The sequence below is a fragment of the Nesoenas mayeri genome (genome assembly GCF_963082525.1).
Source record: "Nesoenas mayeri genome assembly, chromosome: 17".
Taxonomy (NCBI): Eukaryota; Metazoa; Chordata; class Aves; order Columbiformes; family Columbidae; genus Nesoenas; species Nesoenas mayeri.
Genome location: NC_137565.1, coordinates 8,194,510 through 8,265,717, shown reverse-complemented (window position 1 = coordinate 8,265,717; position 71,208 = coordinate 8,194,510). Strand labels below are relative to the sequence as shown.

At 43.9% G+C, this 71,208-nt stretch overlaps 3 protein-coding genes across 3 annotated transcripts; 2 read left to right on the top strand and 1 right to left on the bottom strand.

Moving 5' to 3' along the window:
* The first annotated feature begins 20,662 nt into the window (after positions 1-20,662).
* On the top strand, positions 20,663-38,772 carry UBE2L3 (ubiquitin conjugating enzyme E2 L3). The gene is made up of 4 exons (XM_080355247.1): positions 20,663-20,731; positions 29,172-29,267; positions 33,140-33,326; positions 36,704-38,772. The coding sequence occupies exons 1-4, from the start codon at positions 20,705-20,707 to the stop codon at positions 36,856-36,858; spliced, it is 465 nt and encodes a 154-aa protein (XP_080211373.1). The 5' UTR covers positions 20,663-20,704; the 3' UTR covers positions 36,859-38,772.
* Positions 38,773-41,094: 2,322 nt separating this feature from the next.
* Positions 41,095-54,665, bottom strand: YDJC (YdjC chitooligosaccharide deacetylase homolog; the record flags this gene model as incomplete). The annotated part of the gene is made up of 5 exons (XM_080355199.1): positions 41,095-41,425; positions 43,461-43,638; positions 44,989-45,088; positions 45,787-45,946; positions 54,508-54,665. 5 exons carry the CDS (start codon positions 54,663-54,665, stop codon positions 41,095-41,097), a joined length of 927 nt encoding a protein of 308 aa, XP_080211325.1.
* A 7,262-nt stretch (positions 54,666-61,927) lies between these two features.
* SDF2L1 (stromal cell derived factor 2 like 1) lies at positions 61,928-64,457 on the top strand (the record flags this gene model as incomplete). Its single annotated transcript, XM_080355058.1, has 3 exons — positions 61,928-62,096; positions 62,972-63,168; positions 63,868-64,457. The coding sequence occupies 3 exons, from the start codon at positions 61,928-61,930 to the stop codon at positions 64,144-64,146; spliced, it is 645 nt and encodes a 214-aa protein (XP_080211184.1). The 3' UTR covers positions 64,147-64,457.
* Positions 64,458-71,208: the final 6,751 nt, after the last annotated feature.

The following is a 71,208-nucleotide window of genomic DNA, read 5'->3' as shown; positions in this document are numbered from 1 at the left end:
GCTCGAGTGCCTTTGTGCTCCGTGCACCCTTACGCTTTTCACAGCGTTAATGGAGATGGCATTTGGCTGTGTGCTCTCATCTCAATGCACTTCAAAATGGAGCAATACTTCCTCGCTTAGATTCAAGGCTACGGGGTGCATCTTGGTGAAATTTATACACATTGAGCCCCAGGTCCCTGCCTCTCACAAAAGAATATGGCATGTAGAGTAGATTTATACCAAAAATGAAATGACATAAAGAGCAGAGGCTACTGGAGATAAGTAGGTATTAGGACTGTGTTTTCTGTTTCGTGTTCCTAGATGAGGGTAGTGACACAAAGCATTGTCACCAACAAATTGGCAACATCCAGCACCGCTGTGTTTTGATCGGTGCTTATGGGACTATTGGGACCGGTTTCTCCAAATAGTCTTTTAGAATTTGAAAGGGGCTGCCTCTGTAAACAGCTGCTGTGTTTTGAAGCACTTATATCAGGATACAGAGCTGATATCTGGTGGTGTTACTCAGAAGTAATGTCCTTTTTCTGTTTCCTTTTAAGCGTCTTGATTTACCTTTCTCTAAAACTGTCCTCCTCACCGCACTGTGTGGAGGAAGGCAGAGGCTCAGGCGGCAGCCCTGGGTTTGCCAGGGGGTGCTGGAGGTTTGCAAGAACAGACTCAGATTCAAAAATCGTTCACCGAGGAAAATGTAGATACATTTGAGTCTAACTCAGAGCAGGATGGGCAACCACAGATCCTCTTCTAGATCTTTGCTACAAGGCATAGGGACTTCTTATGCTAAAAGCTTTCATGTTCTGTCCAGACATTCACTTTCATGAAAAAGATGGGAAATTAATATATTGGAAAGAGCTTTTCTTGAAACTGGCCATCCAGTTCAAACATTACTGGGACAAGGAACAGGCAGACAGCATGACTGCATGATCCTCATTTTCTTTGGAAACCAAATACCGAAGGGTTATTGCAGGTTTGATTAGAATAAGGAGGGGAACTCTGCAGTCTTGTGGCTGTGAGTGTGTCATGTGCTGGCATGTTATACCTGCTGATGGCAGGGAGGAGGGAGTGTGAACCGTTCTTGGCATTCCCCAGCAATCCTGTGTTAAATTACTCCCATGAGACTTTTCACAAACTTCAGTTTAGGCTCTGCTTTATGGTAAGGCCAGCATGGCCTGGGTCCCCCTCTTCAGGCTGTTCTCTCTTCCCACACGTCAGAGCTGTGTCCGGTTCTTCTCTCCACCTCTGCACATGTTCACTCCTTCTGTGGCCCCAAAAACCAAGGGAGGAAGTGATGGGAACACTGACCTGGAGAACGGAGCAGTGACAGGGTCTGGGAAGGCGTGCAGGTGAATGGGAATGTGAAGAGATGGAAGTAAGAGGGAGATGGGAAGCGGGAAGGAGGGCGAAGGAGCGCTAAATATGCCTTTTTTGATTCTTTGTATAAAATGAAGACAGTGCAACTACATGGATAGGAATGAGAGCAGAGACTTTTCCAGAGTGGTGACAAATGATAGAGCCATAAGGCTGGCAGAGACCTGGAGAGATTGTCTAGTCTGGCAGTCATAATTTGTTTTTAATCTAAAGAATGCCCTGGAATTTTAAAAAAAACTGTCTCATTACACAGTGCGAGCACAATAGTTCGCATCTAAAAGCAACCAAAAATTGTGGTTTAGGCTTTAAATTGAAGAAAGGCCTTTGTTGAGCAAAAGTTTTCACAAAGATTAAAGCCAGATCTACTTATACTTTAAAACAGGCATGTGTCCCTTTGTTTGGATTAGTTTTATCCTGACATCAGTTATTTTCATAGATGCTTATAAACATTTTCTTTGCTAGTTAGTGCAGCCTTGTTGGAATGCGGGGGAATTGGGGTGTGAACTGGAGGCGCCACAGGCAGTGCCGCTCTCAGGCTGCAGGATCCGCACTGGAGCGCGTTACTCCGAGACCTCCCAGCAGTGCCGCCAGCTCCAGCCTGATGCCAAACATTACTTCTCTTATTAAATCACCCAAAATAGCATCATACTAGCAGCATTTTTTTCTCTGTTTATTTGCAAGGTTTCTCCATCTGACCAAACCTGCACTGCAACTAACAACAGCAATTCTCACTCTGCACTTAGAAGCATACTGTTATTGGGAGGAACAGTCAGAAAGAAGCCCTGTAAGTGAGGGATATAATTACAGAAGAAAATATCAATCAAAGATCACACCTTTTCCTAATTAGCTCCTATGTGCCCGAGCAGAGGATTGCATTCATCTACCTCTCTTTGGCTCAGCCTGTTGAAATGTGCAGAGGAACACGCCACCACAGCTGCTCCGCAGGCAGCAGAGCGCTAATACAGTTCTGTAATGATGCTGCTATGTGATCATCTTCTTCACATTAACCGATTCATATCCTGTACGTCCAGGAAGCACTGAGCATTTCATTAGAGCTGATGAAGGTACGCTGACCGCTCAAACACAACGTATTCACAAATGCACACGTTACGCTGGTTTCACTTAAGGGAATTGAGGAAGGTAAAGGGGTAAATAGACAAGATCTGTTGTACATAGGCAGTTTGTGCCATCCTAGATTCTGGTGAAATATCTGTCTTTAAAGCAAGAAATAACTACAGCTTTCTTTTGAATAGAAAATGACTGGCTGCTTCTGTGGAAACAGAAGTTTTATGAATATCAGTTTGTCAAATAAGTAGTTAATCAAGTTACCAAGTAGTTGTTCAGGATTCTAATCTACACTAAAGTCCCACCAAAACTTTAATTTGGTAGTCTGAGGATTACCAAGAGAAGACTGAAAAAAAAGTGTCAGATACTTTCTGAGTTACAGAGCATAAAAATAAACCTGAGTTGCTGCTTCATTTTTACCCCGAGCTTCCCTCTGTTTTCATAGCCGAAAGAGCCGTACTTCTTCCAAAATGTAACTCCTCAGCACGTTCAATTTATGATGCAAAGGGACAGGGTTCTCTATAGCTGTTTATATTACAAATGCGACAAGGTACTCCATCTCTGGAAACAAATAGAAAAAAGTCTGTGTGCCTTCAGCTTTGCAGGATTGAGTCTTATTGACAAGTAGGATACTGCAGTATCTGGAATAACTCCAGTGATTTAAGTCTGTTATAGCAAAAGGGGAGGACAAGTTTTAAGTGGCAGCTGAAGTTCCTGTAATTCAGAAAATGACATTTTATCAAGGACTAACAGAAGCTGAGAGAACTTACTGAAATAATGTCACACATGAATGTATACCCTCCATTTGCACATTTGCCCTGTGTTCCCCCATAAGACCAGTGGAAGGCACATCTTCATTGTGGAAACCACTTATTAATTTACCTGGGCAGATCCCCATGTAAAGTTCAAGATCCAAAGCCACAAAGAAGGTAGCGGGTTGTGAATGGTCTCCCATTTCTATGCTGTACATGGCAGTTTGGGGGAGTTTAAGAGCAGGCTGGACCGAGAAATGCTGAGTTCGTGGGAAGCCGAGGGATCCTTGTATCCCACGTGCCAAAATTCTGAACTTCATCAAGTTAGACAGAAAGATCAGTTTCTGACTATATTTTTATAATTACTATTTTTTTCTCCTTCAAATGTACATTTGATCCCCCCCACCCTCCCTTCTAATTGTATATTGCAAAAAGAGGAAAGCAATGTTTTGTCGATACAGATGAGCAACCAATTCCTTCTTACAATCTCCAGTTCAGGATGAAGTAGACTGAGTGCTTCTTAAATCCATTGCCCTGTGAGAAAAGATTTACACATAGATTCATGGATATAATTTGTCTGGAAAAAAATACTAAAACCCTAAACACATCAAACATGTATGTAAGCAAAGCCGCCCTTTGTGTGCTCTCAGGGGGTTTATCCCCTGCAACACGTGCACACATGCACACTCACACACCCCCCGCTGCAAGAGATCCATTTTATAGATTCAAGGACAGCTCTCGCCAAGAGAAGAAGAGACGTTGCCAAGATACCAGATGCGGTTCCATTCAAGACCACTCATAGGAGCAATTCAAGATGAAATCAAATTAGATGTGTTGGTTATACATAGTGCAGCCTGCTTGGGATACTAAATGACAGAGTTTGCCAATAATTAAGTGAAATCTCAGAGATGATGAGTCCCCAGAGCTCTCTAGGTTATGTCGGTCTAATTCTAAGTGTCATCATTATAGCAGCAGAGCAAAATACTCTGCATAGGCCACAGAGCTGGAATTTTTACTGTGGATACTGGCTTTTCCTAGCCAGTGCTACAGGGCAGTACTGAGCTTCATTATGTGTCTTCTGCTATTACACTTGCTTAACCTTTCCCTGTTATAAAGCTCCCGAAACCTGACTCCCACTTAATAATTGATGGTTAGCACTTACTATCCATAGCAGCATTCATATTCAAAGCACTTTACAAAGAGCTCATTAATTTCTCTGACCCTCCTCCCCCTTGAGGTGTCCAGCACAATTACTCAAAGTTTTCCAAAAGGGAAACTGAGGCAGAAAGGTTGTGACTTAGCCTGGGGATAGAGGACAGTGTTACAGCTGACTCAATGCTCAGGTACTTCTTTGTGAGATGGATCCACTTACCACTGCTCGTCTCTTCGCCTAACTCTGTCCTGAGAGTCGGGGTGAGCAGATCTGCTTGGGGAGCACAGTGGGACCCACTTTGCACAAGGATCCAGAGCATGAAACAGGCCAGGATCAGACCCAGTGTTTCCAAAACGTGCTCCCAGGGAGACCATCCTCCACAGCCCCCTCACAGCAGGACTGAGCCCTGATGGAATCAAGTTACCAGGAGTTTTAGTGGTTTAATGGTGCCCATTTCATTGTTACTCCTTGCTCTGACCCCAGAAAACTGAACACCACAGCCGTGTCCAGATGGGTAATGACTGTTTCCAGCTCTGCAAGTGTTCATTTCAGATTGCTTGGAGTTGAAAATGTTGCAACGAATTTGTAATTCCTGGAGATCACCGGCTGAATATAAACTGCCCTGAAAAACAGGAACCGATTTAAGGAGAAATAACCTAAATATTAAAAATAACGAAGTTAGGTGGATATAGAAAAAAAGTCAGTCTGAAGCTAAGGCTTCCAGGAAGGGCTTGCTCAAGATTTAACATTTGATAGGTATAACACAAAGAGAGGAAAAAGTCTCGAGGACTGCGGCATTGACGTTGCTATAACCGCTAGCAGCACACAGGAGAGCAAACTCTGCTGTTAGTCCTGGGCTATGCTATGAAAGGTGGCAGCAGTGCCCCCAGTCCTGATCCCCCCGTGCTGCGGTACTTCTGCTGGCCCTGGTTGCAGACACCTCTTCGATGTGCGTGCCGAGTGACACCCGCAGCCCTGGCCACCCTCCCGCTGCCACCGCGCTGGTGGTGAGAAGCGCTGCAGAGCTCAGCTTGCCATCGGCTCCACCGCACTCCTCACGGATTGACACCGCAAAGGCAGCTGGTTTGTTCACAGTGGAAACACCATCTCCGAGATGACTAGGAGGAAGTTATAAAATTTATAGAAGGTTCCGATAAGGATCTTGGATAGATAATGTTCATATTTCTAAAAGATTCAAACCTAAGAGGCTTTTAATTAAGGACGGGGGCACTCAGAGCTATCTTACCAAAGAGGTAATAAAATTATTGACTAAATCGCTAACAAAGGCAACTGAAGCAAGGAGTTTAAATGATTTCCAGAGACTGTTCTCCAAGTGAAGGTTATAGTGAGAGAGCCAGCAGTGCAATTAAACCAAATGAGGTCAAGCATGTTGGGCCTTAAGGCCTCTGCCTGCTCCTCAGATTTCTTTTGTTCTTATAATTCAATTATAAAGACCCCCCCTCAAGAACCATTTAACTGTCTCATAAAGCAGTTTGTAAACTTTTTTATTTTTCTGTAAATTGTCCCCTAAAAGTGGTTTTCAGCATCTCGAGGCAGTGTGGAGCACATACAGTGCTTCTTGTTCCCAGTTGTGTGTTCCCTGCACATGGGTGTTCACGCGGGCCAGAGCTCTCCCAGAGCATCCTCAGCCCATGCAAACCATCCTTGGGTAGAGGTGGCAGCCGGTAAAAGCTGTGTGACAGGCACCTGGAACAACTGTCACCGCTTTGTGTCTCGCTCTCCTTGCTGCTTCCCCTTGCCCCCCAAGTTTTCTTTATCCCATTTCTATGTGAGGCAGAATGAGGGAAACCTGTGTGTGGCTAATTTCCTGCCCAGAGGGTCACATATCCCAACCCTCAGCATCATAAATGAGCAGGAATGTCTGCTGGCCAGCAGATGCCTGTGTAGATCCATTCACATATAATTAAACACTTTTAAAGTATAGGGATTTCCCTAGCCCCCTTTTTTTGGTAGAAATATGTTTGTAAAACCGAGTTACATGGAAGTTAGGTAGCTTCCAAATGCAAAGCTTTTGGTTATTTTATCAAACTGTGTTTATCTCAATCCACAAGTTTCTCCCTTCGCTTTCAATTCTCTCCCCTGTTTGGGGGTGGGGGACAGTGAGCAAGTGACTGTCGTGGTTTTGAATTGCTGGTCCGGGTTAAACCGCAGCAGAAACCATTCCTGATTCACAATGGTATTTAAGTACCTATTGGAAGAGGATAGAAATCCAGAAGGGATAAAAAAATTTCTAAGCAGTTTAAGCACAAAACGCCTGTTCAGATCATGGCTTTAGGGGCTTAAATGACTCGAGAGTCTTGGATTCCTGTCTACATCATGAGGGGCCTTGATACCTTTGTAAATCAGGCCCAGGGTGGCTGTCTTCAAATGGGTCAGAAGTGAGAGTCTAGACCTCATACCTAGAAATGTTCCCTTTGGAAAGTGAAGACCCACAAGTGGCAGCGTCCTTTCTGTCCCGTGAAGTTCCAAGTGACAGATCTCTGCTCGGAGGTGAATCAAATGCTAGAAGCCACTGCTGTAGCAGGAAGAGAAATTTCTCTTCTTCCTGTCTATTTATTCCTGTTTAATTACAGCCAAGGCAATGTGGCTGAGCCATTGGAAGTAGGACTGGCAGTTTTTCTCAGGAAGCAAAGAGAAAGCGAACGTCTCCGAGGTGCTGCAGAGACTGTGTGTGTTCCCCCCGTGTGTGTCCCCAGGGGCTGGGCAGCCCAGCGCTCCGATCTCTCAGCCTCTGCTCGGTGAGTCCTCGCGAATTTGCAGCCTCTGTTCCCCCAAGGGTACAGGAGCGGGTTTAACGGGGTGACTCCTCATCTCCTGGAGACAGGAATCATTACCCTGTTAGCAGCAATACTGCAATGGCTGCGGGTGTTTGAGATGAACCGAGAACTCACTCTGCGACTGATCCCATTTACAAGGTTAACATCTTGTTTCTCAGTTCGTTCAAATCTTGTGCCTCCTTCCCCAAAGGAAAGAAATGTCAATACATGAAAGAGGAAGATAAGTTAATGCAACATTCAGGTTGCAGAGCTAGAGATTTTGGAAGTGCTGAGGTAAGGTGCCTGTGTCAGTGCTAACTCAGCCGCATTGCACACAGACAGCAGCAGGCTCGTTTCACTGCTCACATGCATAGATTAATGCAATTACCTTTATTAAATGTATCCCAAAGTATTGTGTGTTGCTAATCTGTTGAATTCTAGATGTGGTTGATGGTCGTACAGCGGTGGTATCTATAAGCAGACCTGTAGCACAATACCCAGGAATGCTGTTCTCTCCAGTCATGGGACCTATAGATTTGCTTGTATGCGTCTAAACTAGTTCCAACCCAGTGGCACTTGCTGGATGGCAAAGGAGATTTTAGCTGAGAAAGTGCTTTTATTACTGTAAAAAATTAATGCAAAATGTCAAATATTTCACACCCAAGCCGATACTGGCAAAAAGCCCGAAATATCGTGGTTTCGCTTGGGGTGTGAATATATTTGATCATCTGTAATTCAAAAGCTTTTATTTCAAAGGAAAGAGACAGTGTGTTGCAATAGACTTTGTAGTGATAAATATCAACTGTGCCACTTCTCTCCCAAAAGGGGTTTCCCACAGCTCTATAGTAATATACAGTTCAAAAGGCCATACTGAGATTTATAGAGCTATATATTCGAAAAATGGCATACAAGCCGCTTTGCTCAGCTAAAGTGTGTTTGAGTTGCTTTCTTCACAGTTCTGCACAACTGAAAAAGCAGCCACAGGTCCAGGGTGCCGGCAGGCCCAGGTGATTAGTGAACGTGGGGCAGCTGGGTCATTCAGATTTGTACAAGCAGTTGATCCAGCATCTCCTCGGCTGGCTGACTAGATATTCTAGAAGCTTTCAAAAGTATTTGGCCAGGAGATCTGGTCAGGTCAGAGTGTATGAACAGAAATTCATTTAAATCAAGAGTCAGACACGCTGATGACAGCGGTAAATTTGCCCCTCTCCATGTATTTATTGTTATTACTATTATAAACTGTTCTTAAATTATCCAAAGAGCATCTCTGTTTCTTCTTTCTATTCTATTTCTGTTTATTCTATTCTATTCTAACTTAATTTAAAGCCTCTTTCAAGTTCCAAACCTACTTTTGTAGCAATAGCTTTTGCTTGTGAATGTCCATTGAATGCCCCGAAGTGCTTTCTATGAAGACAGTGGGAAAATTTCCGGTGATTTTATTAGGGACACTGTTGGGCCTTTAATGAAGGGAATTTGTACCGAAAGATTAATTCTATAATAACCTTAGCAAGTGTGTTTGGTTTTGAAATGTCTGGATGAGGCTCCATCTGAGCCATGTCCTGGAGTCATTGCCCAGTTTATACTCAACCAAAGACCAATGGAAGCTTTGACTGAGCAAGGACCGCTGCACTCGGCCTTACCTTGCATTGTTCTAACCTAAGATACCTGCTTTCTATTTGAAAATGAAAACTTCTCATTTTCTTGCAAATTAAAAAAAAAAACCAACTCACAACTTTCAAAGCATATGGATATTATAAAAATATTTCATTAAAATCTATTAGTGAGCTGAAAGTTATTCTTACTCCTGCACAGTTTAAATCTTTGGTAGGGGACTTTTCTCCTGCCAGAAACCACTGTTTATGATGTTGCTTTTTACAGGGTTCTGCAGAAATTTAGAAAATTACGAAGAAAAACAACTTCATAGATTTGCCTACATTCTCAGCTTCATATAAAGAATATACGTTGATCCATTAGTGTGCTGCGTATCTTCTGTTGTTCAAAGATTTACCCTTACAGATAAATGCAGTATCTGTGTGCATCATTTACAGACCTCCCATCAGTTTTAACTGTGTGCCCTGAGGAACCTGAGATGCAGCAGTTCGGGAGCCATGTGGAAGTTTTAGATTTGTTAGATGAATTGTAATTACTAGCAGTAAGTTTCAATAGCCGAAGTGTGAATTCAAGAACCTGTAAACAAAAGCGTGCATCTAGATTTTCAGTCTGTAGATTTTCAGACCTTGGAACAACATGCAGAAGAGCGACAGAAGTTTTGTAATTGAAGAACTTCCCAAGAATGTCATACTTAAAAGACAAGACATAAAACAGGACTGCAGAACATCTGACCCATGAGCGTATGTAGCCTGCCAAGAACTGTCTTTGACCCATCTTAATGCTCTAGTAAACAGATTCCTCTGGACTGCCTGCTTACGCTTTACGATAGCGCACGGCTGGAATGACGCTGCGCCTGCTCAGGGTTGGGACACATGGAGATTTGCTCATTCTCAGCCATTTAATTAACTTTAAAATCAAGAACGTTTTTTCCTCTTGGTTACTTGTGGCAATGCTTCGGTTCTCCAGGAGGTAAATGCACAGGAATGTAGCGGGGAAGTAGCTGGATGGCTTGGAGAGTTGTTGGTCTGCAAAAAGTACATATGGAAATAGAGGGTAATTGCTCAGTTTAGTGCTTGTGAGACTTGATCCAGATTGCTGTGTCTACAGTAGTTCTGGACTCTGCAGTTTGAAAAGAGCAAAACTGGGGAGAGAGATGGGGGCAGAGAAAGAGAGGGAGAGCTGAAGTGATAAGAGATTTAGGAAACATGACCTGAGAGGAAAGGTTGAAAGAACTGTCTTCATTAAATGTAGAAAAGTAGTGAAGGAAGCTACAGGTCTCCAAACATGTAAATGGTGGGTTTTGTTTTATATTTTAAAAGGGCAATCAGTCACTCCTTAGGTTCACTAACACAGAATAAGATGTTAATTCACAGCAAGGGTATTCGGTTAAACAGTAGGGCTTCATTTCTGAGCGTGTGGGTGGCACACGGAGCGGTGACCAGGTGATAACAGCCAGGGGAGGATGTGGATTCCCAGAGAGGGAACATTTTCAGACTAAACCAAACAGTCATTTTCCAGGTCTGAGCTAGTTTTTATTACCCTGTTTCCCTCACTCTCTTTCTCTGTTTGTACAGGTAGGTGGGATATGGAAAACCCCTTGTTGTGTCTCAAGGATCAGCACTGGTCACGGCTTACAGAGGACTCAGGTCGGTGGTATCTCGAGGATCCATCCAGCCCTGCATTTTTGGAAGGCTTTGAAAAATGCCCAGACAGAAGTGCTTGCGATTCACAGGGTGGGATGCCTGGAAGAATCAACAGAGGTCTGCAGAAAATTCACTGATTGTTTAGTTCTAAAATAGTTATTTAAATTGGACTGTTGGGAAGACTGAAGTTTCCTGACCAAATCTAGTGCCCCTAAAATTAAAGGAAAAGCTCAGTGAGACCAAAAATTGAATACATATAGCTGCCATTGCTTTTCCTCTCAAGAAAGAAGAGAAAAAGCAAAAACAAATAGACAAACTCAAACTGCTGCCTTGAGCCCAAATTTAAACACCGTTCTTTCTATGACTTTCAGAAGTTAAACACAATCTCCTATTTCTGTATACACCTTTGCCTCCTGAAACTGGTGAGTTTCAGGTTAATTTATTTTTCGTAAACATATAGTAATAATCTGGGTCTACCATGAATAACATAGTTAAACTAATTCTTACTTTTTAGCTCTCAGATTTATTTATTTGGTTCTCTGGGCTATTTATTGCATGCGTAGGGCTTGCAATCCAGGAAAGCTGAGCATCACCAGCAGAGAGTGGGATGTGAAGCACTTCACAGTTTTCATCTTTGTTTATTTTTGATGTCACTATCTTTCCATTTCACTGAAGTTGGCATCCAGCAGAATTCCTGCTCTTTTAGGGGTTTGGAAACACTTGCTGATGCTCCAGCATCCTATTTTCTAACATAATGAATGAAGTCTGTCATGAAAACCCCAGAGCTATGAGGCAGCTGATGCTCAAAATCGTTCTTAGATATTTTAGAGGCACGTGTCATCCTCAAAACATAGTGAGCAATGCTTTGTCTGCAGCTGGCAGAAAAATTAGGTTGTTTCATACACGTCAGTGTTATGCCATTCCACCTCTAGATGCGGTCACATATCTGTTGGCTTGGCTGACCTATTTGATTGTACCCTATCAGAATCATAAAGATACCATATATACAACACTTGCATACATCACTTGAAAGCATACACACTGATGTTGGGAACAATGTATAAAATGGTTATTGCCATAAAATTGAGCTTATTCCCACTCCTCAATAGCAAATGTTGTTGCAGAAAGTACTTTCAAAAAGCAGACCATGGATCAGCTCTACTTTCACAGTGACTCAACATTTGAAGTCAGTAATTGAAATAAAAATGAAATTTCTTATAAAATTTACTTTACAAATGAAGTTTAGCATTTTTATTGAGAGTACGTTTGGTTGCCAGAGCTATCTTTATTAAAAGCTGTTCAAATACCAAAAATCTAACATTGCAGGATAAATCATATTGGGCACAGATGAGTAATGCATGAGGATTTAAAACAAATTTGCCACTGTTCCAAGCTCTGAGAATGAGTCCTGGTCTGACTGAACTTGCAAGTAAGAGGCCCCTGGATTTCAATGAGATAATAATTTGATCCATGCAATTGCTTCTGTCTCTTTCTTTGATACTGCTGTAATTGCCTCTTCTTCTTTAATCCAAAACAACTCAGATAGAAAGGAAAAGACACATATGTTTTTATAAGAAAAGGGCAATACATAATGTTAAAAAAATGTTTCATCAAAGGTGCAACCATTTAAAATGCAAAACAGATACTAGAGAGGTGGCAAATTCCAGTTCTTTGTGTTTTTATTTAAGATCTTTCAAGTATTCATTCACCAGGAATACTTGTTTAATTTTTGTAATGTATTCAGTTAGCCATATTCAGTTCTCTTTTATGTCCACTTCTCATTAATCACTTGACAGATGGACTTCTACAGGCACATCCCTTTGGGGAAAGTAAATTTTAAGTCATAATAAGAACATAAGACCTGCCATACTGGATCAGAGCAAAGGTCTACCTAGTCCATACCCTGATTCCGGCAGTAGCCAAGAGCACTATATTAGATTTTAATGGTCACAGCTTTGATCTTTCAGTGAGTATTAAGCTGGTGAGTAAGCAGAAAATGAAAAGAAATCCCAAGAGCGGAGTATTCCAAAACTCAGAAGAAACAGCAAGTGAAACCATTTCTTCCTGTGCCTCAAACCCAGCGCAAGGTCAGTGTTGCACAAGAAATAGATGTGGGGCAGGTCAGCCACAGCAAAGGTGTCACCCCACAGGGAGCACTGGAGCGAAAACTTAACATAGCGTTGTGTACCATTGGCATCTATTTGCTTTGTTCTCTTGCCCACCTAGATACGACTGCTTTGGGGCACTATGGCCAGTTTTTCTCTTGCAAAATGCAACATGAATGAAACTCAGAGGGAAAAGTGGCGGCGGGAGGAGGGCAGGATGCAGAGCCAGCACCAGCAGGCCAGCGCGGCGCAGTGTGAATGTTCACTGTGCTCGATACTTCTGCCAAAAGGGATGGTTTGGGTTGAGAAATTTGGGCTTGAACATAGTACACAGACAATATCTAAAACCTCTTCTGGTCTCATTCCCAGGAAGAGAGCTACATTTGTTCCAGTGAGATTGTAGTTAAAAGTTCTCAAGGTTTAACTCATCTTTTTAATTGCCGCTGTCTCAATTAAATTGCATCTGTGATAACAACAGCCCTCCTGGAGACCCAACAGGAACTTGAACACATTGTGAGTAAATTAAATAATTGTGTAAATTATAAAGTTTACATCTACTGGTTATTGCATAAAAACTACCTATAGAACACATACTTCTTATAACCTTCCTGCTTTAGGAAATCTAAGAAAAGAAGGTGTTTAGCCTGCCAAAAACCTACAAGGATCACTGATAATTTGTTGATCAGCATTAGGTTCATTAAATCTATGCACTTCATTATCTGATTAATTCGGAGGCAGGTTTGTAATCAGTGATGAAATGTTTAAGATTCTTCTGCTCTGGCCTCCACAACCTCCTGCAGCTCATTAGAAAAGCTAATCAGATTGAATTTTCCACCATGCTGTTTATTGTAGCCCTAATGGAAGACAATCACTTTAAAATTACACACTTGGCAGGTAATTTCTAAAAGCCATAAGCCATGGAAGCTTTGTTCTCCCTGGGCTCTTTGTCTTTCTTTACTAGGGTGAGGTAAGTAATAGTTATTTCTGTTAGAATTTGGAGGGCTATTTTGCAACATAGGATGCAATGTAAATGTTGTTGAAAAAATATGTTTGTCTTTACTATGTTTCTCGTCACCTGGGAGCCCTTTCAGAGATCATCAGTAACGTGTGGTGAGTTTGTTTCCGAACTCAGATGGGTTTCCTACTTTGTGACTTGATTATTTGAAGCACTAGGAACTTTCTTCACGTGCTCTCATCTTGGGATGAGTTGCCTTGTTAAAAAAAGACCAGACTGGGGCAGCTTTTTATCCTCACTTTTTCACAGGTCAGTTATGAACCCTGTTGTGATGGAGCTTTGTGAACTAAGTTACTAGTATGATCTGAAGGAAAATTATGACAACATTTATTGATGAAGAACCAGAAATGACAGTGACCTAATATAGAGAGTTTAAGTTTTTAATAATTGAACTTCTGTGCATTATGAGAAGAAGTGACAGCAGCAGTTGATAGCCACCTCTTGCACCAGCAAGGCTCCTGCCACTTCTGTGTTTTTCTAAAGGGCGGCTGAATTGGGGAATGCAGCAGGGACAGTCACTGGCTGAGTGGGAAACCCTGCTATTGCATGTACGCTAGAGGAGATCCTTTCCATAAAGTGAGCATGCAGAGCCATGGAGCCAGATCCAAGGTGGCAGAACAATTCCTCTGGCCTACTCTACTGCTGTCTCCATTGTGTGGACAAAAGTCCACTTGTGCTTTAACTGTCATGTCTGTTCGTCTCTTCTGTTAATACATGGAAGGATGGGATTGAAGGCAGAGGCAGCTGCTGCTCGGGTTCTCGTTCCCTGGGCTCTGCTGCCATCTCATGGTTTCAGACCCAGTTCTGCACTCAGGCTCTTGGAATAGCTGCTTTCTGTGCTGCTTTAATAGCAAGTCTTTTATTTCTTTTTTCTTTTTTTCTTCTTTTTTCCATTATGGAAGCCTAGAAGGTGAATGTTAGAAAGAAATGCTGTTACTTCTAATTGCAGAGCAGATTGATTATGTTAGAGCCGGGGTTATGGGCTATGTCTAAGACCTCCATCAATTAAGAAAGAAAAGCAGCCTTACACCAGCGGTGAGCTTACGTTTCCTGTACTCTGCACCTCCCTGTACATTAGCTGTGGCTCACAAGTTGAAAATATTTTTAAAAGCATATTCTAAATTACAAGTGTGTCTTTAGATACTTGTGCAGACAGGACAGAAGTTGGAACAGTTCCTGGGACAGTGTTAATATATATGATATAACCAACCCACAGCTGTCCCAGCATCTGGGAGGTAAAAATTGATTTATCCACAGAAATTGGTAGTACCTGTCACGTTACATCTGCAAAATCCCCCTCTCACCAAAGATTTTCATTTAGGAGTTAGCGCTGGAACCAAACACAATGCAAGGGCAGAATAACTTGAATAAAGTTTTACAAGTTTGTCCTTCACTAAACAGTGGTGTTAAAAGCAAATACTGAAAGAATACAAGAAATAGATTAAGTAAGGCTCTATTAAAATAACACAATGTCCAGCACCCAGGTTTTCAAAAACCAAAAATTTAACTTTAATCTTAGGACAAAAAATGAAATATGCAGAGAAACCAGCAACACTATAAGAACAGTAAACCTTCCACTGGTCTAAACAAATAATAATCTTAAAGAATCTTCAAGTTTAAATGTTTAAATATTCACTTATGTAACAATACTCTACATATAATTAAGCTGTGAGCTGCCCTTTCCAGCATTTATAGTCAGACCCAATCATAAACTAGAAATAAGGCAAGTATTTATATATGAAAAAAATATAAGTTAACAAGTAAAATAGTGTAAGCTTTCAAGCAAACAAATCTATACAGGGAAAATGTTTTAATCAGTGAGAGAATACAGAAGTGTTTTTATTATGAAGTGCATAAAAGAGAACTCTGATTCCGGATGTAATTTGATGCAGGAGAACTTACGCATCTGGGTGGAATTGCTACAAAACTGGATACCTTAGTGCCAGCTGAAAAGAATTCTTCCTTTTAAAATCTGGACTAAAGAAAACTTTGAGTAGAAGTAGCCCTTGTAGTGTACAAAGGTATTTAATTAATGTCTTGGCAGACGAATGTTTTTGGTAGCCACTCCTCTCTGCAGTATCAATTCAGACATCAATATTTATGGTACAAATGTCTGTATTTAGATCTAGAGATAGAAAAGAATTGGTCCATTAATCCTACACTTCAGAAGTTGATGAAAAAACTACTTGGCTCAATTGGAAGAGGATATCATTCACTTTATTTGTTTTCTAAATACAAATATACACTATACACACATCTCATGGGAGAAGAGACATTTGTATGTAGATAGTTGAAGTCAAAGAAAGGTGTGGGGTATTTTTGTTTTGTTGTTTATTTTAAATGAAAGAACACGCATTTGCTAGGTTTCTTCAAGATAAAATTAGCGAGAACATCTGTGTGGGATTTTTTTTCTCTTGGTTGAAGAAAGGAGTGTCTTCCATAATACCAGACTCTTGGATAACCCACCAGGGTACTTCCAATGTGGAGGTGCAACATCTGGCTCTCTGTGCACTGCTATACACAGCACCTGTATTCCTTCCTGCAGCCTTGACTGTCAGTGACAGTCACCTGAGGAGCAGAACATCCAGTGGTGACCCAGGCTCCTGCTGAACACCAAGTGGAGCATGAGGTGTTACAGTTGCGCAGGTGGAGTAACAAATCTCATTGTTGCTGGATTTTGCTCCTGCTTCTCTTGGTTAATGTGCCATTTTATGTCCTTTAAGCCACGCTTTCACTTTTGATGCTGAGTGTTGGGTTGCAAGCTTTGCAAAGCAGCTCAGTAGAGCCCTGCCTTGGCTGCACCACCGTCCCTTTCACTGAGGTACACAGCGTGCACAGAACTGCTTCTCAGCATCCTCTACTCAAACAGGAATGATGCTGCGAAGTTTCAAACATCTTTGAGCTATTTGGAAGTCTTGCTACTATGATTATATGCTGTTTCTTATTTGAATTTCCTTTTCCTGTTACACTTTGAACTAAAATTTGGTGGGTCTGATTTTTTATTTTTATCTTTATTTTTTTAATTTAAGTGTTCAATGACTGCTTAGGTCTCTGAGCTGAATCTTGCATTCTGGATGTATAAGCTGCATTTGGTTTCTACATAAGTGTTACAGTTCTGCACCTCCTCCCACGCAGCGGAGGCTCCTGGCCAATAATAATACTTCTTACAAATTATTTGATTAGAGTGAGATTTCTTGGATAAGGTTCTGCTGCATGATTCACAGGAATCTCTGCGTCTCCTGGTCTATCAGCCAACACAATGACACAGATGCCTTTGTCAAAACCAGCCCTTTTTCCTCCATTGCTAACACTTCTGCTGCAAAAACTCACTTCATGATCTGCATTCTGCAGGAAATCACTTGTCTCAGGAGACACAGCTCTCATCATGTCGTCCTTTGAGACTTCTGTCACGCTAGAGGGGACCTGTCCTCCCCTGCCGTCAGTCAGCTCTTCCTCACAGAAACCATCCTCATCCAGGTCTCAAAGGATGGAAAGCACCAATCAATCCAGCCGCTTGTCAGATTGTTTTTTTTCTTTGCTCTTGTGGATCTCTTTAATGTGTTTTGAATGAGTCAGAATCAGTTTGAAATCTGAACTCTATCTCTGTTCTGCAAACCAGCATGTCCAAGGAACTCTGAAGGTCAGGGGTGTCCTGTTGGAGCAGAACAGAGGTCCATCCAGCCCACCACCCTCCCTGTCCACAGCAGCCGGGATGCTCTATTTAGGGACCAGCATGCGAGCCCACGGTCTGTTCATTGCATGCTCCCAAGTGTCCATAATTATGACCAGTCATCAGTTGGAGATGTTAGACAATGGTTCCATGCCTATTCTCTTTTTTATCTGTTTATAGACCTGTTACCCAGTTTGACTAGTTTCTTTTTGAACCTGCTGACTATTGCCTTTACTACAGCCTGTGGTAGGGAGTTCCAGACGCTAATTACCTGCTGTGAAAAAAGGTGCTGTCTTTTGGCTGTTAGTAATGCCCAATTAGTCTCACTGTGTGCACCTTCATTCTAGTATTCTAAGATCTGATAAATAACAACTTTGTGTTCACCTTAGACACTGCCCTTATGATCAAGGCTTACAAAATCATGTCTTTTCTCAGCCTTCTCCTCTGCAGGTGGAAGCATCACAGCCATTTTAGTCTCTCCTAATATGGCACTATTCCAGCTGCTTAATCACTGTCTGCCCTTCTCTTTACCTCCCCTAATTCCGTTGTATTCTTCTTGAGGTCTGTAGAGCTGTCCCTCTTGTAAGCAAGATGTGAGGGTACTGAGGTTTCATACAGCAACAAAATTCCTACTCTTTCCTTCTCCCCTTCAGTTTTCATCAGTCTTTTGTCTTTTCTTTCAGATGCCCATTTCGTAACAGTAAATAAGCAAGAATAATTTTTTTTCTGATGTTCCTTAAAACAGTGGAAATTTGATTATTTTTATATTTGGAAGTGGGCAGGTATAAATGTTGTGTCCCGTCCCTTTAAGATATTGCAAGATAAGCACTAAGACCTGTATTCTGGACACTCTTGATTGTCAAGTAAACTAATGAATACAACCTGGAAACCACACCAAAACCAGGTTAAAAAATGCAGAACCATTCTGCAGAACTCAGTAGAACTAATGGCCTGGGTCCTGTTGCTAACAGGAAGGTAAGAGGTATAATTGAAATTCTGTCTGAAAGGAAATTCCTGCTGCTTCTTCAAGATTATACAACAGTGTCGTGACTGCTGGTAACTGGCATCCAGGCGAGATCCAGCAATGAGTGTTGTTGCACAGCCCATGGTCATAAACAAGGTATGTTGCAGCATTTACATCCTAGGATCTGCTCTGGATCCGAAAGGATCCAGGATACTGACGGCAGGTAGTAAAATGTGCCTAGTTCTGTGTAAACTTCTCAAACACCCTGCTGTAATAAAGGATTTCAACATTAAGTGGCAATTTGTGAGGACAGCTGCACTCAACAAGGATTTCTTAAGAACTGGCTGGGCTATTGTTAGTTATAGTGTGGGTGGTATTTTTTCTTGACAAAGGACATGCGGATTATCTTATAATTATCCCAGATGCTTCTGACACTCTCTTACAAGCTATAAATTCATGGATTAAAATTACAGATAGTAAATTCAGAATTCCCTGTGGTGTTTCTAGCATTGTCTTTTGTGTGTGGTGGTTATGTGTCTAAGGGCAGGTATAGGTGAGGGCCTGAATAACTCAAAGACATACGGTGGTCTTGGAAAATTATGCAAAGAGGAGATAAGATATGAATAGAGTTTTGGCAAATAAAGAAATGGATTTAATATCTGAAGCTGCTTGGTTCTCATATGTGTAGACATCTGGAAAACAAATTGTAAGAACTGCTCTTCCAAGTTACTATGGTATCAGATTTAGGTATTTCTGAATTTCAGAAGCATATAACCTGAACTAGCCCTTTTATCAGATGTCAGCACTTTTAAATGTTCACCAGCAGTGTCCCGTTTCAGCAGCACCTCGGGAATGCTTGGAGAGTCTCTGCAGATTCTCTTTTCACATACATGCCAGGCAGGTAGATGCTAATTTCTCCAGCCCCTCAGCACACATTTGCTTTACGTCTCTCTGCTACTTCACCAGGATGCTTTGCCTCTTTCATTTTCAGCTTGCCCTGACTCCCTTTTCCTTGAGTAAAATGGATGCAATAATATTTGAGTATCTAATAGGATAAAGTTATCATAATATTAAACATATTTGAAGATCATAATATAATTATTTACAAACAATTTCATAATACCTGTATGAAGTAGGTGAAGAGTTAGTTGGTTCCTGTAGGTACTATATGGCTTACTTCATTGAGTTTTGGAGCAATAAGCACTATATTAGTGCAAAATATTATCAAATAGCTGCTCAGGGAACAATTTAAATTGTGTACTAGCATCTTGTGCTTCATCATTAACAACTTTCGTTTATGAGTTTTTGAAAGCCTCTTACACCAACCACATTTCCTTTTTCAGGTTGTCTGAGTCTGTAAAGCTTAGTTGAGAGCTTAGAACCTTTTCAGGTGACTTCCATAGAACAAGTGAGGTGAGGTGAAGATCAGGTGAGGGCATTAACTGACATGATGGAGGGGGAAGGAGAAATAAGGCCACACATGGGCAGAAAGGATCTTGGAGTAATTCCCAAGTACACTGGGTCAACAGAGGATGTTTTGGGGAGCAAGTCAGGTGCCTGGGCACAGATGTCCGGTGGCATTTTAGGTGTCATGTAGTACAGTAACTTATATCCTATGTTGTATCTGTGAGCCCCATGTCTTGGACACCCAAGGGCACCTGAAATGGCACTGGATGCCTATGGTTAAACGTCTGAACTGCTGCTGCCCTGGTGGCTGGAGGCCAGCTGGGGAGGATCAGGGCTGGAGAGCAGTTACAATTAGAACTCTGTTAGAGCTGAAAAGCACATGGCAAATTACAGTCTTGATTAGTACTGACAGTGACATGATCTGCTCCTCCACAGCTTTCCTTTCTCTAGGGGCGGCAGGGCACAGCCACCGCTCACCTCGGGTAAGGCCGGGGGGACGCTGAGGTGGTTTGGGATGGACTCTGAGGGGCAGGTACCTCTTCTGGAAACTCTCTCCCTTTTCAGAATATTTTAAGAAACTAAGAAATAAAAGGTTGTGGAGGGCTCTGAACATAATGTGGGCTTACTTGGTTAAACCTGTAACTATGCGCTGTTGTCTCTTTCCCCACCTGGGAGATGATACTGAATTTGGGGTGATGTGCAGTAGATAAGCCGAGCCACGCCAGAATTTTTAAGCATTGATCGATGATTAAAAAACACACTCGGACAGAAGCCATCCCCGAGTGCCGGCGAGCGCAGGCAGCCCTGGGAGGGGGCTGCTCCGGAGCCCTCAGCCCCAGCGCCCCGTGTGCCCGCACGGCAGCTCCGGGCCTTCCAGCCTGCGCTGCCCGCGGGACGGGCTCCGCGCTCCGCGGGACGGGCTCCGCGCTCCGCGGGAGCAGCGCGGCCCGGAGCTGAGCAGCGGCTGCTCCGCGGGCTGCGGGGGCTGCCGGGGCGGCTCCGAAGGGCAGCGCTGCCAGCTGCCCGGCGCCCCCAGCAGCGCTGCCGGGCGGCGGGGCGGGCCCGGGGAGGGGAGCGGAGCGAGCGCGCCCCGCCAGCCCGGCCCGCCCTAGGAAGCGCAGCGCCTTAGCGCCCTGCCCGCCGCCGCCATGCATTGTGGGGCGGCAGCAGCAGAGCCAAGATGGCGGCCAGCAGGAGGCTGATGAAGGTAACAGGCAGCGCCGCGCCGGGAAGGGCCGGCAGGCGGGTGGCGGCGGGCACCCCTGTTCGCCCCCGTGCCCCTCGGGGTGCGGGGGGGTCGTCTCCCCCGCCGCGGTGTGGCCGGAGCGGCCTCTTTTCCTCTCCTCGGTGGCACCCCGGGCTGGAGCGACCGGAACAGGAGCAGCCGGTCCCTAGGCCGCGGCCCTGAGGGGCCTCGCTGGCTCCCCCGCCGCCGCCCCGGGCCCGGCCGGCGCCCCGCGGTCCTCGGCCGCCACCCGGGGCTGGGCGGGGGCGCTCGGCGGGCGCCTCGGGCCGCCCCGTCCCTGTCCGTTCCCCTCCCCCGGGGGGCTCCTGCGGTGACTAAGCAAAGAGGAAGGGCCGGGGGGGAAGGAAACGCCGGCACCGGGCCGCCTGGGCCCCCGTCCGGGGCGCGGGCGATGTCCGGGGCGGCGGGAGGGGTCGCCCCGCCGGCCGAGCTGCGGCAGCCGCGGTGCGGTCCCCGGCCCTGCCCGCGGGGAGGGCTCGGCCGGGCGGCGGGGAAGCGGCCTCGCCTCCCTCCCTGCCTGCGCTGGGGGTTCGCCGCTCCTCCGTTCTTGAGGAACCTTCCCGGGACGCCCGGGGTTGAAATAATTCCGTTTTCATTGTTTCGGAGAGTTAGCTCTTCCTTGTGTGAGTAAGAGGTTTATCACACTGAAATATGGACCTGGGTTCAGAAGTTTCCCCGTTGGCTGCAGACGTGCTAGTGTTCTTGTCATCACTGTTTGCTCTGAAGTGCTTGTAATTGTAAACTCGGCCTCAGTTGGGTTTTAACCAAGAGCCTGTGTAGTTTAGTGTAAAATATTGCCTGGGATTATGTTTCTTATCATTTTGCTTAGGGTGTAATGTACTTCTTAGAAAGAAAATTATAACCATTGCCTCCAAAACATACAAGTTTATTTGATGTGTTGTATGTAATTGCCAATTAGCATTACACACTGTGTACAGTGGGGTTTGCTTAGGATGTGCGTACATAGTGGCATAAAACTTAGTCATTTGTAAAATGCTATGGCAATACCCTACAGTATTTGCAGGCAAAGTGCCTGTAACATGAATCAATGAACTTCACAGGCGAGTCCTGTGAAACACAGGGGAAAGACCCTGTAACCGTCAGGTGATGTTTTAGCCTTATTAAAAAACCTGTCCCTGTGGGATGCAGTGTAATCATGCACTAGAACTTAATAGCTAAATGGGTGATTCTGTTTAACTTAGTCTTTTAATAATGGATTTGCAACTGGTTTCAAGAACAAGGACCCTTAATAGGGCTGGGGTTTGACTAGGACATGTAGATGGCAGGTTTTGAAATTGCATTTCCTTAATTGTGCAAATACATAATTAACTGTTATAAATTGGTCATTTTTGAAGAAATCAGCCCCTCAGCACTGCTTTCATAAAGCTGGTTTTGTTGTTTTAAATGTGCTTTGGAGCGATTAAAAATTAAATGGTTAATACGTTGTGTGCAGAGTCATTCACATCTATTAAATCAGTAGGCATAAACCTTTAATTGTCCTCAAGGATCCTGATGACAAGGCAATCATTTGTGTTTCATTTTTGGTAGCTGTTATATTTTGCCACAGCTTTAGCATGATAATCAAAATGTCTTGCTTTATACTTAAATAAGGTTCCCCTTCGTTTCAGATAGTAAACAACCATTTAATTTTATCTCTTTATAAGGCAGCTTTTCTGCCTGATATTAAAAAAAATCCATTTATTATTCAGAAGCACATCACTAATAGTCTGATGGGGAAAAAATATTTCCAATTATTTTTTTGTTTTCAATTCAAAATATAGCATAAAAATCTGAAAGGCAAGAAGAATTGTTCTTAATATCTGCAGTGCCTCTTGCTTTTCAGCACGCACCCCCCACCCCCACCCTGGGTTCCACTATACTTCCAAAACTTTAATCTTTCACTAACATGCCATTAAAATGTATTTTGGTGATGTGACCTCCTCCTTTTCTAGAACGATGGTGTGGCAGTTACATTTGAGAGGGAGTGGTGTAGGGAGGAAGGAGGCATTGATAACTTCCCTCTTGCATTTTTACTTTCATTTTTATTGCCTAACGTCTGTGGGTTGTGCATGTTGTGTCAGTTCAGGAGCTGTGAGATGCTGTACCGCACGACTTGTAAAGGATATTAAATAAGCAGCTGCCTTGGTGGCTTTTGGAGAGTCGAGTCAGCCCAAAGGGCTTTGAGTCCTGCCATTCATCTAGGTAGGAGCAAAGCAGAGCCCTCGGACTGATGATGTAATCTGGGCTGCTGCAGCAGGATGGTTTGAAGGGCCAAACTCACGTGTGTATCAACCTAATATCATTGTTTGAGTTCCAGAATCACAGATCTGTTTTAACAAGTCTTTCACTGTTGGAGTTGTGTAATGTCAAAGAGTCTGTGCTGTGTCTTTCTTGGGGTCACAGAATGATGAGTTGTTATAACTAAAGGAAACAGAGTTTTTCAGTGTGTCACTCAATCGTGTTTTAAATCATTTAGGATAAGCATTAACTGTATCTGAGCTAAATGTGATTTGCCTTTGGTAAGTGCGAATAAACTTTGAACCTTTTATAGGTCACATAAAATAAAGCAATTCATATTTCCTTGAAGTCTTGCCAACATTTTGAAGTACTGCATTTTTTCTGGACTCATGTCATGCATCATAGTCGTTCGTGTTAATCACAGTGGCTCAGAGACTGGATGTAGTAAGTCCATAATAATGTGCTGTCTGTAGAAAACTGGGAGCATGAGTATAGTTTCCACCTTCTGGGTAGAAATGTGTGTCTTTTTCAGATTGTGGAAGCCATTTCTATCTTCAGTTTGAAAACCCACTTGTGAAGGAAGTATTACAAATTGTGCCATTGTACTTGTACAGTTCAATTTTAAACATTAAGTCAAGTTACAGGAAGAACAAGATCGTCTTGTTATCTCAGGCTCTGAGGAAATTAAATTTCATAGGCCAAAGAATTTATTTATGGCCTATCTTTTGCAGAGCTTTGTATCATCAAATAGTCTAACTGAAGTTTTCTCTACTGATTTACAGAAGCCCTTCCCAGGAGCACACCTCAGTTAGTAGAATGTGGCATAAACATAGCTAATGAATCATAATCCAGTGACATTTGAGGTGGAATTTTGATCTGTGAGCCACCAGTTCACCTCCTCACAGAGTCCCAGTTGTCAGATCTTGACTCCTCATGAAATGTGAGCGGTGGGAATAAAGCAACTTTGTCAAGGATATGTCATTATGGACAATCTGTCAGGGTAAAAACAGGCGGATGTGGAGTATTTGTGTTTAGGAAAGGATCTCTGGCTTCTCTTTTAAGGGAGCTACTTTGTTTCATGACCCTTTCTCATAAAAAGCAAATTGCTGGCAAACACGTATGATGTGGAGCATGGATCTCCAAGAGACATGCCAGAGATTTCAACGAGACATTTTTCACAGTTGCCACCCACCAGTGTAAAACAAGCCGTTCTCCGTTGAGATGGCCACTCTTTGTGGAGCAGCAGTGGAAGGGAAGCTGTTTGGGTCGTGGTGCCGCAGGGAAGGCTGTTTGGGTCATGGTGCTTCCCGAGCGGTGCAGCGATGTGTGGTGCTGAGCACACCTTCAGCAGGGCTGTTGGGGCGTGCTTGGGGGGCTGCCCCATCCCAGTGGGGACCTGCTCCCTTCTCTGGTGATCTGCCATACAGTTGAGCTATTTATCAGATCTGTGCTGTTTTTTCCTGGTTCTTAGATGCTCGAAAGTATCTTTAGTATTAAAAATCGAAAATACATTTGAAGCGTAAATAACACTTCATATGAAGTGAGATATGTAGGCAATTATTTTAATCTTACTGGTTTTACTCTCCTTCCATAATTGCGCATAGTCAAACATTTATGCAGCTGTTGAACTCCATGATAAGATACAAACGCAAGGGCACACCCAGGTACCTGCAATCTCCAGTGTGCTGTGGTCTTGTAAACACCATCGCCCTTCCAAATAAAGTGGTTTTAGAGAACTTTGGTATACGAAAAACAATTCTAAATTGGTCCAAACACCAGTTATCGGTAACAAGGGAAATGTGGTTTTGAGCAGTGTGTGATTGTCTGTATACAGAAGTGAGAATACTGATTCATTTTCCCTTTTTGAAACAGGGGATTGACAGATTTTTTTAATCAAATGAAAATAGTTTGTCAATAAGTAGCATTACTCAGTAAATAAAAGGCATGTGACTATACAGGGTTGTAATATTGCAGTCAAAACTTAATAATAGAATCTGGGTTTTTGTTGGATTTGTGGTTTGTGTGCTTTTTGTTTGTTTTGGGTTGGTTTTTTTGTAATTAAATGTACTTTTTAAGGTGGTGTAACACTTCCCTGTACTATATAAGATTCAGAAAGTAAAACTGGGCCATTCCTTATCAGTGGCTTGGAGCCTGTTTGACTTTGTCACACTTCTCTTGGATAACCTCTTTATAAACATAAATAATATAAATTGTAAACAGTGGAGAAACATGGTTTAGAGTTATTTCAGTAGACTTTTGTTTTTCTTTATGCTTTTAATAGCGTTTTGGGCTTGATGCAGAACTTATTGAAGTCAGTATGAGCTCTGACACTTATTCCTGTATTATCAGATTGAACTCTTACAAGTGTTCGTCTTCACTGCATGTTCCTGTCTGGCTTGGCTTTTTAGAGAGGTCCAAGAACTTGAAACACACACGGGCAAAGCAGCTGTGGGGCTTTTAAAATACTACATTTTAAGCGGATGCCACTTTTCTTTCGAAGTTCAAACATTTGTGCTGTTCAAAGCGAAAATTAAATGATTCCACAGTGTTGAAAATCAGTATTTTTACTCCTTATTGATGGTATGTGAGAGGTTGTATGTACTTTTATGACTGCCTTCAGCATTATACTTGGAGATCAGATACCAGCTCTGAAACAATGTTTTCTGCAGTTTGTGTGCCGTGTAGAACACTTTCTCTGATCATACTCAAACTGCAAACATCGCGTCTCAACAGAGCCCCATGAAATAAGACATTTCTATTTACAAATGGGGAAACCAATGCAGCAAGGTCACCCGCAAGGCTGGTAGCAGAGTGGGGAATGAAGACAGATTGAAATCCTTACTGCAGTCTTCTAGCCTTTAGTTACACTCCTCCTGTGCTCCTTTAATTATGTTACTTGACAAAATTAAGGGGCGGAGGACAAGAAAATGAATTAATCTATTTACTGTCTGCCTAGACTCTTAAGTATTATTTTGAAACATATATCTGGACTATATCCTTCTACATCATAAAGTAGTTCTTGTCCCTTTGGGGTTGCTCAAGCCCATGTTAAATGCAGTATTAACTTTAAGTCTATGCTATTTGGAAGTATTTAGTAGCTCATTCACTTTTTTTTAACAATACACTTCTGCTGCAGTTGTGTCTGCTTCTGTAGCTCTGAGGCACTTTCGTCTTTATTATGGGTTTTGGCAGTTGCCAGAAAGAAAAAGTCAACCTCCCACCCTTAAAACTGTGACTGTCCAATCTCTTACCGCTCCTGAGGCACAGACACAAACCTTAAAGGTGTGACTTGTAAGTATAGTATTGCACTGTATTTGTGGGGATACTGGTATGAAAAAAGCTATTTGTAAATAAGTCTAAGGTGGAATTGACTAATTTGGAGTGGCATGTGAAATCTTAAATGCTTCTGGTATAAGAAAACTGATTTGTTTTATAAGTTGGAACCGGTAGTTCAGGCAAGTCCTCTGCTAAGGGAGGCTTGATCCTCTGTGACCTTTGCAGTCCTCCCTGTGTGTGAGGAAAAGAATTGCCTGGTTTATACCCATTTACCCTATTTTTTGGTTGTCAGTTGCTACCGCAGGACCCAAGGCAGCAGCAGGAGAAGCACAGGATATAGTCCTGATGTACTATAGGAATTTACCATTTTGGGGGCTTTGAAAGCTAATTCCTGCAAAGGCTTCATGTGTCAGTTTAAAGACAAGGATGTCCTGGCAAGTTTTCAGCTGGTTCTTTACTGTCTTCTACATAGACTGTTTATTCCCTGTCTCATGTGATGGACTTCAGGGAAAATGAGGAGCAATTTCCATATTTGTTTTAAACTTTCCTTTGTTTTCGTACAAAGTTTTACAGTTTTGTAACGATCTCTGTACTGGGTTCTTGCATTTCTTAATTCAGCATCCAATTTTTTTTAACCTGAATTTAATTATAAAATGTAGGTGTTTAATTTTCCAGCAATGTGAAGCCATGCTTTTCTAATTTGTTTTATTAGCTTAATAACATACCTGAATTATAAAGTCATAGTCGTCCCTTTTTCTGTGTCTGGGTGTTTGTTCCCTGGGCCAGCAGCAGCATGATGCTGCCATCTGAACCGGGGCTAAAAGCTTCTACAGGGAAGCCGCGCTCCCTTTGGAACATCAGGGGGGATTTCTGCCATATGCACAGTGTTTTTAATATAGGAACTAGAAAATTGTCCTTTCCTTTTTTTAGAGTGAAGGCGCTTGTGGTGCATGTTTATTCATGCTTAAATACCTACTGGTTAATTAACTTAATTTGTTCCCAGTGTTTGATGCGTTACGTCGTGGTTTGCCGCGTTACGTTGTGGTTTGCCAGGGCCTCACAGGTGGACGTGTGGGGAGCGAGCGGCTGTGGGGCTGGGGGGGTCGCACTCTGTCCTGGGCACTCAGCTGGACGGCACTGCAGGGATTTGCAGTTTTAGTTGTTGGGAAGCATCTCTTATGCTGCTATAATTTATTTTCTTTTCAATATTTTGGGTTATTCTGTATCCCTATAAATGTGCTTCTTGGGATTATTTTTGTGCGGTTTTGAATATGTTTTCCTGCTTAAAAAAAATAGGATAATCCTCTTACCTTTTTTTTAGGGGAAAAAAAAAGCCCAAACTGTCTGTGATATTGTATAAATCTAGTATCAGTGGAATTTGAGGATTAATCCACAGGTCTAGACTAAATAGTGAGATTTAGTGTCATGAAAATCGTGTTGGGCATAAATTCAGTATCCAAGGCTCCAAGGTTAAACTTCTGTATTCTGAGCATTCTCTTGCCTTCCAAGGTGCAGTGGGTGGGAATGTAAATGTTCATCTCCTGATGCGTGGCTGTCGTGTGATTTTAGTTTCACGTGCATTTGGAAATCTGGTTTTCCCTTTGGGATTGCATTTTATCATGATGCTGGGTTTATGCAAGAGATTACTGCACGTATTAAATCTCTGCCAGTCAGATGCAGAAAGGTTTGATCTAAGATGAATATATAGCTGTTTGAGAAAAAACCAAAAATGGACAGTATAGCACTTGTTCCAGGAAAACTACTATTTTTCATTTTTCAGTGTATAGTGCCTCTGCTTGTAGTTGGTGTTTTTATCATAATAATATGCAGTCTAGTTTTGTAGATGCAAAGAGCGCTGTGCTGGCCGACTGCAACGCTGCTGCTGGATAAGCAACATTTTTCCTGACCCATGTAGACACGCAGGCACGTGCTTCAGTTCTGAAAGCACCGAGAAGTTTTATATTTCACTGTGGATGACTTTTGAATTTGAATTCTTTTAAGTTCTCTTTAAAGATAAAACGGCCGAATGCAACAGCAAAGGGCTGTAGTTGTTATGGAGGGGAAAAAAAAGTGGAACCTTGAGGTGTTTCGGTTTAGGTCTTACGAAATATTCCAGGAAACAGTTGCTATGCTAGGGGCTTATACATAATTTTAAATATAAAAATGCCTAATACTTGTTCTGAATCACTAACTAACCATCGAAAATTGTTTGACTGGTGCAGAAAGATTCCTTGTTCAAGAGTGATCCAGCTATAGAGGTATCTCAATATGTACTGTTAACTTTGGGGTACAAAACACAGACAAAGCTGCATCTTTTCAAGTTATTGGTCTAAATAAGGCTACTTTGGCTTAGATTGATATTTTTCTGAGTTAGCATCAATTTAAGTTGGTCATGCAGATATTCATTATTTTTCAGTTGAAATAATTGGTCCGTTCAGTGACTATATCTGTGTTTAAAACTCTGATGAAGTCATTCTTCCAAATCACTATTTTCCTTCAGACAGGTTCTAAGATGTACTTTGTTTTGTGCTTCACAGAGTTATCAATAGTCTGTTACCAAAGGCACTGATTTGCATTTAAGATATAGAAACATTTTTAAATGTACGTTTTTAATACTTGTACTTCATTGTGTCTGTAATGACCTTAATAACAAGGCATTTTTGTATTATCCTGACATCCAAAAAAATAAGGCTTTTTAATACCTTGTTTCAGAGAACTTTACATCTCACAGGTGCAGAGTTTTCTTTCCTATTTGTGTGGGTTGCCACCACTAAAACCTCAAACATTAACATTAAATAAACCCACATTGACCTTTAAACATTTTGCAAAATGAATATGAGCGTCTTTCTTAATACTGATGTTAACTTACACTTTATTTGCTTTTCAGGAGCTCGAAGAAATCCGCAAGTGTGGAATGAAAAACTTCCGTAATATCCAGGTTGATGAAGCTAATTTATTGACCTGGCAAGGGCTTATTGTTCCTGTGAGTATCAACTACTCCTTATTCTAGTAAGCTTTAAAATAAAATGAGGATCATTTATAGCTCACAAATCCACAGTGTAGCAGTGCTGCTGGTGACTGTTAGATACATTTTGCACCCTGACAAAAATATTTCCTCATTATAAAACCTGGCTTTCAGAGTTGTGGGTTTGTGCAGAAGCTAGTTGTTTATAATATAATGTAAGCTTATATAAATCATATTGCAACATCTTAAATGTACTTTGGGCAGTGAAGTGTGGTCCCAGATTTAATTCTTGCCTCTCTTCAGACATCTTGTGTAGTCTTGGGCAAATAATTCAACCTTCCTGTCTCATTTTATTTGAGTGTCTCTTGTGTTTTGTTTTATCAAAGCCTGATAATGTTAGTAGCTGGTTCTTATAACTAATCTGAAGAGAAATCAGCGTGTAATTGAGAGTTGTTCTAGACTGCTCTGATCGATACCTGCCGGGTGTGTGCTCTGGGGGCTCAGGTGGTGCTGGGTTACCTGGGAGAGGTGTTGGAAGAGGGAAGCCAATGAAGTTTGTAGCTACATTCAGCTTAAAGTACAAAATCTACATCATCATAGGAAAAAAAAAAATCGAGATATAAAATATTTTGTTTACTCCTTAATAGATATATTTTTTAATTGACTACATTTATTTCTAGGATAAAATTGAGTATTGGAAAAAGTTTGATGCAAGGAAAAGGTTTGGATTTTCACAAGTGAGCTGTTTAAAACAAAGTCTCTCTATTTAGGCATTAACTAATGCAAAGAAAACAAAACCCCACACTTTTATTTTTTAAAAGCAGTACAGTCTTTTAAGGAAATGTTTAAGTAGATACCCACTCTATTACTCAAATGGAAAGGGAATTGTTACGAAGGGAAAGCAGGAAACACAGCGTAGTGAATTCCTTGGTTATTGTCACTTGAGTTTTCACCTCCTTCATTCTCCACTGCCGTGGCCCCTGCTCCCTGCAGTACAGGAGCTGCTTTGAGGTCTGCAGCAATAGGGGCTGCGCCACCAGGCCAGCAGTCCTGCTTTGCCTTGGGTCCCCAGGCCAGTGTAAACCTGTCTTATAATAAAAAGCCTTGGAAACATCTCTCCAGCAGCGCCTCTGCTTGGCCCTTGGAGGCCATTCCCCAACTCACATCATGCAGGCACTTTAAATACATTTAGTTTACACTGTTTACTTACGTTCCTGCAAGTAATACCTTTGAGTGGTTGAGGCTGCTCTTGCAAATAAAGCAAGCAGGATTTGACATTAAAATTTGACAGATATGAGAAAGAATATGCTTTAATAAGCCACTCTGATATTTGTGGCTCATGTGTAGCAGTTTACTGCTTTCATAATACTTTGAAGCAGTGTAAGGTGGGTAAATATGACTAATAAAGCAAAACATAAAAATACTTGTTTATTCCTGCTAATAACAGCAGTATGTGGTGTGCAGCATCTATTTTTAACAGTTTCTGCTCACCAGAGTATGAGCCGAGTGTGTGTTTTGCAGAGGTTCACAACCTCACAGATGTTTGAACACTGAGGCACTGAACCGCGGTGCTTCGTACCTGCCTTTGGGGTCGTAACGCGTCCCATTTCAAGGGAAATGGCCTCAAATTCACTGCTGGTATAGTTAAGAGGGAATTTTGTAATGAGATTATGTTTCCTATAGTAATTAATAAGTGTACATGTTCAAAGAGCAGTATAGCTTATTGTTTTGAGGATACACTGTGGAAGATGCTTTAGTAGTAGCATAAATGTTTTAGCTATTGTAGTGCTGAAGACGATGAGTTAAAGAAGTGGTGTACAAGCTGGTCGCAAGTTTTTTTGCTGAGTTTTTGAAGTTCTGCATGCTGCTTCCATTTTAGAAAATGTCCTTGCTTAGAGTTTAAAGACATATTACTCATACTTTAATAGGACTGACCAGTTACTGGTCATTAAACTCTATGACCACCCATTAGTTAGGTCAGCTTCTTAATGAAGGTGTGAAAGACACAAAGGTTAATATTTTAAAGAGTGTTCATACAGAGTTATTGTGGAAGATACTGCTTAAAAAATTTTTGTTGTATGTAGCGTATTTTGTTCTTCGGAACGTGTATTAGTTTTTAAGGGTGTTTGCTCACTTGAAGCAAATTGAAGACAACTTGTCAACTTATTTTCCTCTTCTAAAATGTAGAATAAGGTAGTTTATGTACGTAGTGTTGAAAGGGTATGCTATTTGTTTGATTTCAACTCTCAAATGAGACCAGCTATGCCAGACTCCTCATTCTTGTAAGAGGTGGAGTTGGAGTACCATGAATTTCATTTCACTCCATCAGAAGTGCTTGGTATGGACAAACTTTTGCAGAGCAGAAATACCCCAGGTGAATGAGAGGCGTGTTTGTCACTTGTGTTCCAGTACTTATAATTCTGCTTTTCTCCCTGTCAGTGCCAAAATAACAAATAACTGGAAATGAATTGTTTGAATATTCTGTGTTTTGTCTGCTTAAAACATGAGCAGCCCTTTACATACATTTCTGGTTCAATTTATTGGTGATTTATAGTGTTCTGGCTGAGAGTCAAGCAGAAATTGGACATTTTTAAGCCAGTTCCAGTTGACTGAACATCCTCACAAATTCCAGCGTGTGAGGGAGGCAAGAACCAGCCAGCCCTGGGGAAGGGGCACTCACCGCTTACATTGTCACCCCCACCAAAAGTTATTTGTTAAACTTCCAAAGTTTTCAGGACTGCTTGGATAAAAAGTGATTTTTAAAACCACTCTAGTTACCTCTTCCCTTGACTACAGAAATGGTGCTGTGTTTCTTAGAACCACACAACCAGACTTCTGCATATGGATGAAACTAAAATTAAATGTGTTCTGTTGAATAATACTTTAATAGAATGCTCCCCACACCCCAATATTGGTAAACCTTTTTTGACTTCTGGAGTGGGTTTGATTGCAGGGAAAGGTCTGGTTGCTGATGAAGAATGTGTGTGATTGTGCTTTACACCAACTGGAAACTCTTATCTTTTGATTCCTGTTCCCGGAGTGTTTGGAAGGGCTTCATGCCATAGTTACTGTTTTCAGTGCAGAATGGTATTTTCATAAGCTTTAAATGTAGCAATGGTTTATTTTTCTTCTGCCTTTCTTCTATGGTTAACATTCGAAGCAGTATCAATAGCCTTAACAGATTTTCCAAATGAGATTCTGGGCATCATGTTTTGGTTTAGCATGAAGAGCTACCTTGATTCCTTCACGGTTCTCTCATCATGCTCCTTCAGAAATGATCTGATAAGAGTGGGTGCTAGAACTGCTTACCAATTCAGAATGTTCTCATCAGCAGGCGCAGTGAATGTCTATCTTTAGTACCGATAAATGCTCAGCAGATTTTTGTGTAGTCAGCACAAAAATGTTCTTGGAACATATAGGGAGATCTGACTAATCAAATTGCTTTGCTGTTCACACCACCGTGTTGTGAGACACATAAAATAAGTAGGTTTAGAGAAACCCATTTTCCTTGTCAGGTTTCCTGCTTGTATCTCAGAAAGGGTTTAAAATGTTTTTTGAAATACAAAGTTGGGAATAAAACTACTTAATAGATAGGACCTTGAGGCTGCAGTAAATGGGACTGGGTGCTTTCTTACCAGCAGAGATGTCAGCCAGCTTCAGAACAACTGCAATCTGCTTTTTCCAGGGTGAATACAAATGTTGTAGAGGTTGTGTTGCCTGTCTCTTACCCAAGAGGTTTGGCTGTTCCTGACACGCAGATGTGGCAGTATGTGGTGGAAGAAAGGGCCTTTAAAGAGGCCATTTGCTAGATCAAAGCCTGGAGCATGCTTTTTCTTAATTGTATCCATAAGAATATGCCAGATTATTGACTTTCTGCCTTCTTGTTGTAGGACAATCCTCCATATGATAAAGGAGCCTTCAGAATCGAAATCAACTTCCCAGCAGAATATCCATTCAAACCTCCTAAGATTACATTTAAAACAAAGATCTATCACCCTAACATCGATGAAAAGGGGCAGGTTTGTCTGCCAGTAATTAGTGCTGAAAACTGGAAGCCAGCAACCAAAACTGACCAAGGTAGGACTCCGTATGGAGAAAGAACTGGGTATCGAGAAACTCCGTATTGTGTTTCAATTTAAAGCTAATAGCGCCTCAGCTTCTCAGCTGGTCACTGCCCTTACGGTGCGTTCATTGTCTAAGGTTTGTGTCACAAATCACGTGTTGTGAGCACAGTGTGCAGCTCTTCTGGAATCTCATTTTGTTATTGGAAGGTAAAGTAACAACACTGACACGTGGCATTTCCAGCCCGCGAAACCACAAAACTCTTCCCGACTGAAGAGTTTCTTAAGGTGGTGTCCTCGGCATGCTTTAAAATTCTGGTGGTAATTTGTGGCGGGTGTTATTTTGTTTCTTTGTAAACAGTGACTTTTTAAGCTAAACATGTTCAGTACCTTCCTGGATGTTGGAAAGAAAGGGTCTGAAACATCTCTGCCATGCGGTTCAGTGATTTGAACATATGGTTTGAAATATCTAGGGAGTCATAAACGAAACATGAAATCGTAACACGAATTAACTCTTAGATCTTATAACATCGCTGCTGTGACACTCACTGTGTGGAGTGGCTTTGGATAATAATTTGGATATTTTAAGGAAAAAAGTTCCATCAGGTTCTATAGCAGATGGTGATCTAAGTAGGTTTTTTTATTTTGCTGTTGATTCCATTAGTTGTCAGGGTGAGAATTTCCTTTTTCTGGCAGGTAATTTGATATTAAGCATTAAGCATCTATTATTGTATGTATAGAAGGAGCAAACATGCTTGCAAAAACTGCATATTTTTAAACAATATTAATTCAAATGAGCAGCAGTTTAGTCCAGTGCAAGAGCTTCAGTGACACTGAAGTGTCTCGCTCTGTAGAAAGTGTTTCCTTTTTCCAGACTCCTCTTTAAAGGGGGTTGTTTTCAGTTGAACTCCACTCCTAATAGTAAGCAATGCTGTACTTCAGATTTTTTTCCTGTGTACTTCTGTACACTAATAACACTGCTTACAGTTTGCTTGATCTTGCCCCAAAGACAAAATAGGAGAATGGCCTGTAGTTGTTTGAGAAAAGATCCAGCAGTTGAATGTGGGGAGAGCAGAGGTGGCAGCAAAAGGAAGTTGTGAAACTCAAACAGGTTAGTGAAGATCTTATGAATTATTACTGATCTATCCCAGATTATACAGGACAAAGATCCTTGGAAGAGATAAAATGGTAACGGTGTGTGGAAGGTTTCTGTTGACACTGTAGCAATTGTCTTAATCTTACGAGCCTTCTCTAGTTAAGCAGAGGAACAACATGTCTCTGCCTGGCTTGAAGTGCAGGTTGGCGTTAGTTGGAACTATTGAAGTGATTGTTTGCATGCAGGAGAGAGTGTGTCCCTGAGGCACAGCAGTTCCCTTTTTATCTGAGTGAATCAAAACTGCGCTAAAATCAGAATTTGGAACAAACCCTGGATGCCAAAAAATAGCAAATATCTCCATTTCTTCTGTTTTGTGGTCTTGCGTCTTTTTTTTCCTCAGCATGTTAGTGTCAGCCTCTGTTGTTACTGCACCGTTGTGTCAACCTGCAACAGGATAATCACAGCCCTACATAAGTGTCTATTCCGTTTGCTCCGGAACTGTTCTCCACTGAAAAATAAACTTCAGTCTGTTTGCTACTTGTGCCTTTCTCAAGGAGATAATGCAGCTTTAGTACAGCATCACAGTGATAGGTTTGATCAGTCAGGTGTCAAGAAAGTGGGGAGGTTAGGTTCATCATAAATCATTAACTCACCTTTCATGTACTAGACATGCATCTTACTGCTGTACTTTTTATTAATTTATGCTTAATATTACAACAAAGTGTTGTGACAGGGTAGTTTTAAAATGCTGTGGATATCGAGGCAACTCCTTTTGTGACAATCCGAATTTTTTCTGGCTTGTGTGCTAAATAACCTTAATAACACAGTAACACTTTTTCTGTAATGTTTTAGCATGTTTTACTGAGGAAAAAGGGATTGTCACTTGCAGTATTGATGCTGGTTTCACAAGTAGTCATTCATACGATGGCTGTTGTCATAGGAAGGTGACTGTGGAGTGCACTAGCATCAATTCTGCATTCCTTAGATAGCTTGTTGCAGTTTAAGCTCTGATTTGTAGCAGGAAATGTTCCTGTTTAGCATTACAGCGACAGGCGTATTTCTCTGGATTTTGAGTATTTGTTTTGAGGAATGTTCCCCATTCCTGTGAGTGTGAGCATGGGCACACCGATGCTCTGACAGAAGCCACTCTGCTCTTGTACCATCTACTGGAGCGATAAGTGTTGTAAGAACTTACATTGCAAGATTAGGGAGAATCCAGTTCAACTGCTAAGTAGCAGTTTCAGAACAAGCGCCAGACTGGCTTTGTGCTGAGCTGTGGCCTCCCTGCCGCCCGCTGCTCGACGTGTCGGGTGTTTGCTGTGTGCTCCGCTGTGCAACGCGTGAAGTGAACAGAGTTTTGCTGTACTTGCTTTAAAACTCTTGGGGTGCTGCTTTGTATTACTCTGCGTAGCCCAAACTTACCGCAAACAGAATATTATTCATATTGTTGTACAGTGAAATGCTTTTTCTGTGTTCCTGCCTTCTGTAGACTTGCCCAGTTCTGATTTTACCTTTCAGGGGGTGGATATGAGAACTGCTTGTTGTGACCTGTCTGGCTTTAAATGGTCGTGAGCGTGTGAGGAAAATGCAGCAATAAATGTCATTGTAGCGTGCGAGGTTCACTGCGTGATCGTCAAGCACGGTTCAGTTATCTTAGGAATGACATTTCATTTGAAAGTCACAGGGGAACATTGATGGAATGGCTGTAAATAGTGGAGTGAAAAGCACCTGGCAGTTCTTATCCATTTGTTTGCCCCGTGTGTCGCTACTAGAGGATGTGTTTGGTGGTTTAGAATAAAGGGAAGAACTGTCTGCTGCTCATAGGGGAGGAAGAGTCATAGAAAAATAAGTTGAAAATATAGTTTCCAAAAGCAGGCACAGTTACAACTGCATCATTGTCACAGGTGCTAGGAAAAAGTGTTTCATGATGGGAATTCCACCTTTACCCAATTCCTTTTAGATGAACTTGTCTGTGAAACTTAGTTTCTTTCTGAGCCATAGGAGAGTATTTCAGATAGGATGCCAGTTACGTGGGAGATTATTTGTAGTGCATTTTAGTCTATTTACGTTGATTTTGTTTACAAATACGATTTTCTGGTGTTCATTCACAGGCATTGAACACAATTTTAGTGTATTGCTGTAGCTTCTTCATGCTCTGCTTTTGACAAGACCCTAGATTTACGGGGATGTATTTAAATGCAGTTAAAGCTCTTACTTACTGGGGACTTTTGCTTATGTTTGGATGTTTAAAAACTAACCATCTTGGTCTCTGACGGTGTTTATACTTCTCTTGGCAGTAATCCAGTCCCTCATAGCGCTGGTGAATGATCCACAGCCCGAGCATCCCCTCCGGGCTGACCTAGCTGAAGAATACTCTAAGGACCGTAAAAAATTCTGTAAGAACGCTGAAGAGTTTACAAAGAAATATGGTGAAAAGCGACCAGTGGACTAAAATCTGACACAATTGATGTCAGCAACGTATGCTAGAAGATCGGAGCAGTGCATTTGAGACACCCCGTAAAGCAGGACTCTCTGGAAAATTGACAAGTGCCACCTTTCGGTGTTAACTTGTGGCTGTTACTAACTTTCTACAGTTTTCTTAATCAAAAGTGGGCTAGGTAACCTGCAAAGAAAGGATTAAAATTTAAGATGTTCTAGTTCTGCTTTCTTTGTTTAAAAATCACTGCTTCAATATACTTTAAAGTATGCTGTTTTCTTTTTCTCGTCAGAATTTATCAGAAATATCTTAGACTTATATTCTGCCCTTAAATTGAAAAGGTTGTGGCTGTCATTTCTTATTTTTCCTTGCAGTTCCCACTATCTTAAGTTCATTTAATTCTTCATTGAATTTTATCCCCCTCCCCAAACCGATGTCTTAGAAACAATATCCCAGTTCTGGCAGGAAATGATTGAGTGTTTGGCAGTTTTGTTTTCTTTTTAAATGTTGCACTGTGCTTTGTGGGACTTGTTGCAAGTTCCCCTAAACTTCAGTTTGTAACGTAATTAAAAACAAACCCCACAAAAACAATCAGAAATAATGTCCAGGTCTTATGTAAATCTGGCTGATGTTACCACAACATGTTTATTAAACGGGGAAACCCAAGTTTTTGTCTGCGTCATTGAATTAAAATATGGCTTATGTCCTTTTGGAAAACAAAAATCTGTAGCAAATGAGTATTGGAATGTGATGACAAACTTATTTCACTTCTATTCCTAATAACCTATGCAGAGCAGCTCGGGAAACGTGCACAGAACAACATTGCAGCAGGTCAGAAGAGCTGCGGAGACTGGGGACCAAGAGGTACCAAAGTGATAAACTGTTTTTTGAGTTAAAAATCGGTATTTTGGAAATGCTAATTCTGAATTCAATTACTAAATCTGACAGCGCTGCAAGTAATCTTAGAACCTTTTTTCAGCAGAATGCACGTGAAGCATCTATGGTTTATGGGATGGCGCTCGTGCCCTTTCCCAGCCCAGCTGCTGTACAGTTCTCACTGCAAATGGTATGAGAACGGGATTAAGCAATAACCTGTAATGAGGACACTTCGCTGCTACTGTTCCTGCGTTTTAAAACTGCACAGGTTAGATGATTTAATGAGCACTGCAAGTATCATTCTATCATTCTAACTTGATGAGGCAGAGCTGTTTTCCCGTTGCATGTGCTGCTGTTGAGAACCGAGCAGCCTTTACTGTGTCTCTGTTGCTTTTCTCCTGCCTGTCTTTTTCCCCAGTCTAAAGCGTGACCGCAGCTCCGCACTTAAACTGCCACACAGTCAAACTGCCGACTCTTCCCGCCCGTCAGGCTTGGGTATGTCACTGAGTAAATGGCTTTATCTCCAGAAATCCGTAGGTGTCTGGGAGCACATATCGTTTGGATGTGTGGGGAGTTACACAATCCCTCACACCCAGCTGGGTGTCTGTACTCCTGAATTCGATTCTAATGCAGCCTCTGCCTTTGCAACCTTTCAGAGCTAGTGTGTCAAGCGGTAGGTCTCTTTTGGTTCTAATGTCTTGTATATTTGCTATTTCTTCTTTCATCCCTCTCATCTGGCTTTCATCTCCGACTTAGTGCAAACAATGACAGCCCAGTACCTCACCTCTGTTGAAAGTAAATTTTTTATAAGTTAGGGAGCTAAGAAATTTTATGTTTAAGTGTTCTTAGACAGATTCTTTGGCAGATAAATAAACCACATTCACCTTATTTACGGAAACTTGCATTTCCTAAGTGTTTTCAGGCTTGTGAGAGCACTGTCAATTACCAAATTTTCACATCTTTGTGTCTTCATTTGCAGAAAGTTGGTACTGATTTTGTTTCATTCACGCTCACTCGGATTCATAATAAAGTAATGCCAAATTACCTGTCAAACTGAGGTGTGTAACTTCCGCAGCACGAGTCACTGTACCTTTTGATCATGTCTGTTGGCACGCAACTTGCCATTCTCCAAATTCTATTTAAAACAAAACTGTAGTGCTAGTTTGCATCCCTCATTACTACTCCACGGTGTAGTTCTGGTTGTAAGCCTCTCGGGCCGCGTTTCTCTGCCTCGGTGCGAGCGGGGGCTGTTGGAAGGGAAGGGGAAGGGCCGTGTAATCCAGGAGCTCCCACAGGTGCGCAACTCAGCTGCACCAGCCGTCCCAGTCCCATCCGCAAGGGTCCCACAGATATTGCCGTCAGCCCTTCGCGTGTTCTCCACAGTTCAGTTTCTCAGCTGTGAGATGCAACTGAAGCGATGGGTTGTGTTTGTGGGCAGCCCGCTGGGAGAAGATGGAGATCGAATGCTGTACTGTACGGTTAAAGTTTGAGGAGAGAACAAAATCAAAGAACAAAAGTCCTATGTTAACTCAGGAAATCAAGCTCTTGTTCTCCCTGGTTCCCTAAGCCTCACTGAATTCAGTTTAACACCCAAAATAAAAACCAACATACTGCTGAACTGACACCCGGGAGTACTGGTACAGGCTTTATGCAATTCCATTCTGCTACCCTAATAAAGATTGCTCTCAAAGGCTTTGTGGCATGGTTTTATTTTCAGAGATTTGGGGTTTAGACTTCTTTTTTTAACTATCCTGCTACAAAGACATTCCTGGGTCACTGTGGTCTGAACGTGTTTGCAATTTGAACTTGATGTTGTCTTCAAAGCTTTCATAGAACCACTGAGAAACTTTGTTATCTCTGCAGATTTTACGCAATTGAAAAGCTCCTTGTTTAGAAGTCTTTTAGTAGTTCTTTATTGATTTCTCCATTTAAAACTACTTTGAATTGAAAAGAAAATTTGGCCTTTTAAAGCTGTTCATTTAAAAATATGGAATTTGCAAATTATTTTTTTAGCTTGTTTGCAATAGAGAGCTGAGGTAAGACTGCTGTCGTGTTCGCAGTGTGTGGCCGCCAGAAAACGCACACAACTGTCAACAGGTGCGTAACGGTAACGTCCTGCTCAGAAAATTCATTGGTTAGAACGTGGAGCAATTTAAATGCTAAAAATAAGATTAAAAAATACCTATCAAAACACAGTCCTTTACCTGAAGGGCTGAGCTGCTCTCAGATAACCAGTGTGTGACTCCAGGATCTCCAGTCACTAGATGGCACTCGCGGGTCTGCCCGCTCTGGAGCTGCAGCTGGTTTTCACTGTCCCGCTGCAGGAGCTGCTGCTGTTCTCCAGCGCGCTGTGATGCAGCAATTGCACAGTACAGCAGGTGATTTTTAGTTAAACTTGGCACCCATCAAATTCACTCTGTGACACTTCAGCAAAGAACCTAGAAAAATATTTCCTAAAGCATCCTTGATGATGTTTTTCATATTTGTACAGAACAAAAACTTCCTCAGATGTTTCATAGGGAAGCTCAGACAATTCCCACTAGTGACAGAAGGAGCTGGCCCGTGGGCGGTCGCAGTAGGAGCCAACAGGTCAGTGGGTTTAGTTTGTTCTGCCGTAACTAAATTCAAAAGCCTCCTGGAGCATTACAGTAGAAAAGGCCTGAGTTTATTTTTCATTTAAAGAATGATCTTATTGACATTTTTAATATTAAAGGTTAACCAAAAAAATATTGTTAAATAGATCACTTTTGCACAGAAAATTAGTATAAACAATCTAAATTACTTCTTTCCCATGTAAACATTATCCGTGAGTGATAGGGTTACAGTTAAAGGTATCAGTGTTACCAGGGCTTGTTGAAGCTCAAATGCTTTGATGACTGAAATGAAAGTGGACAAATCAAGGACCTTCTCCGCTGGATGACTTGCTCACAGTTGGTGCGCAGCCGTCCCCGCGGGGCCCGTGGAGGCAGCGCAGGAACAGTTGGTGGTGAGCGCTCGCATGCAGCAGTTACTGAAACAGCAGATGGGTCAACAGTTGCTGTTCTTGCAAAGTCATTAAAAAAAATATAAGGGGGCAAGAAAAGCTTCTCTGGAAGGGCTGTGGCTGATGTTGCTTTCCTATGGTGGCTTAATGCCAAGAGCCAATGTAAATCGGAATAGCTGTAATTACTCTGGCAGAGGCTGCATGTGCAACAGGGCTGCACGGACCACTGGGCTAAACCCCCGCTCTGGCTGCTCTGAGCAGAGAGTGCCGCTCCAGCTCCTGTCAGCTGTACCAGCACGTATTACACTGGTACTTGTGTTCTGGCTTCTCTGGACGTGAGCAACTGCGTATCTTCAGAGTACAAATAAACCTATGTGTGTATAGTTATTTACTTAAAGATCTTTGAATGAACAAAGCTGAACGTTCCTGGTTTTGTAGTGGCTCTGCAGCTCTGGCTTCATTAATGTCTGTAGTTCGTGGAGGCGCTCCCAGGACTGTGAGAAATCGTCTGGTCCTTCCCCACAGCCACCGACGGGCGGGACGCTCGGGTACCCTGGATGCACCATCAGTTCAATGGTAACTGTCCTGCTCTCCGGTGGCGGGTGTGCGGGTGAGGGCGCCTTGGCTGTGAAATCCGCGATGGCAGCGTCGATGGCGCTCCAGATGTTACTGACAGACATGTTCTTGCCCATGGTACTCAAACCTATGTAAATGTCTGGCCACCTATAGCCGGAGGAGGGAACACTGATATTAATACTGATGAGTATTTAGAAAAGACTGTGTTATGTCCAGTGGATTAGGAATCAAAATGTGCCTACAACTTTAGGTAGGAGGGGATGTAAAACTTAACTATAAACAAAAATAAAACCAGAACCACAAGTCACTAATGCTTTTTCTCTCCTTATCAAAACCAGAACACTAATTAAAGCAGCAGTTCTTCAGTCTGACAGAAAGTCCCGACAAAGCCCCCATACCAATTTTATTACTATATTTACATATTCTGTGTCAAAGCACAAGGGTTGCTTGGCATCTGTGATCCTACAGGTGCATTTAGTTGGCAGAAAGGGAAGAGCACAGCCAAACTGAGAAATGCATCATTAGCAACATAACTTACTATTGCTAGGCCCATTAAAACCTGAATAATAAACTTTTCCACATAATAACCCTCGACTAAGTGGAAACAAACAAACAAAAATTCTATAAAATGGAAACCACTCTGCCACAAATCATTCTGCTGGAACGTATCAAAGAGTATCAAAAGAGGCTCTTTGAACATGATTCTTTCTTCAAGTCTGGCTACAAACCTCAGTTTGGTGTGTGCAGGCCCAGGAGGGCTCTGCAAGTGTCTGTGAGGGCAGAATGAGATGGGTTTTTGAAGAAACCAAGACTGGGGTCTTCACCTGCAGGACTAAGGAAGAGCTCAGCTGAACATTCAGCTCTTCTTGAGGAGAGTTTGCAGGACTTAGGAAAAAAGAAAACCACAAGTTAACTTTTTTTAAACTGTAACCTGACTTGCTAACGCCTTGTTGCTACGCAGGAAGGGCAGCCCTGTGCTCCGCAGTGTCATGAACTGACCTCCGGGCACTCAGTACTTCCTCACACAGATGCTGAAATTGAGTAGCAGAACTGGTTTCCCTGTGACTTCAGCTGTCCCCGCTCTTCTCATATTCCAGGGCTTCCTCATGTAACACGTTTCTTCTCTAAGAGTCGGTCCCTCTTCGCCTGCCCCGCAGAGAGGACGGTGACACAGGTACAAACGCGCAGGTCCCGGGGTGGTCCTGCTGGTTCCTCCCAGCGGCCGGAGCGATGGGAGGAGGGAACAGCGGCTGCTCGGAGGTAGATCCACAGCACCCCTGCCCCTCCGGCACTGTGGGGAGCCCTGGGGCATGTGGGCTTTCAGCTGAACCCCTGCACTGTCCCTGTCCCGAACCTGCCGCACAGAGGGTCACTCTGATGATGAACCACTCTGAGCTGTGTCCTTCTCTCACTCAAAAATGGGGGTACGGTCTGTGTGCTCCAGCAGGAAAGAGCACCACAGAATTCCAGCCTGCTGCTGCTAGCGTTGAGTTTAATCAATACAAAGAAAAAAAATCCAAGAAAAGAACTTTTACAGTAGACTGACAATGAAATTAAATCTGTCCCAAAGGACAGGTGACTGCAAGAGTCTCAGATGAAGTGTCTTTAATCCATAAAGCACTGTCTGAGCTTTTAAGAAAAGTGTGTTGCTGGGGGGAAGGGCTGAGCTTTTGGGGTTTGGCCCCCGAGATGCAGGACACCGACTAGTCTGTTTGCTTAGAGCAGTGATCTCTGCTGTGGCACTGCAAGCTCTCTGAGCTTCTCCTCTTAAAAACAAACACTTGTTTCTAATTAGTCTCTTTCCTGCCACCTAAAACCCTTTCTCCACTGCTCCTGGGAGATGAAGTGTTGTTTCTTGAAAACCTTCCCTAGATCATACTTTTAGAATTCCAGTGTTGATATAGCACTTCGGCCTCCCGCCTGGCTAATGCTGCTCCTCTAGAAAGGCTGAGAAACATACCCAGAAAAGAACAATCCCTTTCAGGTGAGAAGTGAGTCATCCCTGTTCAAACAAAACTTCTTAGTAGGACCCAGTGGCCCCGGCACTTTTGTACTCCTGAACCTTCTGTGAGCCCCAAAGTGGAAGGAGAAAGGTTGTGTTACATTCTAAAAGATGCTATCAGGAGCCAATAATAAGATCTTAAAGCTTTACTACAAAAAGGATGAGTAATGCCTGTCTTACCTTATTCCATGTCTTGTAAACACATCCACTGTATTAAAAGAATCTTCTTCTACTCCCAGATAAAAGTCCATCAGGGATGGAGGGATCCAGTCACAGTTATGAAGGCCTGGCTCTATAGGGACGCGTGTGTACTTAATCCCATATTCCTCTAACACCTCTGCAAATACGTGCCTGACCTCTGCAAGTGAAAACAGGAATCAGATAACCAGCTCATCATGTCTCCTGCAAGCTGTTAGCACAGAGATGTTTCTCCTTTCCATGTGTAAGAAAATGTAATCCCATTTGTCTTCTGCTGAAACTATTTTCAGATTTGTTGTGAGGGTAAATTGCTGTCCTGGTTTTGATAAAAACAAGACCAGTTTCTCTTCTAGTGAATTCTCCTTTCAGCTAAGTTCTTCTTAGTAACTGCATGGATACATGTTTTGGTAGACATAGCAATAGTATGCAAGGTCGCTGATAAGAACGCACGTCCCGTAAGCAAGGAGGGGCAAACTGAACAGGTGACTAAAACTGATCAACTAAGTATTCCATCCCATCCATGTCATAAGACCATATAAAAGTGGGCGATCACAAGGGTCTCATTCTTCTTCCTCGACTATGGCCGGCATCTGGGGAGGACCCTGTCTGCTGTCTCTGTGACCTGAGGCCTAGTGACAGACTCTGCATCCTTGAATCCAGTTCCGGCTTGCTGCAGAGTCCAACCCAGGACCTGCGGGTGCCTGCCCTGCAGCTGCTGGAGCAGCCTGAGCTGTGCCGGGGCACTCAAGATTGGTTTTGTATATTTTGTATTATTTTCTCTATTTCATTAGTAGCATTAGTAAAACATTTTAAACTTTTTCCAACTTGCAAGTCCTCTCTCTCTTTGCTCTCCTATTGCCTTTCCTTAGTGGGGAGGGGGTTAACAGAGAGCATCTCCCATGTTTTATTGTCACCCTGCATTAAACGGTGACAATTGCCAAGAGCAATGGCATCCAGAGGCAGCTCAGTGCTGGAGTGGGGAAATCTGGATCTATTTTTTCACTCACTCAGTTTCCTACCTCTGTACCACAATGACCTTATTTGCAAAACAGAGACAAAAGATACTTGCTCATATCTCCAAAGCACGCTGAGATGTGCAGACAGATTGATGTGGAAACACAGCTGACAGGATGGAGTTCTTGTGACTACCAGATTTGCAGACTTGAGCATTCCAGTTTAAACTGGCCAGCCTGCTGCTGGCCCTGGTCTGCCTCCTTTCATGTGGCTGGGAATGTGGAATTAGGATGCCTAGAGGAAAAGGTGTAACCTGGGCCATTTGTACCTTGTACTGCTGTGGGACGACCTAGGTCACTAAGCAGCCAATCTGGGCCTGGGCAGGACTGTGTCCCCAGGGCCCAGGTGGGAACATTCAAACTGCAATTGCAGAGCAAGTATCTTAGGGTGAGGTTTATTGCCCAAACAGGGAGCCCGTGGCAAGGGAAGTCCCCTCTGAGCTGACTCTGAGCTGCTGGCCTGCTTGGGGCTGGGAAGAAGAGGAGGCCTCTCTTACCTGGGAGGACGTGGACGTGCTGGTGTCCATCCATGTGAGGAGGTAGGTGACCTGTCAGCTCGTGGAACAGCTCCACCTGGGCCTTTAGCTCCTGCTTCACCTGCACAGCAGAGAGTCAGAGAGAGACCCGTCAGCAGGCTGAGAGCAGGGGAGCGCCCAGGGCTGCTGCAGGCCTTGCTGGGCAGCATGAAGTGCTGTGATGTATAAACAGACATGGGGTGCTGCTGGGTTGCCCAGAACCTCCCCTAGGCATGGGTCTCTTTCTGGTACTGGTGATGTGGATGGTGCTGATACTGGGATTTTCTAAAATACTTAGGATATTTGAATACTCATTTCCCTTTAAAATGAATGGGGAAATGGGTGCTCATATCCTATAGGCAGTTTTGGTCACCTAAACACATTCATCCTTGCTCATGGGGCAAAAACAGTCTTTTCTCTAGAGACCAAAAGCCTCTCACAAGGCAATGAAAAGCCTACTGCCTACTTAGCACTTCTCTGGCATTTTCCCTTTACTGATCTCTAGGTTCTTTCTAAATATCTGTTCCAATGCTGCTTCTTCCCCCTCTAATACATAGTTAACAGGACATTAGTGGATGCAAGCACTGAAGCAGGGAGGACTGAGTTCTCAAAGGCTGCAGAGCCTTTGGCAGAATTAGGCCCAGGACTCAAAACCAGCTCCAGCTGCCCAGGTCACAGCTGGGACCTGGGGAAGCTCTTCAGCTGTTCTGTGCTGAGACAAGTGCAGGCTGATCTCTATCAGGAGAGCAAGTTGCATATTTTTATGTGGCTTTCTCCTACCTCTGACATATTCAGGAGACCTTTTGATAGAGCTGTTCTGAATCCCATTTTCCCATGGAAGAATCCATCTTGGTTGAGCAGAGAAGAATTAGTCTTGAGCACCTCACATATAGGAGAGCCCTCGGAGAGGTTGGCATGCAGGCCTATTGGGATGTTGTATCTGTAACAAGAATGAAGTATCTGTTAAGCTTTGCACCTCTACCTCCCTTACTGTGATCCAAGCAGGATATTTCAGTGGAAGAGCTAGACTGATCTAAAAAGTGGTGCTCTACTCACTGTAGTACATCTTTGTATCTCTGTTCTTCTAGAAAGGAAAGCAGAACGACACTAACCAGAGCAGAATATCTCCAGGTAACAACCCATGCAGTCTGCCAAGGGCCAGTTCACGAGACTCTCAGGCTAAAAGCTGTAACTGCATTAAAATGTTATAGCTGCACTAAATGCTGTAACTGCACTAAATGCTGTAACTGCATGCTGCTGGTAACTGCCCTGCAGTCACTAGCAACTAACAGAAAAATCTGGGCCTTGCAAGCCGTTTCTAAATCACTTCATTAGCCCTTCCTAGGTATTCCCTTGAGTTGTTCACACTATTAAAGATGGTACATTTATGAGACATTTGAGTTTTACTTGACAACTTCTAAAGCTGCCCTTAAGTAGAATCCCGTCACATATAAACAGTGCCCCAGGCAGCTGTTATGGCAACAGCATAGGCTGCAAGTGTAAATACTGTCTGAGTTTAAGGGTTTTCTGGTCCAAGAGGCTGCAGCTGAAATTGCTGGCAGTAGCCAGGTTTCTATCTACTGCTGCAGATGATCACTGAGTGACAGGGCTAGGCTGCACAAAGCAGCATCGCTCTGGCCCACATGAAGGATTACGGCAGGGAGGCTGGCAGTGTAAGTGTAGAGCCTTGCTAAGGAATCACAAGGGTACAATTCATTAACTACTTGCACTCTGCAAGAAACTACGGAGCTAGTGTATCTGCAGAGCTCCTCTCAGCCACACGGCCTTGCACAGTGCTGGTGTTGATTCCCCTACAATAAAAACAGGACCTGTGAGTGCTCAGATTTGTGCAAAGTTTCGTTAGCACTTCTGGAAATCCTCTAGAATCAGTGGCCAAAATGATGCTTTGAAACTTTCTCCGAGACAACCCCTGGCCTCTGGCTGACCCATTAAGCAAATGACAGAACTGTAATGTTGAATCTCTGCCGCCCAGTCTGAGTCATGGTGCAGAGTTAACTTCAAGGCAACAAGTCTGTGATGCTATAAATCCTTCCTGGAACTTCTGCATGGAGCTGCTAAAACTGGGCATGGTTTGTCCCTGTTACAACCTTTGTACCACAAGGAGGAAAACAAAAACAATCTCCATTTAGGCTAAGTGTGTGAAAAACAGATTTTCCCCTTCTGTCCGCTGTGCTGAAGCTCACTAGTGAAGTGCCAAGTTCCTGGAGACAGAAGGACTGAGGATGGATTGGACCAAGTCAGAGTAATTTAGCTCCTTCAGGTCTTCAGGTTTTGGCCCTTTCAGGACTGAGAAGTCCTTTTTCCTGGCTCTTCCATGTCTTGTGCTCCAAGTGGATGGTGTAGTCTGTTGCTAGATACTGCTCTTTCTCAAAGGAGCATGTTATGAGTCGAGTTGTACAGACAGCACTGTGAAACAAAACGAGTCCATGTCTTTCCAGTCCACTGTGTGATTAGGGAGCGGGAATGTTTGCTTAACAGAGCACAACAGCTTGAGGAGAGAAAGGTCCTCTCTGGCTTTTCTGGTTTGGCAATTTCTCTGCAGCAGGGCCTGATTGTATAATAGATGATAAATGTTCCTCTGGTTTTCATACATGGGGCCTGAGCACATGACATGTGCACAAGAACTCCTTGCTAATACAAGAACAGAAAGATGCCACTGGGCGCGGGGGCCCTTCAGCAGGCAGGGTGGCAGGGCAGGAGGCAGCTACAGTGCACAAGGGGTGCTGAGGCAGGACGGCTTCCCCTCCGTTCTGTGACCTGCTGGGTACCCCGCGTGATCCCAAAGGCAGAGGGGGAGCCTGTGGCTTTGTTTGGTGTTTCTTTGTTCATTTGGTTTTAGATTTTGTTGGTTTGAAGAAGTCCACCCCAGATTCTTTATCATGTCTCTGGGAAACTCTGACAGCATCAGCTGATAGCATTATTTGTACCACAGCCACTGCTGTTCACAAGAAAAAGGATTCATGTGTTACCATGAATCAGCAGATGGAAGACTTTTTTTGTTGAGCACTCTCCTTCTCATGTGTTGTGGGAGGGCAAAAAATGAACAGCTGAGCCTCTCAGTGTTGTCTCCCAGGAGCATCGAATGAACTCCAATTGTGCAATGCCTCAAATGCTGCGAGGGAAGCTATTTTCAGGAAAAGACAAGCCTCTCTGACAGGTGTGGGACACCAAGGAGCCAAGCGCTGCACTGCGTAACATTGGAGCCGCTTCTCCGCCTGGGCTGAAACCAGCCCCAGAGCTGAGGAATGTGCAGAATGTGGAAGTGCAGAGAGAGCTGGCCTTGTTCTCACTGTAAGGGGAGACTCTGACTGTAACGTTAGAGCATGTTTCGGAGCTTTGGCTAACACCAGCTGAATATCTTAATAGTTTTCTCTTAGAGTTTGTCCTGACTCGTTTGACAGACTGTCCATGCTAAGGCGTCTAAAGAGGAACTGCTAGTGTTTAACGGCTCTGAGATACAGGGACCGAAACCAAAACTCAAAAGGCGGCACATGAGAAACTTGTTCAGAAATACTCATCTGTGGGAGATGCACAGAAGCAAGCATGCTGGGAGAGCTGAAAGGATATAGGAAGGAGGACAAGAGCGGGCACAGCAAGGTTCTGCTGCTAGCCAGCATTTTCCTGTACCTAAATATGTATGTTTCCTTTGGACTCAATGAGCCAGATGATGCTCCTATCCAGCACCAAATATTCTGCTGCTGGGTGTTCATTCCTAACAGTCCTGACACTTCAAGAGTATCTGAAGTGCAATGAGATGAAAACATGAGCAAATCTTAAAGCCTTATAGTAATTAGCTGGACTGTACTTTGGGATATGGGTTCAATCACTCTCTGTCCTGACCAGAGACTTGGGCTTCAAGACTGAACCAACAGGCTTTTTTCCCCACTAACTACTACACACACTCTAGCTCCCGCCTGCCTCACCACTGAAACATAGCTTCTGCAACCAAAGAACAATGCCAAGGCATGGTGTATTGTAAAGAAAAGAAAAGCAGGGAAAAAAGTCAAGTTATGGGAATATCCTGGGAGAGCCCCTTTTTTCAGAGGGCAGATGACTGTTTCTGCTACACAAACATACTGCAGGGTTGCCCACATCTTTTCAAAGGCTGTAAAGTATCTGCTGTTTTATTGGCTGAAATATGGAAGCGGAGACCAGCAGTTCAAGCAGCTTGTATAGCATGTGATGCCACAGCGAGAACAGAGCTCAGCTGTTGTGGGTTAGGCAAAGGATTGGATATGAGGCCAACATCCTTTATAGACGGGACAGGGTGAGCCCTGCCAGTCATTGCCAGTCAAGTCTAACTGCTAATTGTTCCACCTAAGATTAAAAGTAAAAGGATTGGCACTAAGCTTCAAGCAACAGTTTTGTTTCTGCAGTAAAAGCACCACAGCAACAGCATGTTGCTAACATGAAACGATACTGAGGAATCTGCTTGATCTCTCTAAAATCATTTTGGTGGATGTTTTAAGCAGCAATGGCTGTTCCACAATCTCCAGGGCCCATGTCTAGGTGTTTGCAAGTCTGTCCCACTGCCCCGGAGAATGCAGAGACACGAAGCAAGAATTGGTTCACTCCTGATAAAGCCAGAAGACAGTGTGTGCTCCTGTACCTTATGGAGCATTAGGGTGGGCTACCTGTGAGCTTGTTGAGAAGAGGTTCAGGCCAGTGGCTTCTGCAGCCACTAAGGTTAGTCCATTAGTGAGCTGTTTCACTGAGAAGAAGTTGGCTGTTAAAACCAGTCTGGCTCTGTGGTTCTTTGCTCAACAACCCCATAGATGTGTTGGGGGGGAAAGGGGAGGGAAAAAAAATATATACATATATATATATATATATATATATATACATATACACCTTTACAACAAGTGCTACAAGGACAACAAGGATTTCCGTCTGGAAAGATTTTTGAGTCATCAAGCCCAGCCTAGTTATAAAATACAGAGGAAATACAATCAACTAAACTGCTTCCTTTTCACGTAGCTTGTTTTGCCACACAAGTGCTCTGAACAAATGTCTCTAATGCCTCTGCTGAGGCAATGGGCTTTTGTGCAGTTGCAATCCCTGTTCATTCATATCCTTAGCAGTAAAGGGCCCCTGGAGACTGTTATTATACAGAATCACTCTCTACATACCCACCAGCTTTGCACATTTCTGAGCTGGGTGGATGAGTAACAGCACCCGGGGTCCCACCTGACCATGGCATGGACTCTATGCTGGGAGCAGTTGTAGTGGCTGTGGGAGTATTTGTGATTCCCTGAGCCCAGTCCCAATCGTCTTGCTGAAGGCTGCACGCTCTGGGGTAAGCAAGGCACTTACCCTTTTCCTTGATGGGTAAACAGATCCCACCTTCAGCATCCTGTTTATATCCTTATCTGAGGAAGTTACTGGTTCATAGGGTTTCTGTCTGAGTGTGGTGCAATTAAGCATCTCATGTAAATATCTGTATCTAGACATCCTGCTTCAGTAAACATCCAAGGTCTGAAGCCAGACAAAGCAAGGCTGTGCTTTGTGTGAAGAAGCACACCTCTTAGTTTCTCCATGTTGGCATTTGCATACTTTTTTTCCCCCACTTACACTCTTCAGAAAACTCTCAGATCTAACTGTCTGTCTTTCATCATCAAACAGCATCTTGTCTTGCTCCATTACTGCTAAGGACTTATTTCTGCTGGAAGAAACACTCCAAAGCCTCTGCAGTGTTAAGAACTGGTACTTTCACATAGCTTAGGCACGTGACTTTCTTTTTAATTATACTTTTGTATCAACTGAAGCTCCTGTGTCCATGACCTTACATCAGCAAAAAGTGCTGCTGCCAGAAGAGTTAATATGGTCTGGGATTCTTCAGATTGGACCTCACCCACAATCCAAACACAGTTCAGCAGTGGAACCGTCTGCCTTGTGATTCACAGTCAGATAAAAGAGTGATGAGAAAGCATGAGACACTTCTAGATTAGTCAGATGTTGACTGGGAGGGTCAGAATTAAGTCGCAATTTACACGCACATTTTGCAATTAGTGTTGATGGGAAAGGAAGTGAAAACATAGACAGCAATTAAATGTGGTTTTGTTAGAGTTTTCTGTTAAGTGTACCCAGATGTTGTGGGGGCTTCAGCTTTTGTGTAGCTGATATTCAGCATTTAAACCGAAAATAAACCCAGGAAGACTGAGCCTGTGTTCTAAAATATGTCACCCTTCATCCAGTATTTGGACATTATCATCTGGTCCTAATACTCAGTCACAACAGAGCTGGTTGATAAAAAGGAGGGAGGGAAAATATGGCAGCAACGTAAGGTCTCTCTATTTCTGCTATCTCCATATTGCTAGAGGAAATTAAAGGCACCTATTCACTTCAAGTAACAAAATAACCATTCCAGTCTCTGGGAAAGGCTCTGGAATAAGCACCAGGAAGATGGGCTGAGTTCAAGGTGGGGCTCAATAAGTAGAAAACTGAGGTTACATTTTATGGATAACCAGGAAGCTGCAGTCAGTCCATACCTCACAATGAGAAAAGTTTTGAGTTACTGAAAAATACAATGCAATGGAAGTCTGTTCTCACACCTGCTGTTCTGGTTCTGTACTGCTCCAGCAGCTGCTGTCAATAGGTTTGTTGTTTGGTGGTGAATCAGGCCCCTGCTGAAACTTTTCTTTTGCCTGCAGTGAGTGGTCCCTCCTTTTAGCCCAGTTGTGACAGTGAATGAGAAAAGCCCAGGATCCAGCGCCTAGATGTTAGGGAAAGTGTACTATTTACTGCTTGGTTCTGCTGGTTTGCAATTAGTTTGAGTCAGAGCTGGTACAAAGATCTGCTGACTATTATCACATTTCTGCCAAGGCTTCTGATCAAAACACAGCACAACAGATGGCATACCCAGAAGTCTAAAGAACTATTGTGAAAATGAAGGGAAGAATGAAATTCCAGAGGAACTGTGTTCCTTTCTGAAGGATTCAAAGTCCTAACATTGCAGAGCAGCATGAGGTACTTAAGGAGGACTATCCTGCACGAAAAGTCGTCTTGTTGCTAATTAGCTTTGCCTGTGTCCAATTAACTGAAGACCAGATGAGGAGAGAGAGCTCAAGACCTGCAGTGACAAGCAACCATGTCACAGACAGTTAATCAAGACACACCCAGATAATCTCCACAAGCCACAGAAACAGCCCAGCACTCTGACAATCCTGGCACCATGTGTGCAAAAGACCAAATTCCACAACATTGGAATGCACCACAGGAAAGAACAAGCTACTTTGCTTCTGGCTTCTCCTCTCAGCTGATAATAGATCCAGTCTCCCTGCTTATGCCACTGGTCAAGGCTAAAATGTCTGCTATCTAATTAAGCACATATGCATGTGTGTATATATATATTGTCTGTATCTAGAACTTGCTGTAGGGGAAGACAAACATGGGGAAAAAAAAACAGGGTAGACTTTCACCCCATAAAACACAAGATGTTGCAAAGCCTGAATATTCACAGTGGGGTGGGAGATGACACCAAGCCAGAAGGAAGCAGGAATAACAGTGGAATTACAGTCAAGTAACAGTAATACTTGCCCATTTTCACAAAAGATGAGGACTCAGTGACACTTCTGGTAAGTATGACCTATTAAACATCTGTATCTAAAAAAGGATGCATCAGCCTTTACAACAGAGGAACAAATATCTTGGGGGTGACACAGGAGTTCGTTTATATGCACAGATGCCAATTAAGTGCATGTGTATTAGCAGCACCTGAAGTGGGACTGGCATTAGAACACGACCAATCCCTTTCCCCAAACCTGTAAATGCTTCCCCCATGTGTGGGCAGGGCTGAATACAGCTGCAGAGAGTTACACAAATGGGGAACTGCAGAACCTGGGCTGTTGATCTTCTTTGGGAACAGATGTTCCCAAAGTCACCCTGCTTATATTCTCAGAAATAGATTTAAATCCATTTCATTCACATTTACAATTCAAAACTGCCCCCCAAAATGAAGCTGTCGCAGCAGGTTGCAGCTTCTGCTGTCACCTGCCCTCCACCCTGGCTTTTCACACCAGTACCAGCTGTTAGCACAAATGTCATGACCTGGATTCAAAGATGGTTTTTAAACCTCTGATTACATGGCCTACTTTCTGGCTATGGAAATGAGGCCAGGTGGATTCTATATTTAAAAGCCTGCTAAAGACCACAGCTAAAATAGCTGACAACATTACCACAGCATTGGGGCTTAAAAGGCTTCAGGGTGCCTTTGTGTCTGAGAGAAGTGATGGCTTTATCTCCATGTTTTACATATCATTTGTTTCATTTACTAACAGGAATTTAGGCATTCCAACAGTGTTGTGTCCTTCTGCCCCTCCCCTTATCATCCCAGAGGCAGCTCATCTCTCAGTGTTTGTGTAATCTCTAAACTTTTTAACAGGAGACCAGTTTGCCACTAACACCCCACCCTGGCTTTCCTGCACTGCCCAACATATAAAAAGCTACAAGCAATTTCCAAGTACCCCTAAAATCACAGCCAAATTAGGGAGAGATGCTCAAGGAGAACAAGGACAGTGCAAGTCTCAAGAAACTGTCCCCTGCAGCCTCTGTATTTGGAGTATAAGGTCTCAGTTCTTCTAGTACCATTACAGCTCCTTTCCTTTTCTGCTTTCCTGAATGGTTTCTCAACCCTGCTGCTCTCTTTTTCAGGACATACTCCTGCTTCCAAGTGCCTGCCCACACTGGAGCTGAAGCATTAGCTGGGTTTTACCTTCTAAATACAAGTAATGCTTCCTATTAAGGGATTTGCTGGGCTAGTCCATGAGAACGACACAGCATTTGATTTGCTTCAGAGCCAACTCTACCAGCAACCTCTGAAAAGTTCATGAAGGACCAAAGGTGGTAGGTATAAGGTATTGTCCCTCTTTTTCTGTATGCAGTTTTTACAAATGGATTTATCAAGCCTAGAATTAATAGAAACATTGATGTGCTTTTTCAAAAGGTTTGTGGGGTGGAAAAATCAAGTTTTCCACTGCCCAGATTTATAACTTAGCCCTCGCAGAATCGCACCTTTCCCTGATTCTGCAATGAACCTGGCTGACCCTGTGTTCAGCCTGGCTGAAATGCATCAAATTAAATGAGATTTAAAGACCTTTGCTTTTATGCTCTAATAGTTTTAGGTGTAGCAGCTTGGTCTGGGTATATAGCATGGACTTTTCTTCTAATGGTGTGTGTTTTAGAAGTGTGGGAAAAGAAAGTCCAACAAACACAAACTCTATTAGTCAGGTTGTGTAAGAGGCTTTCTGCCTCGAGTTAAAAAAGGTGTAGTGCAGTGGCTAATAGTAGAGAAAGAGCCATTATGGATATGGTTGGCAGGTCACTGGTTTTACTATCAAGAGTCTTAGTAAATATGTTTTCTTATATCAGCCTGGGCTATGATAGTGTTTATATTGGGGCTACAAAATACTAATTTTACAGGCTTGGCTTTCTGTGGATAGCCTGGGGAGGCTGCCCACAAAGGAGGTAAAGAAAGCAGCTTACCTCCTTGCCAGCTTGGCTGCATCTGCTGCAGCACTTCCGTTGACTAGAAGGGACACATTAGATACCGCACCAGCCAGGAAACAGTCCACGATGCCTTGGTTTCTCCGAGGACAATAGCCAAAGTCATCTCCAGTTACTATGAGCTTCACCTGAAGCATCCTTAGAGGTCATCCCTAGGGAAAAAAAAAAGAACGGAGAGAAAATCGGAACAGTCAGCAGTCTGCAGATCACAAACAGGAAAATACAGGCTCAATGGGGCCGAACCCAACCGTGATTCAGCCCCCGACTAACTCCTCCTGCGCCACCTCAGCCCGCCGCTGTCTCGCAGTTTGCCCAGCAGCCGGATTGGCGTGTGGCTGCCTGCCTGCTCCTGCAGTGAGAGCACCGCAACCTTCCTTTGTTTGCGGAGCAAAAGCCTGCCTGCACTTCCTATTGCTGTCGGTGAGGAGTGTGCAGAAAGGTCGGGGACTTCGTGGGCTGATTTAATCGACTCAGGTTGCGCCCGGGGTTCAAAATCCTTTCCCCGCTGCACGCCCGCGGTGCCCGCTGCAATGGCACCGGTGTAATGGCACCAGTGTGAAGCACCGGAGGAATCCCGCAGCCGTGCCGCCTCTCTGGGCCCGATCCCCGGCCCCATCCAGCGCGGCCGGATGGGGGTGCGGGCCGTACCGCGGCCCCGGGGAGAACCGGAAAGGAGCGGCCTCCGGTGGCGCAGCTCGGGCCCTGCCCTCCCGCTGCGGCAGGGACAGAGGGGGCCCCGCCAGCCCCACCCGGGGCGGTCCGTACCTCCGCTCCTGCCCGCTCCCGTGCCCGGGGCTGCCGCCAGGTGTGGGCGGCTCCGGCCGCCGCCGCTCGCGCAGCGATCCCGGTCGCCGCCGGCCCGGGGGGGATGCTGGCCCCGGCGGCGGAGCTCTGCCCTCGCCGCCCCGCCGCGCATCCCCCCTCTCCCCGGTGCTGCCGAGCAGCCCCAGCCGGCAGCTCACCCGCGGCGAGCGGCGGCGCCTCCGCAGTGCTGCGGGAACCGGGGCGGCCGCTCTGTCCCGCCGGCGGCCCCTGGCGGCCGCGGCTGGAAGCGCAGCCCGGCCCGTCCGGCTGCGGTCGGGCCGCCGGCAGGACCCGAGCGCCGGCGGGCGGTTCGCGGCCAGGGCGCTCCGGCGCGGAGCCCGGGAAGGGCCGCGGGGCGGGCGCTTTGCTGTACCGCCGGCTCGCCGCGTTCGCTGCTCTCAGCAGCGCAAGATGGAGCTTTTCTGCTCAAGCCCTGAGGTGAGACTTGCTCCTGTAGCTGCAGGTGGGATAAGCTCATTGGTTCCTGCAGTGCAAAATTAATCATCCCAACAACGTCATGAATATATAATTCCTCAATCCATTACCTCCGTAGCAGCCACTTGCTTGTTTTTCCCTCGCCTTGCTGGCAGTGTGAACCTGGTGTGCGTTCAGAGATGCAGTTCAGTGAACCCGGGTCAGGAAGTCTCCACAGCTCCTGATGCTGTGCTGGGAAAGGGCAGGGAGACCGGATGAGAGCTCCAGGAAGGGCAACCTCTAAGGTGCTCTTGTTCAGTGCTGGATGTAAGCCAGTTCTCCATCAGGCTATATGTACAATCCTGTTTGTCTTGGCATTGAACTGCTGCTTTTTCTTGCTGTAGAAAAGCTATTCTCAATCTACCAGAATGAAAGTGAAAGCACTGAGTAACTTAGAAATATTAAATGGGTGGTATTATCAGCCTGTGATTTTCACCTGTGGAAGGAGATGAAGTTCTATCAAAGTACAATGCACGTCTTCTTGGTCTGTAGTGTTATCCCCAAATACTCACCCACTCCTACTGTTGTAGGAGAAACAACAAACTGATGCTTGGGGCAGGGAGAGAACTTGCTAAATGATAATTCGAGCAATTCCTGTGGACATTTCCATCATTTCATAGTTGTATGTCTCTGTTACAGAAGAAGTTTTGATGCTCCATAAGGGTTTCCAGTGCCCTTTGCATTTCAGAGTGGATATTTGTGCAACTGCTACTTGCTTCCCCTTCTGGGGAGCCCCCAGGGCTCCACTTACTGATGAGGACTATTACTGTAACAGATGAAGACAGCACAACTCTGAAGTAATATCATGAAGGAAAAACAAGTACCTCCTGTCTTTGCCAATGCAAACTGGGGTTTTCTCTTCTTTCTAGTACTGTCACTGCTGCTTGCCTCTGCACAGGTGAGAAGCACTACATAAGAATCTTAGCCAAAGCTTGGCTTCTCAGCCTTCTTAACTGTAGTACACATTTAATGCTATTAACAGTAACATCCTTCTTAAATATTGAATGCAGTTCCTGGAGGCTTTTCTTTTCCAATTTCATTCCTGTTTATCCAGCTCTCCTTCCTGTGACTGGAAGCAAAATTTCCCCAGCACGCAAATCTTGCCACTGTGCCACATCCCACTCGGATCCCAGCACAATGTTTCCTCTGCAGGCTGCATACCCCAGCTGGCTGCCAAAATAGCCCTTGCAGCCAACCCCCCACACAGTCTGCTGGAAGGTCTCTCACAAATTCAACCTGGAGCTGAAAGGCAGGGCAGGCTTCCTCTGGCTGGTCTCTCCTCTTCAATTAACACACGAATGAGAATATTGGCCAGAGTGTCTGGTGGAGCTGCGTAAGCCAAGATGTGCTAAGCACAGGTTGCATCTTCCAGCTTAATTGAAATAAAACACAGCCCTACCATATCTTTGTCACATAAGTCAGCAGTAGTCCTCTCCATCCTCAAATGCTTCACTGGTATGGAGCTTAAATTTCTTTCCCTTAACTCTGAGTTATTCGGTGGCAGATTTAGAGGTTTCCTGTATTTCACAAAACCAGTTCCTCACAATTAATGCTTCCAACAAGCCATCTGTTGACACAAAAAAATTGTTGCAGTTCCCCAGGATAATCTATAGCCTAGGTGCAAAACTGCCTGGTCAGTCAGCCGGGGCAGGAGATGGAGAGCACTGTGGTGAGGCATAGTGCAGAAAGGAAAAGAAAATTAATGGGCTTTTGTAGAAGTTGAGGTAGATTACATGTAAGAGTGCTGTAGGAACATGTGTTCATCAGCTGTATTTTCAGCATCTGAGTTGAGTGAACCTGAATAGAAGTGAAGAAATGTAACTACGAGGAGAACTGGACTGCAGGTGCTCACCTTTTCTGAAATTCACAGATGTCATCAGCCCTGGGTGAGGCAGAAAGGCACTTCCTCAGTCTTTCAGGAAACTTCGGCGCTGTATGGAGCCGGGGTAGGGATGAGCACGCCGGGTGGGGGGGCAGACCCACGCCCGTGGGGGTACGAGACCCGCCGGTGGGTGCCCGCGCTGCCCAGGTGCGCTCCCCGCACTACAACTCCCAGCGTGCCGCGCGGCGGAGGCCGTTGCGCTTGCGCAGTATCCGCCCAGGCGGTTGGCGCGCGGCGGCGCGGGAAGGAGCAGCCGGGCACGTGGGCGCCATTTTGTGGGAGGGCGGAAGGGGAGTCCCGCACGGGTGCGGCGGTGACGAGGAGCCCGAAGGCGGGCAGCGTGTTCCCTTTTCCCCTCCCTGCTACGAGTTAAAGGATTACCCTGCACAACACATAAGGCCAGCTGGGTGCCGTACCTGTCACCTTCCTTCTTCTGGAATCATCTGAATTCACACCAGCACAAAATAGTGTCAACACCTGACAAGGTGCCCGGTGCTAGCGAGGTGGCTGAACATGGAAGGCAAAATTTGCCCTCATGACCTTGTTATTGACTTGACACTCGCAACAAATTATGGCATACTGTTGAAGTACCAAACTCAAATCCTCCCTGATGCAGCCAGCAGCCCTTTGGTCTTCAGTGAGATGATGTGTTGCTCATTGATAGTGAACTTTAATCCACCTTTTTCAGAGAGCTGTTTTCTCTCTGCTGCATTTCCTTCAGCATCCCTTCTACAAAAGAGCTAGTGTTACCGATGATAACATTGGGAACTCCTCAGCAATGTTACTACACATGTAAATTAATCTGGCAGATCACTTACAGCAGTTGCTGTCTCCCAGTATCACTGGGAGCACCTGGAATATCTGAGCTGATTGAATGGAAATGGATAACAGTCCTTTTGGAGCTCTGAAGGGAAATCCCATCTTCTTGAAGGACTAAGCATCAGTTGTGGTAGCTGAGAGATGCTGGCAGTATTACTGGACACAGATCACCAGGACTCTAGTTCCAGGATGTCCTCCCTTCCTCAAAAACTACAAACAGAAGACAGCAATAAAAATTTCATCAACTCTTCCCCCAGATGAAAAATTATTCAACTTAAGTATGTATATGTTTACACTTTTTAATTTCTGTCAGGTGTCTTCTGCTTATTTACTTACTCTGCTTATTCCTACTTTATATTTAAATCTACTGAATGCAAAAATCTGAATAGCTGATTTTGGGTCTGTAGTCCTTAACATGGGCTGAGTGATAAGACACTGTAATTCTATAAATTTTTGGCAAGTCATCTTTTTTTAGTCATTTTGATTTCTCCCTGGGTGACAGCATTTGATTGTTATTACTACTGTTTGCTATTTGTATTATGCTTAGGGGTCGCAGTTAGAAGAGCTCTGTTTAAGACATGACGAAGGATGCAAATGTTTGATCTGAAGTGAGGTTTATAACCACCAGTTCATCAATGTGGGGTGAAAGGAGGAGACAGAAAGAACCACAGCTTGTTTACAGGCCTGATTCTCTGCTGTTACTCCCTTGATTTCAGTGCAGTTCATCCCTGTTGATCAGTATATACCTTAGTTGTCAGGCACTGCTTTTGTCATGCAAAGCAAACAGCAAGCTTAGCGCATGTTTAGCAAAGGCCAAAATAACAAGATGGAAAATCCTCTTCTATAATGTATTGCTTTTGGTCAGCATATGCCCTCTGAAATGTTCTTGTGCCATAGATTTCCGATTCCTGTATGATAAAAGCATTTGGCACTGCCCAATCTACTAAACCTTGTTTTTCAGGGTGGGCCAGGTTATACCTACAGGCGCACCTGAGTGGAAATGGTAGGTGTTTTCAAAATCCTTGAAAATCGAGTGTGCACAAGGACCACAGGGTTCAGTGATTGAGGGCAGAAAGCATTCTAGTTACATTTTACATTTTCTCCTTTTACAGCACTGTTGAATTATTTTGTTTGTGTGCATAAACAAGAATCATAATGAGATTCCTATCAAAAAAGCTGATGTTTCTATTACCAATGTGCACTGTCACGTAATTTCTGAGACAATTTTACCTGTAGCTTACAGCAGTATACTAGAAACAATAGTGGGCCCTGTAGCAATGAGGTGGCTGTTAATTGCCATGGGTGTTTGGCATTGATGGGGTTCTTTGTTGGCAACCGTTCTAACCCAATTATATTTCTAAAGTAGGACTGAAAAGCATTGTAGGGAGCACCATGTAAATGGTACTAAATGCAACAAGACTGAGCGACCTCCCAGAAAGACAGACAGGTGCCAGCTAAAGCCCCATATGATTGATTTTCCACGGCTAAAATGGCAACCACAGACATCTGGTTTTGCCCCATTTATAACAACAGCAGCAAATGTGAACTGTTGTCTTTCTTAGAACAGCAAGGCTTCTTAGAATGACACAGAAATATGGCATTTGAATATCAAGGAGTGATCTTTTGCTTTTCTATGAGCAAATATTTACTCTTCCAGCACTAGAAAATGAGTTTTTAGTCCTCAGAAAAACACACTGAGTCTGCGTGTGTACATGAGTGTGCATGTGACTGAGTTTAGTACTCGGACTTGTTTTAAATGCAAGCCTGATGTTTAAGTCAGAGATTTTTCTTAGATGTAGGTATAGGTATATAAAATGGGCCAAAGCCAGCATAAAGAAAACGAACCATTCAGTTGAGTGATACCACATGGGTAGTAAAAAGCCTGGCAAATCCAGTACTGCTGACTGGTGAGAGAGTGGGCTGAGCATTTTACAATGTTTCTCCTACCCAGCAAGACTAACATGCTTTCTAAATCATCCTATAATAGAAAGTGCAAGTGCAGTGTTGCAGTTCTTTGCTGTTGCACAGGCAGAACACTACTGTTACAAACACATCCCAAGGCGTATGCCCTTCTGCCTGTTTCCTTGCTGCTGAGAAGTTCAAAACCTTTTGCTCTGTTAAATTACTTTGTATTCCTGGAAGTGTTACACCAGACTCACACCTGACTGACTGTGGTGTGGTATATGGGCCAACCCCATGAGCTAATGGACTGTGTCCTTTGTCCATGGTTGCTTCCTATTGATAAAGGATTTTTTTTGAGGGGGGAGATCTATTCAATCTGCAAAACTGTGCAATGAAGGACAGTATGTATGATAATTTATACAGCTTTTATACAGAATGGAGCTTAATATCTTTTTGTTAGAAGAACTGAAAAAAGAATGAGTCACAGAAGGCAAACTTCCAGATCCAAAAGCAACAATGTGATCACTACAGCTTAATGATACAGCAAGCATTGTTAGTCCTTCTTTGTACAGTATTTATGCCCCATCATCAGAAGCTCTAACGTAATCCAGAAATTCCTGAACCAGTGGTGTGTTACCATGCAAGACAGCTCACTACCATTTGCCTGTAAGTCCCCCAAATGAATACATATTTACACAACTGTAAGAGCCAGAACTACAGGGAGGGTGGGACCTAAATGTGTCACCTGCCAGCTCTGAGCTAGAAGTGGCCTGAATGCAACAGCACACGCTGATTGACCTATTTGTGCCAATTCTGGCTCCCCAAGGCTGTATCTAGACCACTACCTGACTTGTACCTGGGCTAGTAACCTTGGAGCTGGTTTATGTCTGACAGTGCACTCACTGTGAAGATATTTTTTTCCTCCCTGGCTCTGATTATAGTTGATCGACCAGTCCTACTTACAGCGTTTCCTCCCAAGGCCCTTAATAATCAGTCAGTGACGCGGCTGCTATTTTTCCTGTGGCATTAGACAAGAGGGCTATAGCAACCAACCTGGCCTGCGACATAAACCAGTTGTCTGCAAGAGCAAACTCGCAGTGAGAGAAGCAGAAGGATTCCTGTCAGTGCAGCCCCGGGGTGCTCAGAGCTACCGCCCGCCGAGCGCCCGGCAGTGGCGATGCGCCGGGCCGGGCTGCGGAGACACTGCGGGGTGCGCGAGCACAGCCCGCGGATCCGCCCGCGGCGTCGCTGAGGTAAACGCACCGCGATCCTCCTTCGCGGCCACGCCGCTTGCTCTGATTGGTCACTTTTTTCCCTCTGCCCAATGAGCTCCTCCTGCTGGAGGGCTCGTGGTGGTGAGGTCATTAAATTATGACCCAATGGATGAGCGAGGCCCAGCAGAGGGCGGGCGGGGATTGGCCGGCCGAGGCGCTGGCGCGGGATGATTGGCTGGGCCCACGGAGGGTGTGCGGAAGCGGCTTCCGCTGAGGGCGGCGGTGCCGGCCGGGTTGCGGCGCGATGCGGGACGGCTGCCGCCTGTTCCCGCTCCTGCTCCTGGCGCTGCTGCGCGGGCTGTGCCACGGCAGGGAGCCGGCGCCGGGCGCTGTTACCTGCGGCTCGGTGCTGAAGCTGCTCAACACCCGCCACAACGTGCGGCTCCACTCGCACGAGGTCAAGTACGGCTCCGGTGAGCAGAGCCGGGCCGGGGGCGCCGCGCTGAGAGGCCGGGGGCTGAGAAATGGCGGGCGGGGAGTTCTGAGCGGGGCTGAAGAATGGCGGGAGCTGGGAAGCGCTGAGGGGACAGGCAGTGAGAGAGGCGGGAAAATGGCGGGGGACAGGCTGTGAAGGGAGGCGGGGAAGGGGCTGTGGGGGGGAAGTAGCGGCGGGGGACAGGCGATGAGGGGAGCAGGGAGCTGGCGCGGTGGCAGAGAAACGGCGGGGGCGCGGCAACGGGAGGCGATGGGGAAGGAGGAGGTGCCCGGGGTTCTTGTCCCTGATGCGGAGGGACTAGCAGGCCAGGGATGGGGTCGTGGGGTACACTGGAGACCCGGCAGCTGGGCAGGCAGAGGAGGATGCTGATGCCTGGGGCACAGGAGGACATGGCAGCTGTGCCCTGCAGCTCCTGGAGCGGGGATGTGACAGGGATGATTTCCTCTCATCCCTGAGGTGACCCCTGCTCTGTATCTAGGGCCTTAGCAGCCCCTTCCCAACATCTATTCTGACAACAAGGGTGATGGTTTGTTTGGGGACACAAAGAACTTGGTAGTATTTCTGAGAAGGGTGGGATGGTGTGAATAGTATCTGTCATGGATCAGATTTTCTTCTCATGTGTTCACCGTGAACTTTGACGGTTTGCATTATATTAACATGTTTAACTTCTTGAATCTGAAAGGTTATTTGATACCTGCATTCCCATTGCAATAAGTAAGTGGACTGTGAGGCTTAAGCATCTTTTCAATATGAAGGCATGAGAACATTAAAGCAAATTTCTTTAGTTCTTTCAGAACTTTTTGAACTGGGGAAGTGGGTTAAGTCTCTTTCCATTTAATTCTATTCAAACAGGAAGCGGACAACAGTCAGTGACAGGAGTTGAAGCTTCAGACGATGCGAACAGTTACTGGCGGATTCGAGGGAGGAGTGATGGCAGCTGCCAGCGCGGGACACCAGTGAAATGTGGGCAAGCCATACGACTTACTCATGTTAACACAGGAAAAAATTTACATACTCATCACTTCCCATCACCACTCTCCAATAACCAGGTAAGTTGTTTTAAATCTTAAGCTTTTGTATAAATAGTGCATGCTATTCACGATAGTGTTTCAGTTCCTCATGTTTTTGAAGAATCAGGTTACCAGCCGCCAGAAACAGTGTGTCTATGCATATCCAGAGTTAAAGTATATGATTTTCTGCACTTTAGGATAATGTGTTTCAGTTCTTGACAGAGGTAAAATTTAATATGTACCAGTATTGGTGTTTCACAGTAGTTTTAACAAATCTGCTGCTGCTTTTTTCTTTTTTTAAATTCTGCACCATTGCTACTGGGAAGACTGTTCTGAAATGTTTAGATGGTCATACTACAAAAATAATGCCTAGAGTTACAAACTTTCTTGAGTGGCGAAAATCTGCATCAGCATTAGCGTTGTTTCTTTTGAATTTTTTCTTAGAAGGTTTGTTCTGATCTCTGTGCTCAAGTCCTCTTTCATTTCATTTGTAGTGTGTCTTGGGGTTTGTGGGCACTCTTTGCTCGGATTATGTGTTGGAGTTTGGCACTTTGTTCAGATTGTAGTGGTGGAAAGTTACTGCTTCTGGATTTGATAACTGTTGGCAAAGCAGTGCAACAATGCTTTTTCTTTCTTCTCCTCACCTTTAAACTCTGCTGACTTTGTGGCTGATATTTTTGTGTGTATTTGGAGGTGTTTGCTTACATTTTCACTTCAGGAAGTTTGTGTCTCTAACAGGAAGTAAGTGCCTTTGGTGATGATGGCGAAGGAGATGACCTCGATATATGGATTGTGCAATGCAGTGGGACTTACTGGGAGCGGGAGGACGCAGTGCGCTTCAAGCACGTGGGGACTGAGGTGTTCCTTTCAATAACCGGGGAACAGTATGGCCACCCCATTAGAGGCCAGCGGGAAGTTCATGGTATGCCTACTGCTAATCATCACAACTATTGGAAAGCAATGGAGGGAGTCTTCATCAAACCCGGTGTGGACCCTGCAAAACATGATGAGCTCTGAATTGACAGACGATCCAAAATGCTTCAGCTTACTCCAGTGTTCGGAGGTGCTAATCCTTGGTCTCTTATAAGTCCTGCCTTGTCTAAGTGACTGACTTTCTGTGTTACTGAAGGGCATTAGTTCATTCTAGGAATGCAGCACTTCTGTGGGGAATGGCGTCTGCCAGGTTCAGCCATTGAAATTTATTTAGCAAAATTCTTTTTGAATTTTCAAGCTTAATTGGTGAAACTAGTTGAAACATCTGTTAGGTTTTGTTGTCATTTGTTTTGCTTTTTTTTCTTGAATTTGAAGGAAATGAAAAACCTGGAGTAATAAATTTCTGTAGTTCCAAGTACAATAAAATAAAACTTTGTATTTTGAAATCTTTCTCCAGTTATAATTAAAAATTCAGAAGCTGATTTCTACTTCTTAGTGAGAGGATATTATTAATAAGGAATCGGAGTAAATCTAGATAGGGAAAAATAGTTTCTCAAATATGATGTCTTTTGAATGGCTTGAAGTCAGCTATACAGCCTTTTGAAAATTGCTTCCAGTGTCCTCTCTGAGTTTCATTATGTGCTGTGTTGGAAGAATTGAAAATATTTGGTGTGTTGAAATAAGAAGACAAAGTCTGAATTTATTCACTTTCTACAAGAAGTTCAGATTTTCTGGTAATGATGATACTGCTAATTGTCAAAAGGTAAGACTGCTCTGCTCTATGAACTGTTGCAGAAAGCTACTGTTTGTTTAATTAATATTAGAATTTTATAAAATTCCATGTGGTGTGAAAGAACAGTTGAATTTGACTTATGTTGTACTTGCGTGTCACTCTGCAAGATCAGTATGAAAATCCAGATGAGTAAATAGTGGGGCAAATACTCGTGGTGGTTTTTTGTATGAATCTAGAATAAGAGAAAAAAGAACCTTAGACAGTGGTTTGACAGAATGGTATGCTCTGGAGTGCTAGCAAGGAATCTTTATTGAACAAGTTATTAATTTCTGTGTTCCTCTCCTGCTGCAAAAAGAGGAAATAAACCTAATTCTCGAATGAATTTGTTACACAGTGTTGCTGAAAATACTGATAAAAATTCAAAGTATCATATATTTTCTATTTGCTTTAAACAGAAAAGCTCACAAAATGAGTGTGAAAGGTCAGAAAATTCAGATGTTCTTGTCTCCATGTGTAAATAGTTTACTGATTATGGTCTTAATTAGTCAATCAGTTAAAGAAGCAGGAAACTAATTTACTGCTTTTACAGCACCAGTCACGTGCTGTAGTACGAGAGAGGGGTGTCTTGAGAAGTTACAACAGGCAGTTGTAGCAAAGCTTTATAAATATACCTGCTGCTGTGTGCTTCCTACCCTGTGATGCCTTGTGCAGTTGTGTTGTACAGGCTGGTGTCAGGTTTTATTTAAGGGTTTACTACTAGTGAAGATCCTTCACACCAGTGGAACAAGGGACCTCTGTAACAGTTGTTTTGTGTACTTGATTTTTTTTCTTTGAAGAAAAAGGTAAGACTGTTTTTCTATTGATTTTAGTTGCCTGTGGTTATGTAAGGATTACAGACATTTTGGAGAGTAAGTAGACTAGCTTTTGCTGGTTTGTATTAGAAGTAAACTTCTGTGTGGTGAATGTTTCAGGTTCACTGATATTCCTGACTAATTGGTGTTGAAGTTGTAGCTATAAAGAGTAACTATTTAAAAACAAACCAAACCATCTGTATAAACAAGCTGACCTCTCCTTTATTAAAAAGGAGGGCTTTTTTTTGAAGTTGGTATACGAGTAAACACAAAAAGAGTGGTAGCAGTTGGCAGAAGGAATAAATAAATTTGGCGATGAGATCTCTGTCAACAAAAGCTAAATATTTTATGCCTAAACCATATGGGCTTAGTATTTGTGCACCTGTGGAATACTGAGTTGGGTAAGAAGGGGTAAAGCTGTGCGGCTTATCCCTGTCTGTGTGCCAGGTACTGTCCCCACTCAATGTTTATCTCGGCCTGGATGTTTCTGTCCCTAGCAAAGGGAGAGTCTTATCTATTATGCTTGAATGGGATGTCACTGGACCTTCCTCTTTCTTTTCTGGTTTTGAACCAAATTGGTTTGGTGAGGCTGAGAAAGAACTGACTTGTAGTTCTTATTGCTTATTTTCTAATATGATCTCAGGTTTTAAAATATTTGTACCTCCTGTTCCTAAAGAACCAAGCTTCCCCCCACACATATATCTGTCAATGCTTTATTTAGAGACATATTCAACAACATTCCTGTGGCCCGAGTGTCCTTCACTTTTCTGACCAAAGTGTAAAAGTCACTTGGCTTTAATATTTCACTTGTGCATGTGTCACAGTAGATTTTTTTTTTTTTTTATTTTCCCCAATTTTTATCACTATAAAAGTAGTACTGAAGGACTCCTTAAGGTCAGTTAAAGTACATCTTACTTTGGAAGGGTCTAATATAGTACTAAAATAACTATTGGTACTTATAGCATGCTAAATGCAGACTATGTGAGTCATAAGTTAATGTAGGAAGTGCAAAAGCTTATAGCTGTGAAAAATGATAGCTTGTGTGAATGTGCTTTCCTTTCTTTATAACTTCTAGACTTATGATACTTGCATTAGTATCTGTTTAATGATGTATTTTATGCTTTAAACTGAAGTACTGAGATTTCAGAGACTGATTCAGGTGATTTTATTTACTTTGCTTGCAAATCAACTTTTCAGTCCTCTCCCCACAGCTGAGGACTTGAGACTTGGAGAATCCCAGTTTTTATGTTGTTGTTTGTTTTCCATATGACTTATCTGCCTAACATGGGTAAAACATAAAATACTGAGAAATGTAGATCTGAAAGTTGGGAACACTGTTTTGCTTCTTTCTTTCCCTTTATTTCAAGGTGATAAACAAAATTTTGTAATACCTCTTGTCAAAGTCCTCTATACACTTCTAGGCTAAGTGAAAACTATTTATTTTGGTTTCTCATGCTAGTGGAAAATAATTATTTCAAATAACTGACAGGTGCTTTCCAACCTCTTGCTCAGTACTACCACAAGCACTCTTTGAAAAGGTGCACCAATATTATTACTCTTCCTTTAATAAACTATAAAGGCTTCTCAGTGGGAATAGTTACTAAAGACAATCTACTTACTTTAAACTCTTCGCTTCGAAAAAAACTGTCAAACACTGAGCTAGATATATGTGTGTATAAAATGCAATGTGAAATGACAAAGAGTTCCTTAGACATATTGATTCTGGGGGCAAGTGTGTATGTCTGCAAATACACCTGACTGTGTCATCAGCTGCCTTTCAGGAACCCCTGCGTTTGCAGTTGTCGTTAAGCTTTTTAAGGAAACAAACAAACAAGTTACCCTTAAACAGAAATACTCAGAGCTAATGAAGTGAAGATGGTTTGCTTCCTCAAGAAGGAATAAAATGTTCAGCCTTACCAACCTGGCCTTGCATTGGAACCACAAGGCAATTCAAACTTACCTTAGCTTATATAGCGTTTATTCTGTCTTAAAGTCACAAACTGCAATAAACTTTAGGGTTCTAAAGTTATTTTAAATATGTAGAGGAATAAATATTTTATACTTTCTCCTCTCCTCCCGCCAACATTCCAAGTATCTCAGTGCTCCCGTGTTTATGAAAACTTCAGTGGGTTTATACCTAATAACTTTTTACTCTGCAAAAGACTGAGCGGAAGGGTTACCTCCTTCTAATCTGTTTGCTTAATCAGCTTGCAACACTTTCAATTGATTGAGAGACAATCCTCAGTACTGTACTCAAAGGAATTGGTTGACCATCTCCCAATCAATTCCCAGTTCCCAGTACAGTACTGAATTACTTTGAGAGGGAATATAGTGAGCACCTTTAAAGTAGACTCCAGCAGTTACACAGTTCAGTGTAGTTTTTTTCTTTAAATTGCAGCAAATTAAACTGATTATAAAAGCTTTTTACTGGATTTGGTATTGTACTAATTCTGAATTAGCATAAAGTTCACAGTGGAATCCTCCTATGACAGCTCTGATGTTGATTCAAGCTGCTGTTTTATGAAGGGTACAATGTCTTCAATCCCTGGGGAAAATGGTGTCCTGCTTCATTACGGTTACAAGTGTTAGAAGCTGTGTGACATCTCCAGGGTACCAAACCCTCATGAAACACATTACTAATTAATCAGAATGTATGGATGCTATAAAGCTAGCTCATTAGTTTTTGTATGCTTAAAAAAAAAAAACCTATAAAAATAGTGTGGAGCTGCTGGCTTTGCATGGCTGGAGACTGTTGAGCTTGGACTCACATCTAAGGCTCTTTGCTTTATCTTCATGGTGGTCATATATTCATTCACCTAAGTTTTATTTTCTGAGAGTACTGATCAATAGGGGAGGTGTGTGCTGAGCTGAAAAGGGAAGCATTTGGGGATGAATGTGGTATAACTCAAACCACAGTAAAATATACAACCAAATAGGCACCCGATGTTGTTGCTTTTCTTCTGCTGATGCCTTCTTGGCCCCTTCTTTGCCTGCCTGGCCACTGGCGGCTGAAAGGGTCGGGCTGACTGCAACTGCCTTCCCACTGCTCCCTGGCTTTGTGTGTGCCTCACAGAGAGCCCTCATCACTCGGGTTGGTTTCCTCCTCGCTTTAATCCAGGCGACCGCTCTTTCCTGCCTGGGAAACGGCCCTTTAGATGCTCTGTGCAAAAACCAAAATTGAGTAGCGTAGATGCGAGCAGGGACGCTGTGAGGAGGAAGGGACGGGCGCGTCTTCCTCCTCATCTCCGTCTCAGAGCCCGGAGCGTTGCGGGGCGGCGGGCGGGCGGCCGCTAGTGAGCGCTGCTCCTCCGCCTGCAGCTCCCGGGGAATCGAGCGCCTTTGGCAGCAGAGCAAGGTTTCAGCAGCGTAGCTTTGATCGCCTGCAAATTTATACTCTTCAGGGGGAAACAAATAACATCCACTTCCCCCGCGTTACACTGCTAAGGCGATCAACTGCTGTAAGACCTCCTGTGCGGCCGCATCTCGCGTAAGTGCGCTCTGCCAAGTCATGTACTGCTCCGTTATTTGAAGGGGAGGTTTAAAACATTAACGTAGGCTATAAAGCGATGCTGTAGGCGTTTCTGTTCGCTATCTTTCTGTAGGATCGATAAAGTGCGGCCAAGGCTGAAGTCTGTTTGCTTACAGTTGACATTAAAGGTAATTAACTGCATCCTAAAATTAAATACCCGTTTCCGCTCAGTGGGGGAGGAAAGACAAGAGGATCGTTAAACGGGGAATTCTTTTCTCTTCCCGTCATCTCCAACGATCCCGTTGTATTTTGCGGGATCTCGAAAGCAAAAGCTAAAATCAAACGATCTGTTTCTCGCCCGTGTAAGACACGTTGTACGCCATGGTAATACTTACATGAACACATTTTGTCACCGGTGTAACTAGCCCGACTCTCCTCTGCTGTTTCGTGAAGCGGATCCTGTGCCATCCGCCGTGGACTCTCTTTGGCGTTAGGATGAAAGCCGAGCTGCCACCCCTTGCCGAGACAGTGGTCGGTCTGCAGCTGGGTGGCTGCACCCGTCGGCTTCTCCCCGCCATCCTGCGGGGATGCAGCTCCCGCTGGCTGCGGGGGTCGCCCACGTCGCGCCGCGCCAGCCGTCCTCGGTGGGCACCACGGGCTGGCGGATCCAGGTCCCCTCCCTGCCGGCGCAGTCATTGCTGAGGATTTCGTTAATTCGCCAGGTGGACATAGATTTTTCTGCAAATCCGCCCGGCATTGCAACTTCGGTTTCTCAGCATCAGCTGCCTGCCGATATTCCTTATGTCCGGCGGAAAGATGATCTCGAACAAACGCTTTCTGCGATCCCGGGTACCACTATTTGCGAGCCAGTGTCTTGTTAACGGCGATCCTCGGGTGACAGCAGAAGGCTTCCTGCTAAACCCCCTTTCCCGTAGCCGAAACTGTCCTCACCGCATTCTGCCCCCTCCCCTCGTCCCTCCCACCTCTCTCCTCTCCACCGGGCATGGTCGTCATCTCTTTATTCAGCCTCGCCTGCCGCAGCGGGGCGTGGAGGGGAGCGGGGAGGTCCTACCTCATGTTCGCAGCCCCGTGTGTCGGCGTCGCTGTCAGCTTATCACCGGAGCCCCCGACAGTGGGCAGAGCGCGGGTCCTGGCAGGAGCCCTGGGGAGGACGGGCGCTGCGCGACACGGCACCCGTGGGGTAGATTGTCGCTGGCTGGGCGCGGCGGTGCTTTGCCGCAGGGCTGAACCCCGGGAACGGGGCCACGCTGGGCAGCGCCGCCTCCCTGTGCCCGGTGCGCCGGCGGAGGGGTGGGGGGGGTCCCTTCTCGGTTCTTCCGCTGTCTCCATGCGACTTCCTCTGGCCAGGTGGCAAGTTTAAAGCCCAGTAGCTCAAGAGCCCGAAAGGGTGCAAACAGGAGCTCTGGGCTGGGGAATTACGGGATAGCGGTGCCTCCTTGTGCCGAGAAAACACAGCAGCGCGCCCGTACCTGCCCGGGAGAGGGAGTCGAGGGGCTCATGGGCACTCCCCGATGCCCTCAGTGCTTGTCCCTCATCTAGGACGTGTAGAGGTCTCCGTGCTTGTGGAGACTTTAACTGTGTTGCTGTAGAGCTTGTGAGAGGGTTTCTAGCCCTGTCTCGCTGCTGACACTGTGAGGGAACACGCCTTAGTGCACCTCCAGCAGTTCCCATCCTACTACAAACCGATCTAGCTCGGTGACTGACTTCGATGGGCACACGGAGTGTGGTGTGATAAAATAATTGCGTAGACACTTGTTCAATCACCGGGCAACTCCACTCGTATCATGTCCGCTTGTTCAAAATGAAAAGACTCATGATTCGTGCCCAGCAGCATTTATACCAGGATTGTGTTGTGTGTGCTTGTGACTCCAGCACCAAAAAAAAAAGGGGCTGTTATAACATTAAGCCTGTGCGGCTAAAATAGACATTGGAAAGTGCAGAATGCGAGGCTTCTCCTGAAATTGCACCCAGGGGAGCACTATCTGGCTGTCTCTCTTGCAAATATTATACTTTTAAATGCATTACCTCTTCCTTTGCTGGATGCGGGTGTGGAGATGATTACTGCGAGCTGG

Excerpts from the sequence above, each read along its gene's own strand:
- UBE2L3 (XM_080355247.1), top strand. The coding sequence starts at position 20,705 with ATGGCGGCCAGCAGGAGGCTGATGAAG. Across the intron at positions 29,268-33,139 it reads GGCAAGGGCTTATTGTTCCT|GACAATCCTCCATATGATAA; the intron begins GTGAGTATCAAC and ends TTCTTGTTGTAG. Across the intron at positions 33,327-36,703 it reads AGCAACCAAAACTGACCAAG|TAATCCAGTCCCTCATAGCG; the intron begins GTAGGACTCCGT and ends TTCTCTTGGCAG.